Source organism: Chanodichthys erythropterus, chromosome 11 (assembly GCF_024489055.1).
Source record: "Chanodichthys erythropterus isolate Z2021 chromosome 11, ASM2448905v1, whole genome shotgun sequence".
Taxonomy (NCBI): domain Eukaryota; kingdom Metazoa; phylum Chordata; class Actinopteri; order Cypriniformes; family Xenocyprididae; genus Chanodichthys; species Chanodichthys erythropterus.
In genome coordinates this window covers 43,985,429-44,057,517 of record NC_090231.1, presented here as the reverse complement: position 1 = coordinate 44,057,517, position 72,089 = coordinate 43,985,429, and positions in this window count along the sequence as shown.

Below are 72,089 nucleotides of genomic sequence, written 5' to 3'. Positions count from 1 at the left end.
TGGGTGCCCAGATAAGAACTCAATGGCAGGCCACCTTTCCTTGACGTTCAAACACTCTTCTGCGGTGTCCGTGGCCACCTGTCCCCTTTGTACCACGGTGCAACCTCTCAAACAGGGAACACCAGCACAATTGCGCACTTTGGCAAGGTATTTGCGCCAACGGCCCGAGTGACCGGTCAAAATTGAGTTTTCCCTAAACTCAGAGTCTGTCCCCTTTACGGGCAGTTACTCCAAACGGGCGGTTCTGTCGTGCAGAAGCCTGAGCAGGGAAATTAAACAAAATTGCCGTTTGTTGTCAATCTGGCTCGTTGCCTCCCTGTACCTGATACACAACTCGCTGATGTCCTTGCGTGTTGCCCGTGATACGAGGTCAGAGTGTCTCCGATTCGCACACAGTCAGTGAAAGAACCGCCAGGCCAGGTAGCTCCACTCACTGGAACTCACTGGAGCAACCGTCAGCTCACCCCAGGGCGCTAAAGGGCCTTATCTGCAAGTGCACAGTCAGGTAAACACGACTTAATTGTAAATTTAAAACTCAATTTAAATCTTGTTTAAATAGAATTTAAATAATTAAGTGTGTAGGATAAAAGAGTAGGGGTCTAAAATGAACTAGCTGGAAGCAGAACAACAGTGAAAATAAAATAAAACAAAAACAAATCAGATGCACTTGATTCAAATTTGAATTAAACTCTGTTCAATTAAATTTAAATGAGTGCATAGAATAACAGGATGGGAAAAAGCGACAAGAGGATAATTCAGAGGCACTTGATTCAAATTTGAATTAAACTTGTTCAATTAAATTTAAATGAGTATATAGAATAACAGAATGGGAGAAAGAAAAGAGAAAGCCTTCCCTATTTGCAGATTTTTCCTAAAGAGAATTGCTTGTTGATAGCAAAATGCCAACTGATTGACACTACTTAATTTTAAAATTGAATTAAATGTTATTTAATTAAATTCAAAATAAGTGTATGAAATAAGGGAGGCTTGGGTGTGCGTGAATATTATTGCCAGCCAATAACATCAGGACCCATAACTAAGAGTGAATAAAATAAAACATTAAGTAATAAAAGGGAATGAATTTCCAAAGTAAAACTAAAGAAATAACCCGAGAGAAAGAAAGAGAAAAGACAAAAAGGGAATGGATGAAATAACACAAAGTAGACTAAAAATAAAATAAATAAACTGAAATAAAATAGAGTAGATCTGTGAATACAGGAAAAAGAATACAAGGGAAAAAGAATTGACTTATCTGGTAGTGTCCACCAGGGGGCGCACTCTCAGAAAGTGAATTCCCTTGTTGGAAGGGAAACAATTTAAATTAAAAATTTAAACGTGTTTAAATTAAATTTAAATCAGTAAACCACATTCCAACAATGATTAGAAAGCATAACCACCAAAAGCAAATTACTTTTACAACTCCCCGCAGTATAGAGAAGCAAAAGATAATTTTGGGATAATTTCAGTTCAAAGTATGGAACGGCTTTAACTCAGAACGTCCACGCGGTGGCGTCACTGAGTCCACACAACCAATAAGTAGGGAGGGGTGGCACACCTGAGCAGACTGCCCTCTGGCGTCTGGTCAGAGTTACTGCATCCCCTTTCTTTAATTCGTGATATAAAAACGAGCGCTTTGTGGGGTTCTGACCCTTACGCTGTTTTAACTGCACGGTCACGATTACAACTATAGAACCTCAGCGGATTCTTTCATAAATATATGTGTACCGTTTTACTCACGGGTACACAACTCTGGGAATCAGTCCCTTTGGTGCAAACTTTACAGTTTTTTCCAATTGCTAACACACTAAAATGACATGCACAGCACAATTATTTAAACTGACACACAGAGAGCAAAACTTCTTCTCAAGTCTCCAAAAGTCTAAACACCTTTTTCTGTTTTACACACATTTTGCATTTCAAAATAGCACTTTTTAAATTCACTAAATACAGTTCTCTGCATAAGACACAACAATCTGACATAAAGTCACATGTTTGCCATTTCAAAACACTGCCATTCAAAATGACACTACATGAGCTAATTGGCCAATTACATGTGCCACCTGGCCAAACACCTCAGTGGTTAATTGTTAACACTTCAATCAGGATGTAAGCACTATGAAAAGACCACAGGTGAGAACCTTTTTTTTTTACAACAACAATGGAAGACATTGCAGAGAGAGGAAGAGGAAGAGGAAGAGGGAGGTTGAGAATAAGAGGGGGAGGAAGAGTGAGAGGTAGGGGTAGAGCAGGTAGAGGAGTTCATGGCCAAAGAAGACAAACACTTTCAAATGAAATCACAGCAACCTTAGTAGATCATGTCATCAACCATAGGTTGACAATGCGTGAGGCTGGACAGAGAGTGCAGCCAAACTTGAGCCGTTTTACTGTCGCCTCTGTCATCCGGACCTTTAGACTGGAGAACAGGTATGTAACCAAAATTTCATGTAGTACACATGTAGTATACCCCATGTCATAGTGTATCAGTTGGGTGACACCTGTTTACTTAGTGTATGACATCAGCCATTCATGAACTGTACAAGTTTCCTGTACAATGTACTCTACTGTGGGGGAAAATATTTAGGCTGCATTGTCCAAGCCCTATATATATTTTTATTTTATTTTTTCTAAAGGACTGAGAGACGACACCATGGTGGAGGAAGGGGCCAAATGTTCACCGGGGTACAGGAGGCTGCCATTGTAAACTTGGTTTTGGAAAATAATGAAATCAGATTACGAGAAATTCAAAGCCACATCATCCAAGACAGCACCTTATTCAACAACATTCAACGAGTTAGTCTGTCCACATTGGCTCGCATTCTCAAGCGAAACCAAATCAGAATGAAACAACTTTATAAGGTGCCGTTTGAGAGAAACTCTCAAAGAAACAAAGCGTTCAGACGAGCATATGTGGATGTAAGTACTATATTGACTGCAGTACACTACACACAACATTGTTTCCCAGTGTACTGGATAACACCATATTGACTGATTTTTGTTCTTTGTTTTCAGGGAGTACTGGAAATGGATGCTCATGCAATCCCACATGAGTTCATCTTTATAGATGAGGCTGGGTTCAACCTAGCAAAGACCAGAAGAAGAGGGAGAAACCTCATTGGCCACAGAGCCATTATAGATGTTCCTGGCCAACGTGGTGGGAACATCACAATGTGCGCTGCCATCTCCAATATGCATGGTGTCCTCCACCGTCATGCCAAACTTGGACCATACAACACAGCCCATATTCTCACATTTCTGGACAGACTTCACAACATTCTCATACCACCAGAGCGTATGAATGATGCAGACCATCAAAGAAACCGGTACGTTGTAGTATGGGACAACGTGAGCTTTCATCGTGCAGCCCCAGTCCAAAACTGGTTTGCTGACCACCCAACATTTCTCGTGCAATACCTCCCACCATACTCACCATTTCTGAACCCCATAGAAGAATTCTTTTCGGCATGGCGGTGGAAGGTATACGACCGGCAGCCCTTTGTGCGCATGCCTCTTGTGCAGGCCATGGAAGAGGCATGTGATGAGATTGATGTGGGTGCAATTCAGGGATGGATAAGGCACTCAAGGCGCTTCTTCCCTCGATGTCTGGCAAGGGAAGATATTGCCTGTGATGTTGACGAGGCGTTGTGGCCAGACCCGGCTGTGCGGCAAGATGCTGCCTAATTATTTTTCTTGCCTTTTTTTTTTTTTTTTTTTTTTTTTACTGTAATATATTTATTTTCAGAAATTTTCTTTTTCAGTTTACTTTTTTTGTAAGAATATTGTTCAGTCCCATGTAAATATATCTGCTGTGCTTATGTTGTACTGACTTGTTTACTGTAGTGAAGGAAAAAAAATAAAAATGTTGCAACAGCATGTGTGTGTATCTGCAAATATTTCTGTGCATGTGAACAATCTGATACATATTTTAGTATTATGGCGAAGCATACTAAAGATGGGGGTGCTTTTCATTATGCCCAACAGTGTGTAGGTGGTTAGGCAAAAATCTGGTAATATGAATGAAGTGTGTGCCATTTCATGCAAAAGTTTGATTTTGATAATGCTCTGTGTAGTTTCGGTTGCAGTGCTTCATTTTGCAGGATATATGAGGTATTTTGCAGTTTGGGTGTGTGGTTTTGTGAATTGTGTTAAGTGTTTTGATAAAACCAGACTAGTTTGAAAAATTGTGTGTTAGCAATTGGAAAACTGTAATAAACGCGAATATGTAACGCTTGCGGGATTCCTTCGCCGTGGGTTACAAATCAACATTGGATCAGAATGTTGATATAGCTCCAAATTTTACACATCAATCGATAAACCAGGTGAACTCCTCTCCGATTAGATTTGTAAGTGGGATCACGTGTTTGGGTAGCTAGGCCAAACGGCGTAACCCAGGAGCGCCAGCTATATTATGAATTTTTGGACGACACAAATAATTCAGATAAATAGTGGCAAATATAATAAGGCCTTAAAAGAGATTTAGTGGGAATATTCGCCACTATACTAGTTTCAAAACGCGTTGAATACGATTCAATTCGTTAATTCAAGCAGAAATTAATATTCAAAACTGTAACTTACTGCAAAGATTGTCGTCCTTCACAGATACGAGCTTGAAATATCAATAGACTGCAGTGTATTTCACGGTCAACCAAGGCTAGGCCTGCAGTGTTTTTAGACACAAACAGCAGCTTGTTAACGGTGCGTAGAGAGGACTCGTGCGTCTTCTCACTGAATAAAGCGCGCATGTACATTAAGTCATACACAAATTATTCTACATTGCTCTTTTACCAAAAACCAAGTTTAAAACGTGCCTTTAAATTCTCCACCAAATAAATGTAACGAAATGTAGCGGTTATTAATCAATTTATGGATGAAATATGAATATAATAATTCATAAGGTTATGAATAAATTATGATTCATATATCGACCCAACGGGGAATTAAACTTATATTGTGAATCAATTACAACGAATTGTAATCAATTACATATAGTTCTGGTTTAATAATTATTTAGAGAAACTGTTCGTTTGTCCAGCAAACTAAGTCCCTCACAGAATATTATAAACAGAGTTATTCTCTGGCCGTGAAAATAACTTTATAGTTTTATAACATAAAGCGATCGAAAAGCGTTAAAGTGACTTGGTTTTCAGCTGAAAGAACAAACAGAACAATCGAGCATGAATAACGTTTTAATATATGCAAACTACGAATACAGAGGTTATACATCTAAATATATATACAAGAAAATACACACCTATGTACAAGAATAGAAGTAGAGAAGGAAAGAGAGAAGGCAAGTAGCAAACTCACAACCAGTCCTAAGCCAGCACGGAAATCAGTTTCATCATCTAAGATTGAGAAACGGCAGTATACTTGCATCGGTTGCGTGTGTCGAATTTCAGGTTAGCGCTGGTGCAGTTCGTTGGCTTCCTCCGTTCAGCGGGAAGGTTTGAACTGAGGACGAGAGTGAGTTTCGCTGGAAGATGGCGATCCCGAAGCTGAGCGCGATGGCAGCGCGTGGTCACCGGAGAGGTCCGGGAAAAACGTGCACGAGATGCTCGTGAGACAATCGGGATAGAACGCCCAAGAAATTGTGCGTCTTTGCTTTTATGACAGATAAGCCGACACACCTCCTTGAGGTGGGATAGCCAATAACATGGGTGCAAAGTTGGCGGGAAAGCTTTCCCATTGTTTGGCCTCACGACTTAATCCAATGATTTATGACTACCAGATCAGATCTCCAAAAGGAGTGTGTTCTTCACAGTATCATTAAACACATAGAAAAATGCATTTGTCCGTTTGGTGACATGTCTCAATGAATAGCTCGAGTCCGGAGCTTTGAAACGAGATCAAACTCAATAGGTCAGAAAGGCATAGGAGAGAAGTTATGGTTTACAGACAAAATTATATCATTAAAATGCACACTAGCACAAATACACTCATTTAAACACTAGGAAACATGCATAGGCCCTAAAATATATGAAATATATATTTCAGCATCGGGGTGGTATATATATATATATATATATATATATATATATATATATATATATATATATATATATATATATATGCAGTTAAAAGTGTATGTTTGTGTGTTTCTGTATGTGTGTCTGTGTGTGTGTGTTTTTGTGTGTGCCAGTGTGTGTGGGTGCTGGAATGTGGATCTGGCCCGTAGTCCACATGAGAGGCCCCTTTGATGTCCTAAGAGCAAGGAAATTGGGCCTGCTGTGTTACCTCGGAGGGCCACAAAGGTGTCAAGTGGGCTCATCTTTAGTAGACAGTTCGGAGTCGATTTAGTGATTAAGAAACAAAGTTCATCAGGTTAAAAGCGTTCTGAAAACTCCAAAGTTTATTGATTATCCTGATACATGTGCATACGCTACACCACAGAGGCCCTTACAGAGCGTCCGTGTCTGCCTGCTAAAGCCACAGAGACCGTTCCAGGGATATTATCCAGTCAAGTCATGCCCACAGAAACCGATCCTGTTACTAGTCATGTTACTTCCCAAGAAGCTGCTCTGGACCAGGTCACAGAGGCCATTTCAGGGTGTCTTGATCTGCCTGCTATGGCCATGGAGGCCACCTCTGGCAGGAATTCTCTCATTGGGCAAGTCATGGCTGGTGAGAAGCTCAATCACGTCATGCCCTTTGATGTTGTTCCTGCTGGTCATGTTATACCCACGGAGGCCATTCCAGAACAGCCCACTCTCATCAGTTTGGCCACAGAGGCCATTTCAGAGGCTCTCATTCAGCCTGTCATGGCCATGGAGGCCATCCCTGAGCAGCCAGTCCTCACTGCTTCAGCTTTAGAGGAGGCTGTCCCAGAGCCTGCTTCAGAGGAGTCAGTCCCTGAGCACACCAGTGCAGCCCAGGAGGGTGCTCCCGAGTGAGTGCCAAAGCACGCCAGTGCAGCCCAGGAGGGTGCTCCCAAGTCTAGTCCGATGTGTGTCCCTGAGGCCCTGGAGGGCATTTCAGCAGCCCCCAAGGGCACCCCAGATTCAAGTCCAGTGTTAGTCCCTGAAGTCTTGGAGGATGTTTTTAAGTCCGTATCTGAGACTTTTCCTCAAAGATTCATGGAGAAGTTTTGACATGCCCTGACATTTCTGCTTTTTTCAGTTGTTCATAAACATATTAATGGAAAAAAGTGTCATTACACTGTATTCAGCACAAACTAGGCTACAATAATATGTGAGGAACATGTATGTACATGTTTGTATTTTTGTAGGACTAACGTTTATGCGTGGTTATTGAAAAAACAAAAAACTTAAGTCACTGAAATAAAGCCAAAAAATATATATTATATCTGTGTTCACAAGACTTCTGGGTATTGGAGGTTGTAGACTAGAGTTTTTGCTTAAAAAATAATGTAAAAATTATCATTCCTACTCCTTCATATAAAACAAAAGAGAGATTTAAATTTTCTAAAACATCTTTGGTCAAGAAACACAGCATGCATGGAAGCGTGAATAATCATGAATAATGGGTGATTTTCACCTGAGAAGACAAAAGAATCACATAAAAGAGCTCTAATGAGCTGCATAAATAATGAGGCCTTTCAGTCAGATAGGCTGTGAAAAAACCCTATGTTGATCATGTCTCAAGTTCATCATAATGTAAATCAAACATACAGAATAAAACAGCAATACTGTGAAATATTATTACAATTTAAAATAATGGTATTCTATTATTAAAATATAATGCATTTCTATGATACAAAGTGTCTGAACAGTTATGTTAACTCTATGGCATTTCATATAGGCTTTTAGCTTAAAAGCATGCACATTTGGAGAAATATTGATGGATTCTCAAGTTTATGTCAATTTTCTATACAGAGGAGTATTTATTCATTATTTATTTGGGTCACTGGATACTGTGTTTACAATTCATACGTGCAGTCGGAGGGCGCTCTGTGCACTTTTAGTCCACAAATGCCAATGCTAAAGAAGAATAGGTAATCCAGGAAATAACTGAACTAACAGAGGCCAGAGATCGCTAACTATGGCTATTCAAAACACTTTTCAAGACAATAAATACACAATTGAGACGATGAATGCATGTATTGACTGAATTTGCCTCTGAATAACGCTAACTCCGTGGGCGTGGCCGCATTAGCGGATAATGAGCTGAATCACTGATTTCTGACATGGCTCTTTTTTCATACAGATTACATAAACACAGAAGGTTTGTTTTCGATTTGACTTACACGATTTAAAACCTGACATTTCAACGTTTCTTTAGACACAAGTCTAATTTTTTTGTGATTAGTATTCACTAAGTTACAGTTCATTTTCTGAGAACTATCAGATTGGACTTCGTTCAGAGGGAGACGAGAGATCACGCATCATGTTAGTTTTCTTTATTTTACAAAAAGCACAACATTTTGTTTTTACTCTGAGTGTACACAAATAAAAGAAGATATTCCACAGATTAAAATGGTGTATAGCTCTTAATTGTATGTGCAACATTGACAGAGTATTTTGAGTCTCTTTCACACTGGGCAGAAAAAAACCGCGGTGATCACACCGGTGTGACCGCTGACCCGAGGGAGTTAATACCAACATATGAAATTAAATTAAGGACATGCATCAGAAATATTGGGAAAGTTGGACAATTAACATATGAATTGCTTGATTTTGCAGTGTTGTCTAATGTCCGTTAAAGCAAAAGTGTCCGAAAGTGGGAATTATTGTCAGGATTCTGCCCTGGCAGCCTTGTCTGTGTTGTCTTTGTTCCATGTCTCTATGTTTGTGTTGTGTGTCAGCACATGGCTCTGTCTTTGTTTGTGTTTGCCATGTTCTCATCTTGTCCTGCCTCCTTGTTTGGTGTCTCCATGCCCCCTTGTCTAGTCCTCATTTCACTAATTGTGCTCACCTGTTCCTCATGTGCTCTGGTCCTATTTATATTGTGCTTCCTTCCCTCATGTCTCTGCTGGATTGTTGTTTTTTTGTGTGTATTGTGCTCTTAGATCTGGTCAGTCAGTGATAGATTTAGTTTCCTTGTCTGATTATTTTCCGTCTTGATAAATTCTAGTTTTTCTTGAGTTTTGTCTAGTTCCCATTCAGTCGGTCACGTTCGACGTACGTCGGACAGACCGACGAATAGGAATCTCGCTAGAGAGGCCAATCTACTTCGAGTGTAACTAAACGAGCCAATGCACATTGGCATGCAATCATATGCATCAGCTGCTTGCCTCGCAGCGCGGGTATATAATGAACAGCAGGTGCGTTGCATCTTCAGCTTTTCGCTTCGGAGCCAAACCTTCTCAACACTGAAGAAGATAGCTACTGAAACCACGAGTGTGAACGAGTCTGCTCTTCGAGACGTCTCTTGGTTGCGGTGCAGGCGGACAGCGCAGCAGCGGGGCCGATTTCTCCTTTGTTTTTCTTTGCCTTTTTTATTTGAGCAAAAGCTGTAATCAGCGTGAAGGCCGTTCTCACGGCTGGTGAAACGGTGCGCCTAGAGCGCTAAAAAGCTGTTATTACAGCTGGTAAGAGAGCGCCTTCAAGGAGAGTGCACACGACAGGCTGCACATTTCCCTGTCTGTGCTGCAGCGGCTTTTCCCCTGCGTGCTTCAGCACCTAAAAGAGTCAGTCCTTGAAAGAGCTTACACGAGTAGTTCGCGTCTTTTTAAAGATGTCGTTCTACTTGTGTGTTTCTGGATGCGGTCGTTACCTGGCGCCTCGGGATGGTCACCAGCGCTGTATCGCGTGCTTGGGCTTAAGGCACGCTGAGGCGGCGTTTGTGGACGAGTCATGTACCCATTGTGGGAAGATGACCGTCGCGGAGCTGCGGTCGAGACTCCACTTTCTGCAAAGGGGTGGAGTCCCGGTCCCGACGCCTCGTTCCAATCCTCCTCAGAGGGTTGCTTCGGGCGGCGGGGCTGGTGACTTGAGGATCACGGTGAGCGCGTTTCCTTCGGGGAACCAACCCCTTAGGAACCCTCACCCCTCTTGCGCTCCGCAGCCAGTAGAGCTGCCGGGGGAACGCGGTGGACCACCCCAGAGGTGTGTACCATCCGTATCCTTCGGAGCTCCCCAAGACGACCGGATGTCGATCGCTGCATCGGAGGGTGAGCCTGACGCTTCTGGGGATGACGATTCGGCGCAGCTGCCTCCCTCGGGAGTGACGACTGTGCCCGATTCAGACCCGGAAATGATGGCTATGCTTTCCCGGGCCGCCAACAGGGTCGGGCTCGTGTGGAACCCTCCACCGTGTCCCGAGCCCTCGAGGTTGGATGATTGGTATCTCGGGGTGGCAAGGGCTGGTTCTCAGCCCCCCACCCCAGTGCCTTTCTTCCCGGAGGTGCATGAAGAGCTCACTGGCACGTGGACGGCACCTTTTACTGCCCGAAGCCGTGTCGGTGGGTCCTCCTCCCTCACCACCCTTGATGGTGGAGCGGCTAAGGGTTATACGCGCATACCCCCTGTGGAACGGGCCGTTGCTATGCAACTGTGCCCTAACTCCACCTGGCGGGGGAGCCGTCTCTCCCTTCCCGGGCCTGTAAGTACTCGTCGGATCTTACCGGCAAGGCTTATCAGGCCTGTGGGGAAGCCGCTTCCGCCTTACACGCTATGGCGTTGTTGCAGGTCCATCAGGCCAAGGCACTGAAGGACCTGCACGAGGGTGGTCACGATCCGCAAGTTCTACAAGAACTTCGTGCCGCGACGGACCTCGCGCTCCGAGCGACGAAGGTTGCGGCGCGGTCAGTGGGTCGTGCGATGTCCACCATGGTGGTCCAGGAACGCCATCTCTGGCTGTGTCTTGCGGACATGAGGGATACCGACAAAGTCAGGTTTCTTAATTCCCCCGTGTCCCAGACCGGCCTCTTCGGCGACGCGGTCGAGAACTTTGCCCAACAGTTCTCGGCTGTACAAAAGCAGTCAGAGGCGATCAGTCACATCCTGCCGAGGCGGTCAGCTGCTGCACCTCCACCGCCGGCGGCACCTCAGACTGCCCGTCGCCGAGGGCGCCCCCCTGCAGCCGCCCCCGCTCCGACGCCCCAGCAGCAGCAGCCTCCATCCAAGCGGCGTCGTGGAGCCGGTCGCGGGTGGGGTGCCCAGCCCGTCCAGCCACCCCCTAAGAAGAAGGGTGGCAAGGCCAAGTCCAAGCGGCCCTAGGACGGGCGACCCGGAGATGGACGGGACTGCTCTTCAGGAGGTGGTGACCGCACCGCTCCTTCCCCCGGAGGAGGGCCGGGTGGAGAATCTTTTGTTTCCCCTTTTTGTTCCGCCGCTGGCTCAACGGCCAGCGGTACCCAAATTTTCAATAAAAGAGCAGTTTCCTCTATCTCCGGGTCCGAAGAGGGCTCGGAGAGCAGTGGGAGGGCTAGAACCTCACCACTCTCATCCACCTCTTCTGTCGCCAGCGGACAGCAGCGAGCAGCAGGTAGGCAAAACCTCGACTGCTCCCTCTGTCCACCCGTGGAAGCAGGTAAGTGTTGCACAGCACACTGTGACCCCGCTTCGGGCCGCCTCACACAGAGAGCCTCCCGGGCCGCGTCCCTGCGTTCCACCTCGCTGCCCCGCGGCGGGTACGCCGGTGGTCCCCTTGGTGCCGCTTGCGCGGTCTCTGGGAGCCTGGCTAGCGCTCCCCAGTCCGTCTCGCTGGCTCCTTTGGACCATCAGGCTCGGCTATGCGATTCAGTTCGCCCGGCGCCCCCCCAAGTTCAGGGGCATCCTCTTCACTACAGTGAAAGATGCCGATGCCCCTGTTCTGCGTGCGGAGATCGCAGTCCTACTGGCGAAGGACGCGATAGAGCCGGTCCCTCCAGCCGATTTGAGGTCGGGGTTCTACAGCCCCTACTTCATTGTACCCAAGAAAAGCGGCGGGTTACGACCGATCTTGGACCTGCGAGTTTTGAATCAGAGCCTTCACAAGCTACCGTTCAAAATGCTCACGCAGAAACGCATTTTCGAGTGCATCCGTCCCCGAGATTGGTTTGCAGCGATCGACCTGAAGGACGCGTACTTCCATGTTTCGATTCTTCCGCGACACAGGCCATTCCTGAGATTCGCGTTCGAAGGTCGAGCATATCAGTACAGAGTCCTACCCTTCGGGCTGGCCCTGTCTCCCCGCGTCTTCACGAAAGTCGTGGAGGGAGCCCTTGTTCCCATGAGAGAACAGGGTGTTCGCATTCTCAACTATCTAGACGACTGGCTTATCCTAGCACAGTCTCGGGATCAGTTGTGCGAACACAGGGATTTGGTGCTCAGTCACCTCAGCCAGTTGGGGCTTCGGGTCAACTGGGAAAAGAGCAAACTCGCCCCAGTGCAGAGGATCTCTTTTCTCGGTATGGAGTTGGATTCGGTCGAACAGATAGCACGCCTCACAGAGGAACGTGCTCGGTCGGTGTTGAACTGCCTGAATACGTTCAATGGCAGGACAGCGGTCCCACTGAAGTTCTTTCAGAGGCTCCTGGGGCATATGGCGGCTGCAGCGGCTGTAACACCGCTCGGTCTGCTTCATATGAGACCGCTTCAGCACTGGCTTCACGGCCGAGTCCCGAGATGGGCGTGGCTACGCGGCACGTTCCGGGTGCCAATCACTCAGGAGTGCCGCCGAACCTTCAGTCCGTGGTCGGACCCTTTGTTTCTTCGGGCAGGAGTGCCCATAGAACAAGTGTCCCGGCATGCTGTGGTTTTCACAGATGCTTCTGCCACCGGCTGGGGTGCCACGTACAACGGGCATGCAGTCTCAGGGGTTTGGACGGGACCCCATCTGCATTGGCACATCAATTGCCTCGAGTTGCTGGCAGTACGCCTTGCTCTGAGCCGCCTCAAAGGCCTGCTTCAGGGCAAGCATGTACTGGTCCGTACGGACAACACTGCGACCGTTGCGTACATCAACCGTCAAGGTGGTCTACGCTCCCGTCGCATGTCGCAACTCGCCCGCCATCTCCTCCTGTGGAGTCGGAAGCATCTGAGGTCGCTTCGCGCCATTCATGTCCCCGGTGTGCTCAACCGTGTGGCCGACGAGCTATCACGAGCTGCGCTGCCCGGAGAGTGGCGACTCCACCCCCAGGTGGTTCAGCTGATCTGGAGAGAGTTCGGAGAGGCTCAGGTAGACCTGTTTGCCTCACCAGAAACCTCCCACTGCCAGTTGTTTTACTCTCTGACCGAGGGAACACTCGGGACAGATGCACTGGCTCACAGCTGGCCCCGGGGCCTGCGCAAATATGCGTTTCCCCCAGTGAGCCTACTTGCACAGACCCTGTGCAAAGTCAGGGAGGACGAGGAGCAGGTCTTGTTAGTTGCGCCTTACTGGCCCAACCGGACCTGGTTCCCAGAACTCTCACTCCTCGCGACAGCCCCTCCCTGGCCCATCCCTCTGAGGAAGGACCTCCTCTCTCAGAGACGGGGCACTCTTTGGCACCCGCGTCCAGACCTCTGGAAACTCCATGTCTGGTCCCTGGACGGGACGCGGAGGTTCTAGGTGACTTACCCCCTGAGGTACTTAACACCATCACTTCGGCACGTGCACTGTCTACGAGACGTGCTTACGCCTCGAAGTGGAACCTGTTCGTCGAGTGGTGTTCTTCTCGTCGAGAAGACCCCCGAAGATGCTCGATCGGAGTCGTGCTTTCCTTCTTGCAGCAAGGGTTGGAGCGTAGGCTGTCCCCCTCCACCCTCAAAGTCCATACTGCTGCCATATCCGCTTACCACGACCACATAGATGGCAAATCTGTTGGTCAGCACGACCTGGTCATCAGGTTCCTTAGGGGGCGAGACGGTTAAATCCTCCTCGTCCCCCCTCCATACCCTCTTGGGACCTTACTCTGGTGCTCAGAGCACTCCAGATTGCTCCCTTTGAGCCTTTGCTGTCAGCAGACTTAAAGATTCTCTCTATGAAGACTTTGCTGCTGGTGGCATTGGCCTCCATCAAGAGGGTAGGGGACCTGCAGTCATTTTCGGTCGACGAATCGTGCCTAGAGTTCGGGCCGGGTGACAGCCACGTGGTACTGAGACCCCGGCCTGGCTACGTGCCCAAGGTTCCTACCACTCCCTTCAGGGACCAGGTAGTGAGCCTGCAAGCGCTGCCCTCGGAGGAGGCAGACCCAGCCCTGGCTTTGCTCTGTCCAGTTCGCGCCTTGCGACTGTACTTAGACAGAACTCGAAGCTTCAGGACCTCAGACCAGCTCTTTGTCTGTTACGGAGGCCAGCAGAAGGGAAAGGCTGTCTCCAAGCAGAGGATGGCCCACTGGATAGTGGATGCCATCGCCCTGGCTTACCAAGCTCAGGGCGTGCCCTGCCCGCTCAGGTTGCATGCCCACTCCACGAGAGGTGTGGCATCCTCCTGGGCGCTGGCTCGTGGCGCCTCGCTAACAGACATTTGTAGAGCTGCGGGCTGGGCGACACCTAACACGTTCGCTAGATACTATAGCCTTCGTGTCGAGCCGGTCTCCTCCCGTGTTCTCGCCTCAGGTCAGAGGCACGGAGAGGCCCCGGCTTAGTGTCGGCTTGCTGCGCTACAGGCGCATTCTATTCTCCAGAGAGTCCCTACGGGCAGACCCTGTTGAGTCCTCCGGTTACCCTTCGGCAGCCGACGTGGCGGAGCGTCTGGCGCCAGGCCTATACTCCGTTGTATCCTTGAGAACCGGATTTAGGCTGGGTTCCATATGTGTGACCCTACGGGGATCCCATATGGCTTTTTCCACGGCCGCTCCTAAACGAAGCCCGTGTCTTTCCCTCTGGGAGAACCCATCTCTCATCGAGTGGAGTCACCCCAGTTCTTCCATATGTTGTACAACCTACAAGGTTAGTCCATATGTACTTATCCATATAACTCCTTCGGGGAAGGATATGGCTTCCGCAGCGTTCCTTATCGCATGTAAGGCTACGCTTTCCCAGCGTTATCCAATTGTCGCACTGAGTGGGTTTTGGGAACAACAGTGATCGACCCTCTCTGCGTGAGCCTGGTCCCACCGTCCTTAGGCAAGGGGGTTCAGGTGGCTCACGTCAGAGCGCTGGAAGAGGGCAGCTCCTGTGGCGCTTTGGTAGGGATTCCTATTCGTCGGTCTGTCCGACGTACGTCGAACGTGACCGACTGAATGGGAACGTCTCGGTTACATAGGTAACCCTCGTTCCCTGAAGGAGGGAACGGAGACGTACGTCCCGTCGCCACAGGCGTTGTCCTGCTGATGCTGCCGCCTGCTCGGTTCGGCTCCTCAGCGAAAACCTGAAGATGCAACGCACCTGCTGCTCATTATATACCCGCGCTGCGAGGCAAGCAGCTGATGCATATGATTGCATGCCAATGTGCATTGGCTCGTTTAGTTACACTCGAAGTAGATTGGCCTCTCTAGCGAGATTCCTATTCGTCGGTCTGTCCGACGTACGTCTCCGTTCCCTCCTTCAGGGAACGAGGGTTACCTATGTAACCGAGACGTTCTTCTCTTTATTTTGCTCTAGTTCTCCAAAGCTTAGTTTTTTCATTTCTTTTGTTTTGGATTTGAACTAATCCTTTATTTATTTTAGTTTCCTACAAGAGTGTTCTCTTGCTTTATTTTGTGTTTGCTAGTTTGTCATTTACTTTTTTTTTTTCAACTCAATTTTTATTTTCCATTTTTTTTTATTTTTAAGAACAAACTTACATACATCCCATGTGTAACATACATCATACATGTCTGTTTTTACATTTTTTGCAGGTCCACCTAATCACCAACCATAAACAAAAAACATATTTAACAAACATTATACAACAAAAATCTTCACAGGAAGTACATAATTTTTTTAAACAACAACAACAACAACAACAACAATAAAACACCAAAATAGGAAACCATTAACAAAACTATATAACTAAATTAATACTTGAATCCAACCAAGGAGGGTGGGACTTTTTATTTATTCATTTTAATTCATTATAGGTATATTGCTGGGTATATATTACTAGATTTGCCATGCCTGGAAAGCCATCAGTCCCAGTCCAAAGCCATTCCTTCTAACCAGGCTGCCCATCTTTTTTTAAATGATGTATGTTCCAATCTAAGAGTATATGTTATTTTTTCCATAACATATATTTCTTTAATTAAAGATAACCATTTATTACAGGTTGGAGGCTCCCTCTGGAGCCAATTTTTGGTGATAGCTTTTTTTGCAGCTACAAAGAGTATTTGGAGTAAATATTTTCCTTCTTTAGATTTCACCTCTTTCATATTGGCCCCAAGAATAGCCATCATGGGGTCTCTATTTAATTTTATAACTAATGTTTTCTCTGCAATATCAAATACTTCTTTCCAAAAACCTGTTAATTTAGGACAAGTCCAAAATATATGTGTGTGATTGGCCAGAGCCTCCCCACAGTCTCTCCAGCAATAAGCCGTTTGGTTAAGATTGATCTTGGATACCACTACTGGTGATCTGAAAAATCGGATTGAGCATTTCCAGCTGAATTCTTTCCAATTAACCAATTTCGTTACTTTATGCAAGTCAATAAAAATATTTCTCCAGGCCTCTTCATTTATTTCCTTGTTAAACTCATTTTCCCATTTGTGCCTGATATGTTCAATATTATCTTTTTTCATATCAGTAGAGTATCATATACACTGTGTCAGAATGATGATTTATGGCCCTAATTTATGACCCAAATTTCTGTGTGTTGTCAGTCAAGCTGACTGGACAGTGGGTGTCAAATATGTTTTATGAGGGCTGTGAGCCTTGATTGGCAGGTCAGTGGTTGTCAATGGTTGTTTTTTATGGCTGAATTTATGGCTGTTGTCCCCTGATTGGCAGGTCAAGAGTGTCAATGAGATATAGGGTGAGTTTGATTTATAGTTAGATATATTGGTAAATTTATGGTGGTTGTATCTCAGCCCCAGATTTGGCATTTTTATGACACTTTGGTGAATCCTGGGTATCTGGCTCCTTTCAGTCTGTTGGGAACTGATGGTTGCCATGTTTTTCCTTTGATTGTGGCGTGGAAGTCACCCTAGCAAATTTCACACCTCAGTGTTAAAATCAGTGCTGTTTGGGGTCAATGGGGTATATGTTAATTGAGTCAGAATATCTGAGTCAAGACATTAAGGATGTATTACCCCTACACCACACTGGCTATATTTATTTAAAATTACATGTCTGGGCATGTTCTTTTTTAGAACAACTGTGTGTGTGTGTGTGTGTGTGTGTGTGTGTGTGTGTGTGTGTGTGTGTGTGTGTGTGTGTGTGTGTGTGTGTGTGTGTGTGTGTGTGTGTGTGTGTGTGTGCGTGTTGGCACCATAGGATGATCAGTAATACCAAAACTATAGATTAATGTTAGTTCCTAAGACAAAGATTTAGAAATATTCATAAGCCAAAGAGCCCTCATTACCCACACACCCCAGAATAGGTGTTGTTTGGGAAGTGTTCTTTCTGGAGCATCTGTATCTGTGTTTCCAAACTCACCGATATGATCTATGTTAAAAATACAAAAGAATGAAAAACATTTATTTAACTCACAGTGAAGGTGATTCTGAGTCAACCCGGTGGGGGGATCCTCTGTGTTTGTGTTAATGGTTTTACGACATTGCTTAGATGTCTTCATCAAAACCTTTCTGGTGATTCACTGGGCTCTCACACAAAAATATCTTATGCTGATTTAGTCTACATAACATTATTCAATTCAATTCACATTTATTTGTATAGTGCTTTTCACAATGTGCATTGTTTCAAAGCAGCTTTACAGGGAGTGCATGTCAACGTTTCAATAATCTGGTATCAGAGTATGCAAGTTGTGCAATTTCAGAAATGTATATACAAGTCACCCAGTTAGCTAACAATTTATTAATTTAAACAATGTATTAAATTATGGCAGAAACAATGTGCTCACTGAAGTTATGAGAATATGTTAACAAATAATTCGGATATATAGAAAAATTTTGCATGTTGATCCAGAGTTTGGGGTCCTTGCAGGGGGTTGGGGTCATATCTCCACAGGGGTTGAGGCATCTGAAGTCTTCTTCAGATCTGTATGTGTCTTTACTTTTGATACATTTGAAATGTTTTAGTTTTAATGGTTAGTGTATGTGTGTTGCAAAAGAACAAATACATACAAATACAGTAAAATAAGACACACAATTTTAAACGTTTAAATATTTATACATTTGTTTGCCACAAAAGCAAGACATGTTGTCTATTTTCTTTAAACTTTTTACTTTTATTTTATTCTTTAATTTATTTTAAAACAGTCTGGTGACCAGCATTTTTATAACTAATGTAGCTGAGTGGTTTCCTCACACGAGCAAAAACTAATCTAGGTGTTATCTTTGTGAGGGCAGAACACAAAAGTTTGTGTTGAGTGATCAAGATTCATTAAAAGAAAACTGTGAGTATGCTTAAACATGTAATTATACAATATTCTCAATTATACAACATTTTCAATAGGAATATTATGTTTTCATGTTGTCAAGTTTAGTTTGTTTGTTTTTTACTATCACTTTTTTAACTTCAACATCCAGCACAAAATAAAGAAAGTAGCTTAGTATGTTTCAGCTATTTCCATTTTCTATGACCCTCAAATAAACAGGTAATGGAATGTTTAATGAAAGTGACAATATACAGTTAGATATTTTTCTGTGTGTGTAAATAGTTGTGCTAAAATCTATGTGTGTATTTTTACACATGGACATATTTTATTAGGGCTATGTCACACCGCTGTGATGCAAAGTTCCACACTTTTGCAAAAGCTATAGATAATTTTCAAACATAATCTTTATATAAAATTATGTGTATCCAAAACACCAAAAAAGAGGAAATCAGTTGTGAAAATTTGTAAATGTAGTTTTGCAAATTTTTATTACTCTCCTAGTTTTAGTCATCTTGTTCAGATAGCAGATGTCACTGTTCACATTACGTTTGTTAGACTGTGTTTTGTTTTTTGCTGTCAACATTCAGAATAGGAATAAAAATGAAGAATTTAAGTGATAATCTTTCTGCTTGAGAGTGTTTGATTAAATTGATGTTTCTTTTAGTGCAACTTTCCAGCTATCTATGATATGGGATCACATGAAGCATCAACACGAAAAGTAAGTCTTGCTGTTTCACACTTAAGTACACTAACACTTACACTAAGCAACGCCCTGAAAGCTGCACATTCATTAAAGGTTGAGGTTGTTCAACAGCTTTTCACACTCTGGTAAAACTCAAAGATAAAATTAAAAACATATATGCACAAATCACCATGTAAATTCAAGTGTCAAATCACTAAGAAAAGGGTACAACATACAAGAGAAGCACCATTTATAATAAATACAGAAAACACAAAAAGCCATTCGTGAGCAATTTCTAAGGTTGTTACAAGTTTGTAAATCTGGTTTTGTAAATGACGTTTTTATTATTCCACTAAATTTAGTCATCTTGTTCAGATAGCAGATGACACTATTCGCATTGTATTGGTTGGGATGTGTTTTTGTTTTAGGTGAAGACAAACCAGTGTAAGTGCTTTTCCTCACATGGGAAAGCATGTGTGATGAAACTTTTTAAATATATGACTGAACTTTCTTATTTGACAAACCAGCATTTCAAATTATTTTCCTAAGTTGTTTAATGTCTGCAGAATAATTTCTTTCAACATCCCGCTTGAGGTGAAAGATTATAGTATGTTTTCAACTATTATCACCATCTTCTCTGGCTCAAATAAAGCTACTGTATGCGCTAAAAATCTTTGTACATGTTTGCTCTTCTGTCAGGTTTGTTAGAGGGACTATGCTGCAAACACATTAAGAACCATAAAGTTACATGTCCTTGTAAAGGCTATATATAAAATCAAACAATCTTTATACAGGTATTATATTTGCATAAAAGTACATTCAAGAGACTAATTTACTATGAACTTGTGTAAGGCATATAGGAAAAAAACAATTAGCTATAAAGAATACAGAAATCCTCTCTCCTGGTCTATTGTGAAAGTTTATGTTGTTTTGTAAATTACATTTTTCCACTAGTCGATGATGTTGTTTACATTTTGTTTCTTTGTTTTTGTATGTTTGTACAGTTTGTAAAGACTACTCTCAGAATGTGGTCAAACATGTTCACAGGAGTTAATGAAAACATTATCAAATACATCATAAAGAGAATTAAATGGCTTCTTCTAGTTCTTCGACATGACACTGCTTAAGACTAAACCAATGATATTTCTTTTAGGTCATCTTTCTGGTCTGTCTACGATGTGGGATCAGAAGACACAACGCCCCAACATGAAAAGTGAGTCTTGCTGTTTTTCTCTTATACAGCTATTACACTTCAAACTTTTCTAACTATTACACTTAAAGCTGTCAGTTTCATGGCACAGTCATAGATACACAGTTCTTTTGTGTTTGTCTTTAAGTAAATTAATTACACTTGATAAGTAGTAGTTTTAAGTGAAGGGTGGGATAATTCAAGCCCCTTTTTATTCTGTCAACACCAATAATTTGACACCAGTGTTTTTTGGTGTCTGTCCTTTAGATCTGATCCAGAAAACAGAAATTGTGTTTTTTGTCTATACCATTTTGTTATTCTTTTTATGAAAACGTGATAAGCAGTTTTTGTCCTCAGCACCAAAATACTAAAATGTTCTAACATATCGTAAATGTTAATAGTTATGACTAGTGAAAATGCAAGTGAACTGTTTTTACTGAGATAATTTACAGTTTATATGTGAAACAAACTCAGTCTCAGTCAGTTGGATTCTTCTTTCTATTGAACATTGTTATTGTACCGCATGTTTAACAATGCTGGTGTTCTCGGCCTCATCCAACTTCACACAAGTCGCAAGGTTTTTCCCAGCAGTCAACTGACTCTGAAACCAGCTCAAATATTAGGAAGTAACAGTTTGGAGACATTTGTGTTTATTATGCTTCTTCGATTTGTTTGCACTTTTCCTGAAACACACAGCTTTCGAAATTGTTTACCAATTTTTAATATCAACATTTTCAGCATATTGCTGTGTGCTTGTATTGTTTGTGTGTGTGTGTGTGTGTGTGTGTGTGTGTGTGTTTGTGTGTGTGTCTGCTTTCCTTACACATGGCAAAACAACTTTGAAAAACAATTTTTTTCCTTGAATCTGGTGTAATGTTAGTGAACTCTAGGTGTTCTTGGCTTGTTTGTCCATGTACGTTCCCCATGAATTTGCATGACTTAATAAAATAATGGTTTAAATCTTCGTCTTCTTCATCCGAGTTTTTAAATAGCGCTGAAATAGATTTTTTGGGGCGGTTTGTGGATACTGAATATAGCACAAGGAACTCCGAAATATGTTATCTTGTAAAACACCGAAGTATTGGATGTTTCACACCTACAGGCCCTATCTCCTGAATTTGCCATTTAAATAAGGTTTAAGATTAAGTAACTAAAACACAGAGACATTCTACAGCTCTAGCATTACAACGGCTACTCCAAAAACTCTTGAAACATCTGTGATGTCTGTAACACCGACAAGAAGTTCTGTTAAAACGGATCAGTTTCATATAGATGTCCCAATCTCTGTGTTCATTGCTATATGTTTGTTTTTGTTTAATAAAACTGTGATCGGATCTAATGTCCCTGACTTCTAAGAATCTCTATGTTAAAGAAATAATAATGGTTTATTCAGATTGCAGAATACTGTTTAAAAGTGTTTGTATATTTTGAAAAACACTAAAATTACCAATATGTAGTGTTATATTCAATATGTACGGTGCATTTTAATTTTTCTCAAAACAATTTAATATGACAATGTTACTAAAAGTCTTAAACTGAACATCTTACCATTATCTTCAGTATAGATGTTAACTTAAAGTTGCCATAGAATGAAATTCCATCATATCTACATGTTATGGATCTTATTGTGAACAATTTTGTTTGTTTTGTTTTGATCATTTTATTTTGTTTTTTAATCAAAATATCATAAGTAGATTGAATGAGTGAGTAAACTTCTCTCTGGTGATGTATGCAGGACTTTTACATTTTGCTATTTCTGTACCCAGAATATCAAAATCAACTGAAGGCGGCAGATCATTTTCCTATTTAGCACCTAAACTCTGGAACAATCTTCCTAGCATTGTTCGGGAAGCAGACACACTCTGTCAGTTTAAATCTAGACTAAAAACACATCTCTTTGCTCTTGCATACACATAACACATTATCAATACATTAACATTTTTCAAATCCGTTAAAGGATTGTTACGCTGCAATAATTAGGTCGGCCGGAACCGAGAACATTTCCTATAACACTAGATATACCTGTACATCAGAACAAGAATGGCATCTACGCTAATATCTGTCTCTCTGCTTATCCTGAGGTTTGCCGGGTGCTGGATCCAGGCCGTATCCAGGTCAGATGGAGAACCTGCGTCTGGACCTGACTACAACGTAGCCCAGGATCCCCGTATCCGCTTACATATATTTATATATAATCGATTTTTAATCTCTATAATAAAAATGTACAATTCAGATTTTGATCTCCATATACATTTACATATATATATCTTCCAAGGGGTTTTTTCCCTCCTAGGACTTTTTTCCCAGTGCTAGCACGCTGGGTTTTTCTCCTAGGGGGTTTTTTCCACCCCTGGAAGTCAGCCGACATTGGCTTAATGTAGCACCATCTTGTATATGTTACATATTACCACGCTTGTTTGTACAGTTTTAACCACTTCCCTTTTTTTTTTCTGTGCTTCTAATATGTAAAGCTGCTTTGAAACGATTACCAATTGTAAAAGCGCTATATAAATAAATTTGACTTGACTTGACTTGCACATTGTGTCGTAAATTTTATATCATTATTTATGACTTCCTGATGACAAACCCCCATACACCCTGCACAACAGGGGGCAAGGGCGGTCCCCAATCGGCTGTCCTGATAAGTTCTACAGAGAGCTCAGTTATCCCAAGAAATCTGGGTTTCCTAACCGATCTGTGTGAGGGAGCTGGTGCTGGAACCTATAGACAACTGTACCAACGTGGACTGCTGTGCTACTGCAAACATCTCTTTGAGCAACATTTGAGGGAACATTGTCTGATTGTCACATGGACCGCCAAAATCAATTTCAACATTCCTGTCTGTCTGAGCCTGACGCTTCTTCAAAGAATTTGTTGAAACACTGGTCAATTACACCCTAGACCGAAACATGATAGCCTGCCGAGATTTTCTTTTATGGTTAGACCACTTGTAATTTCATGATTACTGTTTTACTTGTGTATGTAATGTCATTCTTCAAACTTCAATGTATATTCAACATTGTTGAAATAAAAGTTTGAATCACTTGTTGTTATTTACGACCATGTCTGAGTTCATTAAAAACAGTATGACAAAACTTGCAATCCTGGTTCTATATGAGGCAAAAAACGAAATAAAATGATCAAAACAAAACAAGCGCTTATGAATTGTTCACAATAAGATCCATAACATGTAGATAGGATGGAATTTCATTCTATGGCAACTTTAAGTTAACATCTATACTGAAGATAATGGTAAGATGTTCTGTTTAAGACTTTTAGTAACATTGTCATATTAAATTGTTTTGAGAAAAATTAAAATGCACCGTACATATTGAATATAACACTACATATTGGTAATTTTAGTGTTTTTCAAAATATACAAACACTTTTAAACAGTATTCTGCAATCTGAATAAACCATTATTATTTCTTTAACATAGAGATTCTTAGAAGTCAGGGACATTAGATCCGATCACAGTTTTATTAAACAAAAACAAACATATAGCAATGAACACAGAGATTGGGACATCTATATGAAACTGATCCGTTTCAACAGAACTTCTTGTCGGTGTTACAGACATCACAGATGTTTCAAGAGTTTTTGGAGTAGCCGTTGTAATGCTAGAGCTGTAGAATGTCTCTGTGTTTTAGTTACTTTATCTTAAACCTTATTTAAATGGCAAATTCAGGAGATAGGGCCTGTAGGTGTGAAACATCCAATACTTAGGTGTTTTACAAGATAACATATTTCGGAGTTCCTTGTGCTATATTCAGTATCCACAAACCGCCCCAAAAAATCTATTTCAGCGCTATTTAAAAACTCGGATGACGAAGACGAAGATTTAAACCATTATTTTATTAAGTCATGCAAATTCATGGGGAACGTACACCAGATTCAAGGAAAAAAATTGTTTTTCAAAGTTGTTTTGCCATGTGTAAGGAAAGCAGACACACACACAAACACACACACACACACACACACACACACACACACACACACACACACACACACACACACACACACACACACACAAACAATACAAGCACACAGCAATATGCTGAAAATGTTGATATTAAAAATTGGTAAACAATTTCGAAAGCTGTGTGTTTCAGGAAAAGTGCAAACAAATCGAAGAAGCATAATAAACACAAATGTCTCCAAACTGTTACTTCCTAATATTTGAGCTGGTTTCAGAGTCAGTTGACTGCTGGGAAAAACCTTGCGACTTGTGTGAAGTTGGATGAGGCCGAGAACACCAGCATTGTTAAACATGCGGTACAATAACAATGTTCAATAGAAAGAAGAATCCAACTGACTGAGACTGAGTTTGTTTCACATATAAACTGTAAATTATCTCAGTAAAAACAGTTCACTTGCATTTTCACTAGTCATAACTATTAACATTTACGATATGTTAGAACATTTTAGTATTTTGGTGCTGAGGACAAAAACTGCTTATCACGTTTTCATAAAAAGAATAACAAAATGGTATAGACAAAAAACACAATTTCTGTTTTCTGGATCAGATCTAAAGGACAGACACCAAAAAACACTGGTGTCAAATTATTGGTGTTGACAGAATAAAAAGGGGCTTGAATTATCCCACCCTTCACTTAAAACTACTACTTATCAAGTGTAATTAATTTACTTAAAGACAAACACAAAAGAACTGTGTATCTATGACTGTGCCATGAAACTGACAGCTTTAAGTGTAATAGTTAGAAAAGTTTGAAGTGTAATAGCTGTATAAGAGAAAAACAGCAAGACTCACTTTTCATGTTGGGGCGTTGTGTCTTCTGATCCCACATCGTAGACAGACCAGAAAGATGACCTAAAAGAAATATCATTGGTTTAGTCTTAAGCAGTGTCATGTCGAAGAACTAGAAGAAGCCGTTTAATTCTCTTTATGATGTATTTGATAATGTTTTCATTAACTCCTGTGAACATGTTTGACCACATTCTGAGAGTAGTCTTTACAAACTGTACAAACATACAAAAACAAAGAAACAAAATGTAAACAACATCATCGACTAGTGGAAAAATGTAATTTACAAAACAACATAAACTTTCACAATAGACCAGGAGAGAGGATTTCTGTATTCTTTATAGCTAATTGTTTTTTTCCTATATGCCTTACACAAGTTCATAGTAAATTAGTCTCTTGAATGTACTTTTCTGCAAATATAATACCTGTATAAAGATTGTTTGATTTTATATATAGCCTTTACAAGGACATGTAACTTTATGGTTCTTAATGTGTTTGCAGCATAGTCCCTCTAACAAACCTGACAGAAGAGCAAACATGTACAAAGATTTTTAGCGCATACAGTAGCTTTATTTGAGCCAGAGAAGATGGTGATAATAGTTGAAAACATACTATAATCTTTCACCTCAAGCGGGATGTTGAAAGAAATTATTCTGCAGACATTAAACAACTTAGGAAAATAATTTGAAATGCTGGTTTGTCAAATAAGAAAGTTCAGTCATATATTTAAAAAGTTTCATCACACATGCTTTCCCATGTGAGGAAAAGCACTTACACTGGTTTGTCTTCACCTAAAACAAAAACACATCCCAACCAATACAATGCGAATAGTGTCATCTGCTATCTGAACAAGATGACTAAATTTAGTGGAATAATAAAAACGTCATTTACAAAACCAGATTTACAAACTTGTAACAACCTTAGAAATTGCTCACGAATGGCTTTTTGTGTTTTCTGTATTTATTATAAATGGTGCTTCTCTTGTATGTTGTACCCTTTTCTTAGTGATTTGACACTTGAATTTACATGGTGATTTGTGCATATATGTTTTTAATTTTATCTTTGAGTTTTACCAGAGTGTGAAAAGCTGTTGAACAACCTCAACCTTTAATGAATGTGCAGCTTTCAGGGCGTTGCTTAGTGTAAGTGTTAGTGTACTTAAGTGTGAAACAGCAAGACTTACTTTTCGTGTTGATGCTTCATGTGATCCCATATCATAGATAGCTGGAAAGTTGCACTAAAAGAAACATCAATTTAATCAAACACTCTCAAGCAGAAAGATTATCACTTAAATTCTTCATTTTTATTCCTATTCTGAATGTTGACAGCAAAAAACAAAACACAGTCTAACAAACGTAATGTGAACAGTGTCATCTGCTATCTGAACAAGATGACTAAAACTAGGAGAGTAATAAAAATTTGCAAAACTACATTTACAAATTTTCACAACTGATTTCCTCTTTTTTGGTGTTTTGGATACACATAATTTTATATAAAGATTATGTTTGAAAATTATCTATAGCTTTTGCAAAAGTGTGGAACTTTGCATCACAGCGGTGTGACATAGCCCTAATAAAATATGTCCATGTGTAAAAATACACACATAGATTTTAGCACAACTATTTACACACACAGAAAAATATCTAACTGTATATTGTCACTTTCATTAAACATTCCATTACCTGTTTATTTGAGGGTCATAGAAAATGGAAATAGCTGAAACATACTAAGCTACTTTCTTTATTTTGTGCTGGATGTTGAAGTTAAAAAAGTGATAGTAAAAAACAAACAAACTAAACTTGACAACATGAAAACATAATATTCCTATTGAAAATGTTGTATAATTGAGAATATTGTATAATTACATGTTTAAGCATACTCACAGTTTTCTTTTAATGAATCTTGATCACTCAACACAAACTTTTGTGTTCTGCCCTCACAAAGATAACACCTAGATTAGTTTTTGCTCGTGTGAGGAAACCACTCAGCTACATTAGTTATAAAAATGCTGGTCACCAGACTGTTTTAAAATAAATTAAAGAATAAAATAAAAGTAAAAAGTTTAAAGAAAATAGACAACATGTCTTGCTTTTGTGGCAAACAAATGTATAAATATTTAAACGTTTAAAATTGTGTGTCTTATTTTACTGTATTTGTATGTATTTGTTCTTTTGCAACACACATACACTAACCATTAAAACTAAAACATTTCAAATGTATCAAAAGTAAAGACTTCAGATGCCTCAACCCCTGTGGAGATATGTCCCCAACCCCCTGCAAGGACCCCAAACTCTGGATCAACATGCAAAATTTTTCTATATATCCGAATTATTTGTTAACATATTCTCATAACTTCAGTGAGCACATTGTTTCTGCCATAATTTAATACATTGTTTAAATTAATAAATTGTTAGCTAACTGGGTGATTTGTATATACATTTCTGAAATTGCACAACTTGCATACTCTGATACCAGATTATTGAAACGTTGACATGCACTCCCTGTAAAGCTGCTTTGAAACAATGCACATTGTGAAAAGCACTATACAAATAAATGTGAATTGAATTGAATAATGTTATGTAGACTAAATCAGCATAAGATATTTTTGTGTGAGAGCCCAGTGAATCACCAGAAAGGTTTTGATGAAGACATCTAAGCAATGTCGTAAAACCATTAACACAAACACAGAGGATCCCCCCACCGGGTTGACTCAGAATCACCTTCACTGTGAGTTAAATAAATGTTTTTCATTCTTTTGTCTTTTTAACATAGATCATATCGGTGAGTTTGGAAACACAGATACAGATGCTCCAGAAAGAACACTTCCCAAACAACACCTATTCTGGGGTGTGTGGGTAATGAGGGCTCTTTGGCTTATGAATATTTCTAAATCTTTGTCTTAGGAACTAACATTAATCTATAGTTTTGGTATTACTGAACATCCTATGGTGCCAACACGCGCACACACACACACACACACACACACACACACACACACACACACACACACACACACACACACACACACACACACACACACACACACACACACACACACACACACGCACACACACGCACACACAGTTGTTCTAAAAAAGAACATGCCCAGACATGTAATTTTAAATAAATATAGCCAGTGTGGTGTAGGGGTAATACATCCTTAATGTCTTGACTCAGATATTCTGACTCAATTAACATATACCCCATTGACCCCAAACAGCACTGATTTTAACCACCATAAATTTACCAATATATCTAACTATAAATCAAACTCACCCTATATCTCATTGACACTCTTTACCTGCCAATCAGGGGACAACAGCCATAAATTCAGCCATAAAAAACAACCATTGACAACCACTGACCTGCCAATCAAGGCTCACAGCCCTCATAAAACATATTTGACATCCACTGTCCAGTCAGCTTGACTGACAACACACAGAAATTTGGGTCATAAATTAGGGCCATAAATCATCATTCTGACACAGTATATATGATACTCTACTCATATCAGATAGGGCCCGATATAAAGTAGATACCGGTTTACTTACCTTCTCATTAAGCTGAATTCTGAATTCTTATTTGAAGATATAGGAAAAAATCAGCTCTTGGTAAACCAAACTCTAATTACAGCTGTTCAAAGGTTTTCAATGTAGTACCAACTAGCAATTGATGAATAAAACGTAAATTGTAGAGTCTCCACCTCTGAAAGCCTGAATCTAGCTGTAGGGGCATACATTTCTTTAAACATGAGATGTCTGACAGGGCAGAGTCCCCAGTTAAAAGACCAAAACTCATGAGCAATTTGTCTTCTCTATTTCAAGCCATCCTGTATCAGAGCTATCTGATATCCACACTGTCATGGCTCTTAATTGACATGCTAACCAATAGTATCTGAAATTTGGTAGAGCCCAGCCTCCTTGAGATTTTTGTAACTGTAGAACCTTGTATCTAACTCTAGGGTGTCTTCCCTGCCAGAGAAATCTGGAAGTTAATCTATCCAACAGTGTAAACATGGACCTTGGAGGTGTGAGGGGTAGTACCTGGAATAAAAACATCAATCTGGGCAGGATATTCATTCTAATTGACTCGATTCTTCCGGCCATAGAGAGGGGCAACATTGACCACCTGTCAAGATCACTTGTAATTTTTTTAATGAGCTTAATATAGTTGACCTCAAATAATTTATCTGAATTTGGGGGGATTTTTGCTCCCAAATACGTTACGCCTTCTCTTGGCCATCTAAAATAAAAGGAAGCTTTTATGTGGGGGGAATTGTGTATATTTAAAGCTAGGGCTTCAGTTTTATTAACATTAATTTTATATCCTGATAAATTTCCATATTGTTTAATTTCCTCCATTAATATTGGAACTGAACTTAGAGGATCTGAAACATATACAAGGACATCATCTGCATAGAGGGACAACTTGTGTGCATAATTATCTATATCAATTCCTTTCATTTGTAAGTTATCTCTAATAGCCTGAGCCAGAGGCTCTATACTCACTGCTAACAATAGTGGGGATAGAGGGCATCCCTGCCTTGTCCCCCTACTTAATTGAAATGGCTGTGACAGACAGCCATTTACTCTGACGATGCTCTGTGGGCCTGAGTACAACAATTGGATCCACTTAACGAATTTAGGGCCAAGTCCAAATTTCTTTAACACCTTAAACAAAAAAGGCCAAGATACGCAATCAAACGTTTTCTCTGTGTATAACGCTAGTGCCATGCAAGGAAGTTGTTGAGAGGAGCTATATGTCATGATATTGAGTAGTCTTCGAATATTATCTTGCAAATGCCGCCGATCACAAATCCAGTCTGATCTGGATTTATCAGATGCACAACAATTCTCTCTATACGCCTAGTCAGTAAAGATGTTAACAATTTGCAATCTGTGTTAAGGAGGGCAACTGGCCTGTATGAGGCACAATCCGTAGGGTCCTTCCCCTCTTTACGAATGACTGAAATTATTGCCTCCTTCCATGAATATGGCATTTTACCAGTTTCCATAATATGGGCATATGTTCTTTCTAATAAAGGACTTATAATGTCACTAAATGCTTTATAAAACTCATTTGTATACCTATCTGTCCCCGGCTTTATTCTTTAATTTTTTAATGGCTTCCATTATTTCTTCCTTTGTTATGGAGTTATCAATCATGTTTGAAGTTAAAATGTCCATCTTGGGGAGGTTAATTTTATCTAAATATGATTTAATTTGTTCTGGCTCTGAGCATATGTCTGTATCTGAGTAAAGGTTTTTATAAAAAGCAGCAAAGGTCTCTGAAATTTCAGCAGGTTTATACAAAAAAGGTTTATCAGCAGAGTTGTTCTTCATTTTTTTTACTATGTTTAAACCATTTTTTTTCCGCAAATGAGAGGCTAACAAACGGTTAGCTCTGCTCCCATGCTCATAAAATCTTTGCTTCAAAAATCTTAGGTTCCTCTCTACTTTCTCTGTGAGTAAATCATCTAGTTCCCTTCTCACCTCCTTGAGCTGTTTTAGATTCTCTGTTGTTGGGTTTTGCTTATGCTGTATTTCTAGAATTTTTATTTTTTGTTCGAGTTTGTTTTGCTTTTCTATCCTTCTTTTTTTTTAATGTGGAAGAATGAAATAATTTTCCCTCTTAACACAGCTTTAGCCACCTCCCATAATGTTTTGGGTGATGTATCTGGTTTATCATTAATTTCTAGGTACTGTTCAAATTCATGTCTTATATATGTTTTAATCTCTGGCCTTCCTAATAGTGATGTATTCAACCTCCATCTACTACACTACCAAGGTCTTTGGCCATGAATTTCACACTCTCTTGCTCTATAGACTTATAAATATAACATTCTTAAAGGATTAGTTCACTTTTAAATAAACTTTTGCTGATAAATTACTCACCCCCATGTCATCCAAGATGTCCATGTCTTTCTTTCTTCAGTCGAAAAGAAATTAAGGTTTTTGAGGAAAACATTCCAGGATTATTCTCCTTACAGTGGACTTGAATGGGAACCAAACGGTTGAAGGTCAATTGACAGTTTATTTCATTATAAGCACAAATGCTGGCCTTGCTCTGTTCAGTGATGCGCGCTCGTGACGTCACGCAATACGCAATGTAAGAACTGTGGACGAACCAGACAAATGAATCATTTAGATGATTCTTTCAAAACATAATTCTAATTCAGAATTGAGGTTCCGGCTCCGGACCGTCTGCAGATAAAGCCAGGCTGATTACTTTTACGACACATGCTTCCTGATAGCAGAAGCGACATACCAAAGGGTCACCCAAGAAGACAGAGAGACAATCCAGACCCTTTTGTTTCCTTACTTCACAGGAGAGCCAAAGAGACTGTTGAACAAATAAATCTGCTTCAAAATTGTTCCAACAATTTTAACGGACTTATCAAACATCTTTTAACTACATACATTTTGCATTATGTGTCCACAAGTACTACCTGTAAACAGTTAGGCTTTAGAACACTCATAATTCGTGTAAATGCATTAACTCTTGACTGAATGACTGGAAGTATGCCTTATTTGGACTTAATTTGATTCTTTCTCCCTTTCCTATATTCTGACTGGAATGAAATCTGTTTAAAATGTATTGTATTCCATTTAATAGCAATTATGTTAAAATGGCACTCTGCTTAAGCAGAGACAGACCGGGATGTGACACTTATGTTTTATTGGGGGCAGAGGAAGGCCCTCTTGAAACAGGACAATGTCTGATTGGCCAAGACTCCTCAGAGGTGTGACAAACAACTAAGTTTAAATGATCATATTGCAAGATAGTGAATGGAGAGAAGTTGGTTAGTAAACGAACTGGAGTTGGTTAGTTCTGGTAAGAGAAACCATGACCAGAGTACCAAGAACAATGGAGTAACAAGAAAAACAGACCAGCCGCCCATTCAAGCCATCCAACCTTCACTCACTTTTCCTTTACCGCTGAAAGTCTCGTGTCCTACGTTTCGCCGCAAAGTTCAACCAACGACTTTTGCCGCTTCAACTCCAGCGACAAAGAGACTTCCTTCATTGTTCCACACGGACCTGATCTGGACCAATCATCGACTTGGGAAACCCCTCTCTGCACGACGAGGGAAATTCACCTTTAAGTCAACGCAAGCAAGTACCTCCAGACCAAAACTGAACTGGTGCATAAATGAATGATTCATGGTTCGTTCTGGTCCTTGAAATGCATTGATAAGAATTCGGTTAATCAGATCTCTCTCTCTCCCTCTCTCTCTCTCTCTCTTTCAAAACTCTTTCTCTCTCATTTCCTTCTTACTGCAACGCGTATGAATGTGTGTGTGTGTATGTGCGTGCCTTTGTGTTAGATTAGTTTGTGTTAGAATAAATAAAATCTCTTGTAAATTTTAAAAGGAAAGTGTCTTGTATTATGTGCTTTATGATTTAATGTCTTAAACTGTGATCAAGTTACCGTGCTCTAATCAGTGTTTTCACGATTGTTTGATATTTATATCCGTTACAAGAGCTTATTACGGCTCGAGCAAATGAACGCTGGACGAATCAGTTGCTCGGTCGTAATCTAAACAACTCTTTATAATTCCCTAAATATTTCATTTGAGCTAATTTTACTTCCTAGGGTGTTTTCCCTACAGTAATGGTGGAGAATAATTCGGGCAGTTTAATCTAAATTTGGAGCACATATCAAGTAATTTTTCTTTTTATAAACGCAAATTATTAAACCCCTCAGTGTTTGTGTGACGTATGCAGCGCGCACGGCGCGGTCCGTTTGAACGAGTGCTTGAATGAGTGAGAGCTGTAACCCCAGTCTGCTGTCTTGTCTCTAAACTCCAGTCTGCAGTAAATTTCAGATCTGTATCACACATACTATAAGGTAAGAATTAAGCGTGTTCCTTAAATTCTAGAATGCCTTGTTTATAGCTATCCTGATGTCTGCGTGTTCCAGCGTCATTCAAATAGCTATAATAACGTTATTGTGTATCAGAGAGCTGAATTGAAACTAAACTGCATTTAGTTAAAATAGTCTGTGCAGGACGAATACTCTCCTCACAGAACGGCAAGATCGAGCGTGTTCCTCGATCTGTTTCTAAAACCATATATTTATAGCTAAAGTGTCAGTGCGTGTTCCACTGTACTAAATCTGCTATATTCTCCCTTTGTAAAACAGTAACGCTATACGCTTGCTTGTTTTATATTTATAGCTAAACTGGTTATAGTGCGTGTTCCACTGTACTCAATCTGCTATTTTCCCCTTTGTAAAACAGTAACGCTATACGCTTGCTTGTTTTATATTTATAGCTAAACTGGTTATAGTGCGTGTTCCACTGTACTCAATCTGCTATATTCTCCCTTTTGCTAAACGCTACATGCTTGCTTGTTTGAGCTCCCGAGCGCAATTTAAGTGATTTGAAACTGATCAAGTGAAGCTTTTGAACCTGTTATATTTTGCACGCAAAGAGACCCGCCGAGGTCGCGATTTTTCCATCTATTACAGCAGAAAGCTATCACTTAAAGTTTAAGCCCCACGTCGTAAAACAGCTACGAGTGGTGTCTCTTATTTATAGAGTTGAAATGCGCCGACATTTCACGTAACGCTTGATTGTACGTGCATGTGTCTTTCATTTGTACAGTTACATGTATTTGATGTAATTCACATGTTCGCCACTATCATTTTGTTTGGTCGCCATAGTTACAGTCGTGGCACGGAAGTCTTAACCAACGCTTCCGGAAGAACGTCATTGTAAACAAACCGCACGGTGTTGCTAAAGCTAACCTCTGCAGTTGTTTACATTGAAGTTCATATGCTAAAGCCTTTAGCCTCGAAGCTAAGCTAGTTAACATCATTGTGTGAACGCAGTGTCTGTTTTAGCAACTAAGTGATTTAACCATTTAAAACACTTCAATTTTATGTACACTTGTTGGTCTGTCCTTCTTATTTTCCCCTTGACTTTCTCACTGATTACCTATATTTTACTTTAAATAGAAAAATATTGGTTTACAATTATTAATCGTTTTACCTGCATTTGACTTGAAAAATAAATACTGGCTTACAATTTTTAATTGTCAAATTTGAATTTAATAAAACTAATTAAATTTAAATTGAAATCCTACGTTTTCCTAGAAAGTAATTTTAAATGATTTCTACATTTCCAAATTTCCATTATTTCTAATTTCATAATTTTCATAACTAAAATTATATTTTAGATCTAATTACGTCAGGTATGAATAAGCCTTGAACTTTAAAAGTTTAAGCAAACTTATTCCACCAAAGTTTTTCCTAATTTTGACTCACATTTGTTCATTATTTTATTGCGTTACATCTTTATTTTCCTTTTCTTGGTTATACACTTAGCCACTCTATTTTATTTATTCATTTACCTCTTTGTTTAATTCCCTTTTTCTTATCTCATCCCATTATTTTCATTTTTTTCCTTTCTTACCTTTTTCCTTTCCTCTTTGTATTCTAGCTTAGGAACGACACACCTGAGCCTTTTTAGGAGACACTGATAACTTATTACGAGTTTCAAACCAATCAGAGACAACCCTCTCTTACTAACATTTTTATTCTCATGGGTTAGTTGTCCATCAACTACCAATTATATCCTCGTAATTAGACAAAGGCTTCAGAGCCATTTGTGGATCTGGTCTCCTTTCTTCTCCTTTCCTTTTCCTCACGTCTTTCCTGTTCTATCCTCCTTTCTTCCATCTTATTCTTCAGATTTGTAGGGATCATGCTTGGACGAACCATCAATCAATTCTAAAGAAAGAAAAACACAATCTTCCCAAAGAAACAATTCATTAGGTATTTGATTTTAATCAAACCCTTTTGGGTTCTCCATACTCACTGCATTTGTAAACGCAATTTAAATTTTGACATTTCCTCCAAGAACATTTAACAGAGACAAGTGTTGAGCAACCGTTGCCTTCACAGCATCCCTGGTAAGCAGTTCAACTGAAGGTGTGTGGGGTCAATCCTGTCAAACTAAGAAAAGAGGTATCAGCATTATTATTGTCTTATTGTCCTTGCGAACATAAACAATAATATATATATTTTCTTTTCTTTTAGTTTTAGAAACAGTTGTTCATTAATAGAAAATATTTATTTGAAATAAATATTTCTCTAAATTAAAAAAAAAAAACTTACAATTTGTTTTAACATTTTCTCTATTTTCCCTTTCTCAGTTGAGTGACAAAGTCCTCACATCACGAGTTGAAAACAGTTTTTCATTAATAGAAAATATTTATAGAAAATATTTCATCTATTGAAATTTGTTTTAACTTTTTCTCTCTCTTACTCAGTTGAGTGACAAAGCCTTCTCATCACTAGCCTACCTGTCTACACTCTGAGACCAACACGTAGCCATCACACTTCACGATTGGTGTACATTCACTGAACGACACTTAGCTGTTCCACCACATATAGGCTTGCACCCCACACAGATCTGTGTCAGTCTCTTCTCCCCAGCGTGCCAACATGTCGCAGACGGAAAACCCCACTGCCCAAGATGTGGACGCCTGGCTCAGCGGCATTACAAACTGCCTCATGCCAAAGACAATTGAAATGTTATTATTTTTAATAATAATCATAATTCTGAGAAGATTCCCGACGCATGATTCAAGCCAGAACCAAGACCACACTGAACTAGGCAAGATAACCAATTCTCTAAGCATTGCCTTCACAGCCCAGCTGAAACTAAGCGACAAGCACATCACCCACCTACAGGAGGAGCTGACACGTGCCCAGAGCCGCATAGACAAGCTGGAAGTGAAAGTCCAAGACGACTTCAAACGTCAGACCACTGAGTTCCTGAGAGAGCTGATGCACATCCAGCGCTGCGCAGACCAGCACAAGGTGAAAGCTCAAGACAAACTTGTGGAGCAAGAAACAAAGGAACAAGTTGACAAGCTCCAAGAAGCCCTTGCAGTTGCGGAACGTGACAAGCAAGAATTAAAGACTGTCCAATGTCACCTGGTAAACCAACTAGAAAATGCCAATTCTGACATTAAAGATAAGAACTTTAAAATCAATGCTCTGGAAGACCATTTGAAATGGTACAGCACTGAAATGGACCATCTAAACCAACAATTAGACGATGCCAACGGCAAGCTCTACATGGTTAGAAATGAACTTAAACATGTTCACACCCAGAAACCAGAGTTAAGAAGGGAGGGGCCTCCCTCAGCATCACCACAGCTGAGCACAACAGAGTCCCCCATCCAAGAACTGCCATGCAACGGAAGAAGTGAGTGGCCACCACCCACAACATCACCGGCCTTCACTACAGAATTCTTCTCTGTCAACCAAAGAGAGCTCATCCATGCAGACCCCAAAGTTGCACACGAGATGACCCTTAAAGACCTTAACAAGCTGGCTAAGAACATCACACAGTTCAACCCGAACTCCATGGAGAACCACAACATCCAGACTTACCTCCGAGATATTGACTTCTACCTAGAGGTGAGACCCAATGTGACTGACAGAGACAGGTTGTATCTCCTCAGGTCCACATCCAGCCCAGAGGTACGAAGCTTCTTAGATCGACAACCTGTTCACGTTAAGCACAACTACCAGCTATTACGTGAGTCACTGATCAAAGAATTTACAGGCCCAGAGTCTGAACATGGACTATTAGTCGCCTTGGAAACCAAACAAGGTCGACAAGAGACTCCCCAAGCTTACTACAACCGTTTCCGACAAGCCTACTTAGGTGCACATCACGAACCTGAACTTGAAGAGGATGTGAACTTCAAAACCCTCTTCCTGAGAAACCTGCACCCTGGACTAAGTCACCATCTTGGCGTTATGGCCTGCCCAAGCACAATGTCAATCCAACAGCTACGTGACTTGACACACAAGGCCTACATCAAACAGAAGATGAACTCAAAGAAAGGTTTGAAAACAGCCACAATTTCAAACTCCGGCAGCCAAGACTCAAGCCGTGCACTGCAAGACAGCCAGTGGCATGACAATGCCACAGCCTGTCATAAAGGACACGGAGAACGTGAACCCCATGCCACTGACAGGTTCCACACCGACAGCTGGAAAATGCCATGGGACCAGCCACACTTCTCAAGAAACCCACCAGAAAGAAACATCTGGGATCCAAACTGGACAGCCAAAGTCCACCAACCAACACATTCAAATGCATCCACTGTGGGTAAGCGACGGCGGAACCCACCTCTGCATCACTCAGTTAAACACAGCACTGAGAACAAGAACGCCCAGGAACAAGACAGTTCCACCTCAGAAGACATGGAACAACTGATGAGGCAAATTACAGCGTTCTTTGCAAACAACATAAACAGCGACGATCACAAGGATCAGTCACCCTCGTTATGACTAGAGACGGAACGGAAGGTCAGTGATCACCTGATCCACCTTCCAAATGGATATGACTGCCACCTGTTCTACAACAGCACAGAACGAAGCGGCCTCTGGCAGCCAAACACCGCTGGAAACTCAATAGTACCAGAGAACACAGTTCTGGTTACTCATCACCCACCAATAAACCCAACGAGTTCCCATCTCAAGAACCATGCTTGTGCAACAGTAACAACAGTAAGCACAGAAGGTCAGACAGTCTGTCACAACCAGAAGGCATTACAAAAGGAATGCGACGTAGGAGACAAAGTTTTGCACCACAGCTCAACAGCCATGTCAAACTTCCTCCTACCTTCTGCCAAAGAATTTCCTGCCTCACTGGACTGACTCCCATCAAATTAGGGATGATCTCTCATCCCAAGTCCAAGATGCAAAGAGCCAATCTTCATCTAAGCCCTTCAAGAAAAGGGGGGAGCAAGACAGACTGAACCAGATCTGACCATACCTACACTGCACTACATTACATTTTACACTACACTACATTAACATACTCACCAACATGGTCTTCCTACAGACAGATATTAGTTTCAGAACCTAGCTCAACATCGACTTAGCTACATTCACCATAAGAAACATGCAACCATCTGCCCAACAAGTAGAACACCTTTCATTAAGCTGGTACATGACATCTTAGATGCACGCAGTAGTGTGAGCCATACCAGGAAACACTTAAGTGTTTTATTTTGTTTTGTTTTCCTCCTCCTCTCTTTCCCTTCTTCTTTATAAGGTAAAATACCTGTCTGCCCCATAAGGGTCAAGGTCATGACATTAGGATTGACGCACCACGCCTAAGGTCTGAAAGCCATTTGAAAATTCGAATGTGAGCCCGAGAGAGCTCCATGATGGGTCACATCATTTTTACCACAAATGATGTCACCAGACAACCTAGAACAAGTTAGAAGAGATGGAAACTAACAATTTAATCACACAATGTAGAATAACACTCCCAAAATTGAACTTAATCCATCAGTACTCAGATAATCTAATGCCCTGCACCAGTATAGTGGTCAATCATGGAGGTGTTGTTTTGTTGTTGCTTTGTGTGTGTCTGCTTCGTGTCCATTTTTCTACAGTGTCCGCCGATGTCTTCATCTCAACACATCGCCGAACCAAGGGGGGATATGTAAGAACTGTGGACGAACCAGACAAATGAATCATTTAGATGATTCTTTCAAAACATAATTCTTATTCAGAATTGAGGTTCCGGCTCCGGACCGTCTGCAGATAAAGCCAGGCTGATTACTTTTACGACACATGCTTCCTGATAGCAGAAGCGACATACCAAAGGGTCACCCAAGAAGACAGAGAGACAATCCAGACCCTTTTGTTTCCTTACTTCACAGGAGAGCCAAAGAGACTGTTGAACAAATAAATCTGCTTCAAAATTGTTCCAACAATTTTAACGGACTTATCAAACATCTTTTAACTACATACATTTTGCATTATGTGTCCACAAGTACTACCTGTAAACAGTTAGGCTTTAGAACACTCATAATTCGTGTAAATGCATTAACTCTTGACTGAATGACTGGAAGTATGCCTTATTTGGACTTAATTTGATTCTTTCTCCCTTTCCTATATTCTGACTGGAATGAAATCTGTTTAAAATGTATTGTATTCCATTTAATAGCAATTATGTTAAAATGGCACTCTGCTTAAGCAGAGACAGACCGGGATGTGACACTTATGTTTTATTGGGGGCAGAGGAAGGCCCTCTTGAAACAGGACAATGTCTGATTGGCCAAGACTCCTCAGAGGTGTGACAAACAACTAAGTTTAAATGATCATATTGCAAGATAGTGAATGGAGAGAAGTTGGTTAGTAAACGAACTGGAGTTGGTTAGTTCTGGTAAGAGAAACCATGACCAGAGTACCAAGAACAATGGAGTAACAAGAAGAACAGACCAGCCGCCCATTCAAGCCATCCAACCTTCACTCACTTTTCTTTTCTTTACTTAATTTTCCTTTACCGCTGAAAGTCTCGTGTCCTACGTTTCGCCGCAAAGTTCAACCAACGACTTTTGCCGCTTCAACTCCAGCGACAAAGAGACTTCCTTCATTGTTCCACACGGACCTGATCTGGACCAATCATCGACTTGGGAAACCCCTCTCTGCACGACGAGGGAAATTCACCTTTAAGTCAACGCAAGCAAGTACCTCCAGACCAAAACTGAACTGGTGCATAAATGAATGATTCATGGTTCGTTCTGGTCCTTGAAATGCATTGATAAGAATTCGGTTAATCAGATCTCTCTCTCTCTCTCTCTCTCTCTCTCTCTCTCTCTTTCAAAACTCTTTCTCTCTCATTTCCTTCTTACTGCAACGCGTATGAATGTGTGTGTGTGTATGTGCGTGCCTTTGTGTTAGATTAGTTTGTGTTAGAATAAATAAAATCTCTTGTAGATTTTAAAAGGAAAGTGTCTTGTATTATGTGCTTTATGATTTAATGTCTTAAACTGTGATCAAGTTACCGTGCTGTAATCAGTGTTTTCACGATTGTTTGATATTTATATCCGTTACAAGAGCTTATTACGGCTCGAGCAAATGAACGCTGGACGAATCAGTTGCTCGGTCGTAATCTAAACAACTCTTTATAATTCCCTAAATATTTCATTTGAGCTAATTTTACTTCCTAGGGTGTTTTCCCTACAGCAATTACGTTGAAAAGGTCACGCTTCGCGTAAGCGGAAGTACCGAATCAGTGTTTACAAATCGAACGTGCAAATACTAAGTCAAACGCCGTTTACAAAAAAAGGTAAAACAATAATGTCGGACGATTTTGAACTTCGAGGAGAAGATAAGACGGAGTTTTTCGCATTGCCCTACCTTTTTGAACCGGAATATACAGATGAAGAAATTAGACAGATGGAAGAGACTGCTGCGATGACACACACCTCTCAAGCATCGGGCAGACGAAGATCTAATGAGACGTGGTGGTGCACATGTGGCAAATGCCAACCATTGCCAACAGATGAAAAATCTCAATGCAGCCATGACTGGACCATTTCAATCCCGCCGTTAGAATCAGTCAGTGAGTCAACTGGTGAGACTCTGTTTCCATCTCGCTGCATTACCGAACAAAATGGATTTCCACCGTTACTGAGCAACAGCGTTTTAGAGGTGTTTTTTAGTTTGCCCAAAATTAACTGGAGACGCCGTCCGAGGCCCCAAGGACCTGGTGGCACCCTAACAGTAGAGTAAGTATCTCGTGTATTATGAATACATATACATATTTTATATAAAGTTATATATTTATTTAGTGATTGTGTGATTGACTGCACACATTTCTTTTATTTTACAGTCAATACAGGCTGTTGGCATACAGGATAGTTCTGGAATGGATGCTGAAAGGGGAGAGGTTGGGAAGACGCAACAGGAGGGTTCTTCCATCCTGTGTTGTCAGTGCCATCAGACTGTCATACCCTTCTCCATCAGGACAGTATGTAGGCTTCAGAGAAGCAGAAGAGGCTTTTGGTCTTTTGTAGGAATAATAATTTGAATTTGTTACTTACTGTAGTTTTGTTATTGTTATAGTCAATGTTATTTGTTGTTGTATATACATCAACACTACATACTTTTTTATTATTTTTTATGTTATTTTGGAAGAATAAAACAAATTTCAGAACTACAGTCATTGATGTTTAATTACAACTAATTACAAATGGGTACCATCAGTAAGGACCATATATTCACACCAACACAAGTTTTTTTTTCTTTTCACCAATAGTGTATTCTGTTTTCAACTCAATAAGAAAAACCTAAAAACTATAAAACAACTTGAGTAATAATAATAATTGTACATTAGACTGTAACAATTTTAAAGTACATTAGTGTCCAAATCGTGATAATTGCTTTGCAATTACTACTTCCTTGTCAGGCCGTGGTGTAATGGCTATGTTCTGCGGCAATGGGCGATGAGTCAAATGAGAAGAACTGTCCTTGTAAACAATGTTGGTGTCCAGCCGCCACTGTACAACTTTCTCAACCAGAGTCTCTCTGAATTTTTGAGTTGTTTGTTCAAAAATAGCTTTGGCTACCCACTCTTTGGTATGTTTGGGGAAAACCACATTGTACCGAGGTAAACCTATGATAAAAGAAAAAAAAAGAAAACATAATAAATTACACTATTTGTAGTGATTACATTACTATAATTGAATATTCTCAACTTGATGAAGAATCTATTGTCATCACCCTACATATTGAAAATTTTTTAGTAGTTAGGCACAATATGTTGTTTTCCACTTACCAGTAGTGGTTGTTGCTTGCTGACGACCTACATTTTCATTATGGTCAAGGATAGCTAGTTGTGTTCTTGCAACCATGGACGCATAGTGAAAATGCAGGTTCTTTAAGCAGTATTTCGGCAGGACAGAATGAAACACCTCCAGTTGTCCTAAAGATAAAGGAAAAATTTGTATCCGGTGTACCTACATGAATGTGTATGTACATTACTGTGTATATAACTAACTTACCAGTGTGTTTGAAAAGAGCCATTTGCCTCAAATCCTTTTGAAGTCCTTTGTCCAGAACAAGACTCTGCAGTGTGTGGAAGGCACGCAAGTCTTTTCCAAGCCATTTTTTTCTGTGTTGCTGTTCCGGACTAAGATCATGGTGTCCACATTTTATCGGCTTTCCTTCTTCAAACCAGCTGTGCACACCTGTAATGTGATGAAGTATGGACTTCCAATTCTCGATCAGTTCCTGTATAAATACATAAATACGCAAAAAAGTCATTATTATACAAATGTATAAATTATAAACATAGAAAAATAGATGTTTATGGTCCAGCAAACACAATATTAAAATCTTATAAGAACACAGTTTAGCTTCCTCTAAAGAACAAAGTCAATTTTGAACAAATAGTACTTATTTTTTTAAAGAAAACAAATGCAGAGTGTGTCTTGTTGTGGTTCAGGGACTCATATATAACATCAGTACAGTATAAAGGCTAAGTCTATGTAACGCCCCCCAAAAAGATAACACAAGTGTGTGTGTGTGCATAAAGAAATTAAACTTAATATTAAAACATTAAAGAACTTACGTCAGGGTCACCGCCACAAGTTGCAGAGCAATACCATAAATGGTTGCAAATACTTCGTGTCCATAGTTGCAGCTCTTGATTGTCCTTGTATCTTGACATGGAGCACAATTTTTTGGAAAGTCCTGAAAAACAATTATTTTAATTATAAAATAATTAAAAAGGATTGACAATACAGTGAATACCAAGGTTAATGTCTTACTTGATGGTTTATTGTAGCAATCTTTGGATACATGCAGACAACACATTGTATATTACTACATAAGAATAAATAAGCTTTGGACTGTGCTGCTTTTTGGATAATTCATAATTAATATCTCTCTCTCAGTCTCTTGTGAGACAGTTACCTTTGACTACATGCCAAATATCAAATTCGTGGTGAATGCTGGGATATTCTACACGCATAATCTATTTTGATTCCTTGTTCTTGTATTGTGTTCACAGCCCTCTTGAATCCTACTGGCTCCATGGCCACAGAGCTAGACGCTTCTGTAACCTGAAATGCAATACCATGCTAGATAAACAAGGTGTGTTTGTGTGTGTATTTTCATTGATGTTCAAAACAACCAAAATATTTTATTTTGTAATATTAAAACCATTTTATATTGATCATAACATAGCAAAAACTGCCAGTAATTTTACTGCACTTCACTTTAAAATACTGAACACCTACTAAGGTTAATTAAATTTAATAACATACGGGATGTAGAATTATGTCATGTAAACTGACCTGCACCAAAGTGAACAATCTTGTCTGTTGTGTCATCCATTAAACTGTATGTGTTGTATTTTGCCGAAAATCCAGGGCTAAAAGAAACACAAGTACAAAACATTTCAGTGTTGTTAAAATTTTCTAAAATTGTCCAAAAAAATAAAAATAAATAAATAATAATAATAATAATAATAATAACAACTACTACATTTACTTGCCTGTCTGACCTTCCATCTCCGGACAAATGAACTGGATTACAGAGTGCAGTTTGCAAATGTAAGTCATTAATTGCTGCTTTCTGTTGTTCTTGATATTCTTCATCAATGACTGGAATAAGGTAGGAAGACTGAATATCAAAGTAAGTGGTTTTATGGGGTATTTGAAGGTTGAGCAAAGTGGCCCAATCAGCAACGTCTGTATATGTTGCTCCAGTGAATAGTGTGCATGCAGAAACAAGAAGATTATTAGCTGGCATTCCCCTAACATCACTGCATGAACTCCACTTTCCCTTGTGGTTTTTTTCACATTCCCAGTGAACACGGAGACCACTTCCCACAGTTGCTTTTGTGGTCTTTGTTATTACTGATCCACATTCTTGACATCTTTTGAACAGCTCCATGACATTAGGCTCATTGACAATCCATTTTTTCTGTTTCCAATGAACTTCACATTCCTCCTCTTCTGTGCTTGGGGTAGACGTTGATGTTGAACTTAGTGGCTGAAAACTAACATCTTTCTTGTCCGATGGAGGATCTATGGAAAGCAGGCTGACATCAAGCTCCAAACTTTCTTCTAATTGCTCTTCCGTCTGTTCTGCTTGATTATACACAGGGGGCTGTGAAATTAGATAATTAAAGTTGGTTTTTAATATAACTGAATATAAATTAGTATAAATAGTAGATTTAATACATTTATTACAGTATATCTGTGTATTTTTAATGATGCAACATCACCAAATTATTAAATACTACATTTTTAGAAATTCATGTTTTCCCAATGTCTAACACAAAATCATAATTGACCATAATTTAACATTGTAAACTGGTCACAAACTATGGTACTTACAGACTGGTGAGAGTGAATTGCAGGGAGGGCAAAAAATATCCCAGATGATGAGGGTGTTTTCCTGTGTCCAACATTTTCAGGACTTGTGAGCACTAAACGAAGTTTAGACTGAGCATCTGAAAACTGCCTCGTGGTAGTTCCTGGATCAGAGTCCTGTTGCTTTACTGGTGTTGACTGTGGAACATTAGCTAAAAACACTTCTGCTTCCTGGACCTCCAGCTCCGCGCTATTGTCTTTTGCTAGGGACTCTATATTTCCACGAGACGGATACTTGGGAGTAAAAAAAAAAACATTTTAACACGTCTATAGGAATAGGAAGATATTAGTGATAAACATGCACACGTTATGAAACACATTGACGAAGGGAAAAAAAACGTCAATGCATCTAATATATAAAAAAAAACATACATACCTCCGTTTCCTGTAAAAACGTATTGGGCACAGCAGACGCTTTCAGAAAACTGCGATCTCCTTGCTGGCAGACATAGGCAGTATTTCAATTAAATGTATTTTAAATACGTATTTAATTACTTTAGTGTATTTTGTAATTTGTATTTTGCAGGTGTGGAAAAAATAAAATGTAGTTTGTAACAAAATATTTTGAGGGAGTGTATTTAGAGTATTTCAAATACTTAAATACTTAAGCAAAAATCACCATAGTAAATGATTTTGCCATATTTTCGGTCTGGCAATGGCAATGGCAATGGCCGGTCTGAAAACTGTAAAATGCTGCCTTCTGAGGACACATTTCAAGGTAGGAAGGTATCAAGGCATGTCCGAATCCAATGTTAGCCTCACTTCCTGTTTCCTGAGATACCTTCATCTGATCGATTTTTGAAGGAAGCATAGATGTGTCCTTCACTGCCTTTGATATCCCACAATCCTGTGCTTTCCATTCTGTGACAGTTGAGCTAGAAAAATAAAGATGGCATCCGAAAGTTGCGTTTGCTGCTCAGTTTGTGTATAAATGTATGATTTTGACCAACATATTTCAATTTTGATATCATTTCTATCGAGAAATTACTACTGTAGTGTGGCGAGGGGGGCGTGGTTTAGCGGGGTCTGCAACAGGAGGGAGTGTTTGGGGATGTGCGGTGATTGAACGGGTTGAATGTAAATCACGAACACCTGTTTCTCGTTCCAGTAATTGGCGTGGAGAGAGGATAAAACGCCAGGAGAAGCAGGAGCATGTGAGAGAGAGAGGGACTGCTGACAGACCGACTGAGTGAGCTGTGCTCGTTGTATGGAGTGAAGCCTGTCCTTGGATGTGGAATTATTGAGTGTGCGTTGCACCGTCTTTTTGTTTATGTGTTTGCTATTTTTCTCTGGTGAGAATAAAGTCTGTCAGCAGCCCAAAGCCGATCCCTGTCCTCTTCCTTCCCATTACACAAGAACCTCCGTTACATTGGTGCCGAAACCCGGGAAAGAAGACGGAAGCCGCCGCCATGCAGGCAACCTCCGCTGCCGGGACGCCGTTTGCGGACATCATCGCATCCCTCGCGGCCCTCCATCAAGAGCAACAACGGGCCCTGCTAGATCTCCGTAAGGATCAGCTGCCCATCCAGAACCTCCTGGTCTTCAACGACCTCAAGAGGGCCATCCTACAGCGGGTCGGCCGCTCCCCCGAGCAGCATCGTCAGCGTTTCCGGTCCTTGGAGTTGGGGGAGGCGGGCCGGCCCTTCGTGTTGGCCCAACAGCTCCGGGACTCGTGCCGCAAATGGCTGATGGCCGACGGAGGCGACGTGGAGCAGATGATCGATCGCGTGGCGCTGGAACAGTTCACCACTCGGCTCCTGAAGAAGACCGCCGAGTGGGTCCATTGCCACCGGCCCACGTCGCTGGATTCGGCCATCCAATTGGCGGAGGACCACTTGGTGGCGTGCCCAGGGGTCGGCGAACCCCTGCCATCTGTTTCTCTCTCTCCCTCTCTTCCTCCCCTCTCTCTCTCGAAACCTATCCCTCTACCTAGGTCCCGTCCGCCCGGCCCGCCTCATGTTCCGCCCCGGGGGCGGGGTGGAACGGATTCTCGGCAGTTTGTGACGCCCAGGGGGGCGGGACTGGCCACCGCCGGGCTGGTCCCCGCGCCTGCTTCTCCCCTCTCTCCACGCCAGTCATTCGGCCCGTTCTCCGCCACTGGAGCGGCGGGCAGGTCTGGGCCGGCCTGTTGGCGTTGCGGGGACCCGGATCACTTCATAGACCGGTATCCAGTGATGGAGGTGGAGACATTGATCCGGGTCCCGGACGACCTGCAGGTCGCCCCCGGTCAAGCTGGTCATTACCAGATACCAGTGAGTATCAAGGGGGGTACATATCAGGCTTTGGTGGACTCAGGTTGTAACCAAACCTCCGTGCATCAAAGCCTGATTTCATCCGGGGCATTGGATAAAGGCCGCGTGGTTAAGGTACGGTGTGTGCACGGGGATATCGTGAGTTATCCGTTGGTGTCAGTCGGGATTCTATTTAGGGGTCAAAAGCATAGTGTGGAGGTGGCAGTTAATCCGCACCTCCGGCACCCGATAATTTTGGGGACGAATTCGCCCGCATTTAATAAATTATTGGGACATTTATGCTCGGGTGCCTCTTGGAGTAAATGTGCACGGGGAAAGGAAGTGCGTGTGCAGGCGGGGGAGACTGACCGGGGACCAGTGGTGACTGCCTCAGGGGAACAGAGCGGGATCGGGAGACTGATTCTCTCGGACCGTGATGATTTCCCCCTGGAGCAGTCTCACGATGACACGCTGAAAAATGCGTTTGAGAGGGTCAGCATGATCGACGGTCAGCCTCTCCAGCCTGGACAACCACTGACTTATCCCTATTTTGCAATTATTAAAGATAGGTTGTATCGAGTGACCCAAGACACTCAGTCAAAAGAGGATACAACCCAGTTATTAGTACCAAAGAGCCGCAGGGAAACGCTTTTCCATGCGGCTCACTCTAACCCAATGGCTGGACACTTAGGACAAACAGCGACACTAAATCGCCTCATGGCCCGATTCTTTTGGCCGGGCATTCACGAGAACGTGCGCAGGTGGTGCGCGTCTTGTCGTGAATGTCAGCTGGTAAATCCCCCGGCCACTCCAAAAGCGCCTTTGCGCCCCCTTCCATTAATGCAGGTCCCCTTCGAAGGAATTGGCATGGACCTCATCGGGCCATTAGAGCGATCAGCGAGAGGGCATCGTTTTGCATTAGTCATTGTGGATTATGCAACACGATATCCAGAAGCAGTGGCTCTCCGCAACATTTCCGCTAAGAGTGTTGCGGACGCCCTCTTCAGTTTAATCTCCCAAGTGGGGATTCCGAAAGAAATCCTCACTGATCAAGGCACGGCGTTTATGTCACGTACGCTACGCGAACTGTACGAATTGTTGGGCATTAAATCGATTCGAACCAGCGTCTTTCACCCACAAACGGACGGGTTGGTCGAACGTTTTAATCGCACGCTTAAATCCATGATTCATAAGTTCGTTCAAGAAGACGCCAAAAATTGGGATAAATGGTTGTTGTTCGCTGTGCGAGAGGTCCCGCAAGCCTCCACGGGGTTTTCCCCCTTCGAGCTTCTCTTTGGGCGCCACCCCCGCGGGGTGTTGGATGTCCTAAGAGAGTCTTGGGAGGACGGACCATCTCAATCGAAAAATGAAATTCAGTATGTGCTGGACTTGAGAACAAAACTCCACACTTTGGGGCGGCTATCTATGGAGAATTTGTTACAAGCTCAGGACAGACAGTGTCGGTTGTATGACAGGGGAACTAATCTGCGTAAATTTCAACCGGGAGAGAAAGTACTCGTATTACTCCCCACGTCAAGCTCAAAATTACTGGCGAAGTGGCAAGGTCACACGGCGAGTTGGTGATCTCGATTATGAAGTAATACGGTCCGACAGGAGAGGGGCACGTCAAATTTATCACCTCAACCTCCTGAAAAAGTGGAGTGAGGCGGAGTCAGTGATGCTGGCGACGGTGATTAGCGGAGAGGATGATCTCGGGCCAAAAAAACAATCCCTCGCTCTGGCCCCGGGGGGAGATCACCTTTCGCCCTCACAGCTCACTGATGTTTCCAAATTACAGGCTGAGTTTGCCGACGTGTTCTCTCCCCTACCGGGCCGTACTGACCTCATTCAGCACCACATCGAGACAGAGCCGGGCGTGGTGATTCGCAGCCGGCCGTATAGGTTACCTGAACACAAAAAAAAAGTGGTTCAGGCAGAATTAGAGGCAATGCTTGAAATGGGGGTAATAGAGGAATCCAGCAGTAACTGGGCGAGCCCTATAGTTTTGGTTCCCAAAACGGACGGCTCAGTGCGGTTCTGTGTGGATTATCGCAAGGTGAATGCAGTGTCGAAATTCGACGCGTATCCAATGCCGCGTGTGGACGAATTGCTTGACCGGCTTGGTACAGCTCGCTTTTATTCGACACTGGACTTAACGAAAGGGTATTGGCAGATCCCCTTGTCTCCACTATCCAAAGAAAAGACCGCTTTCACGACGCCGTTTGGATTACACCAATTCGTGACCCTTCCGTTCAGGCTGTTCGGGGCACCGGCTACCTTTCAGCAACTCATGGACAAGATCTTACGGCCCCATGCTGCGTATGCGGCTGCCTATCTGGATGACATTATTATTTTTAGTAACGATTGGCAGCGGCATATGCAGCATTTGAGGGCTGTCCTGAGGTCGCTGAGAGGAGCTGGGCTCACGGCCAACCCGAAGAAGTGCGCAATTGGGCGCGTGGAAGTAAGGTATCTGGGCTTCCACTTGGGATATGGACAGGTGCGTCCCCAAATTGATAAGACAGCAGCGGTTGCAACCTATCCGCGTCTCAAGACCAAAAAGGAGGTCAGACAGTTCCTCGGGCTGGCGGGATATTACAGGAGGATTGTTCCTAATTATTCGGACCTCACCAGCCCGTTGACTGATCTGACTAAAAAGGAGGCTCCCCGGCCTGAGTCGGGCGGTGGGGGTATGTGGCGAGGGGGGCGTGGTTTAGCGGGGTCTGCTACAGGAGGGAGTGTTTGGGGATGTGCGGTGATTGAACGGGTTGAATGTAAATCACGAACACCTGTTTCTCGTTCCAGTAATTGGCGTGGAGAGAGGATAAAACGCCAGGAGAAGCAGGAGCGTGTGAGAGAGAGAGGGACTGCTGACAGACCGACTGAGTGAGCTGTGCTCGTTGTATGGAGTGAAGCCCGTCCTTGGATGTGGAATTATTGAGTGTGCGTTGCACCGTCTTTTTGTTTATGTTTGCGCTATTTTTCTCTGGTGAGAATAAAGTCTGTCAGCAGCCCAAAGCCGATCCCTGTCCTCTTCCTTCCCATTACACAAGAACCTCCGTTACATGTAGTAATTAAATATTTGTTTAGTTCTCACCACAGCTCACGCTATATTGCTGTAGATCATTAAACTGTTACGCTGCCTCAGAAGTCTGTCCGAAATCAATTTCATGAGGTACCTTCATGTACAAACGCTGCAGTACAAGTCATTCTCTAATAAGACAACGAGGCAGCAAGACAGCAACCTAGGTTTTCGGACGCAGCCTGCGTCTAGGTTAGATGCACGAAAATCACGTGACACCCTTAACAGCTCTGGACCGGGCTCCCTCCAAGAAGTGAATGAGTTTTGAACACAGGAGAAGAAGTGGCGCTGCCACGCTGTACAGCTGTACAGCTTACTTGCCTGAGTATATTATTCACTTTGAGAGCAATTCAATATCCCCAACCAGAGTTGTAGATAAATGTGTCTCTTTGCGTTTCCGCGGCAGCAAGCCCAGCTTGAACAAGTCTCTTTCTCACATCTCGGCCTCTGAAAGCTTCGCTCGGATCCCCAGATGTTGAAGACCTTCCACCGCCTCCCAGGCAGAGCTGTAACTCACTTCTCCATCTTTAAGCTGAACTTTCAGTATCGCTGGGTAAGGTGACTTGAACTTGATCTTGCTTTCTTTCAGCTGCTTTTTGATGTCTTTATTCTCTCTTCATTTGCGTTGTACTGCGTTGGAATAGTCATGATCCAGCGCGATACGACTCCCATTAAACTGCAAATCCTTAGTAGCCCAGGCTTTGTGCAAGATCCGTTGTTTCGTCTGAAAATGCAAAAACTTAACCACGACTGATCTCGGGGCCGCGTTTGGATTTGTCGGTTTCATCCCGAGCGATCTATGTGCACGCTCTATACCAGGGGTCCCCAAACTTGTTCCTGGAGGGCCGGTGTCCTGCAGAGTTTAGCTCCAACTTGCATCAGCACGCCTTCCTGGAAGTTTCTAGTACGCTTAGTAGGACCTTAATTAGCTGCTTCATGTGTGTATGATTAGGGTTGGAGCTAAACTCTGCAGAGACACCGGCCCTTCAGGAGCAGGAATGGTGACCCCTGCTCTATACCCAAGTCCTCATCCTCGGGCAGATCAAGTATCAGCTTCAATGTTGTCGACACGAATTCAATCATGTTTCTGTTTCCTTCTGCTCCTTCTTCCAGTCCATATATTCTCACATTTGAACGCCTTGATCAGTTTTCCAAGTCCTCTAACTTCTCCTCCATCTGAAGCTGTTTTTTCATCATATATGTCAACAGCCTGTCCGATCGCTCGAATTTTCGTACATTAACAACCCATATGTTATATTCTGAATCTATGTCTGGGGCAAGTTTTAACTTGTTAAGTGAGGAGCCCTGTTATTGTGCTGCCATCACAAGGCCAGACCCCTGAAAACTATCAGTCATTTACTTTATATATTTTATTTATTTTGTTTCTCTAGTCTTAGTTCTCTACTTCAGAAATTTGTTGCCACATGTTTTATCTTATTAACCCTCTCTTGTGCCTTGCCTGTTTGTCTTGTGTCTGTTCCTGCCCTCCTCTTCCCTGTGCCCTGAGTTTGCTTGGCCACTGTTGACTGCCTGGCAGCCAAGACTGGAACTACTTGAGAGATCCGCATCAAGCCTTGAGTTCCTTGTATTCGTGTCTGGTTCTTCCCTCCTTCATCCCACCTGGTGCTGCTGCCCAAGTTGTCCTCATGTCTGTTGTCACCTTAGACTGATTCCCAGTGGTCATCCTCCCTGCCTGTCATTGTCACCTGCCTATATTTGTCAATGTTAATAAAACAACAAAAGATGTTAAATAAATGTATACATGGTAAATAAACCTACTGTATCTGAAAAACAAGTGTATTTAATTTGTATATCTATAGTATTTGTTGTATTTTTTGTAATTTGTTCGTAAATTTATTTTTATATAACGACAATTGTATATTGGTAATTATGCACTTTGGAGGTTATTGGACACTGTGAAATTTTTGTTCTTTAAGTTTGTGACAAGAACATATAAAAAAAAAACTTTTTTCATTAGAGTAATAATAAAGAAGCTGTCCTATATTCATTAATTCACTCACTGTGTTGTGCTTGGAAAACTGCAACATCAAGAAAAAAAAAACAAAAAAAAAACAAAGAGAGAGAAATTATTAATTGTATAGGTATAGGTATCGGTATCGGCGAGTACTAGAAAAAAGTATCGGTACTCGTACTTTGTCCTTAAAAAATGGTATCGTGTATCCCTAGGGCCTATTGCACCTTTAAATGTGTCACCTCTTGTTCTGCCCAGTCTTGTTCTGCTCCATTCCTGCAAAGCATTCCAGTTAAGTCTCAATTGAGTTATTTGGGTGTGATCATTTGTAAAGATATCAATGTGAGAGTAAAGATCAATCCAGTAATCACTAAAGCTTAGAAAAAATTAAATTCCTGGCTTCAAAGACACTTGACTTTACAAGGAAGGGCTCTCCTCGCCAAAGCAGAGGGTGTTTCAAGATTAACCTACCCTGCTCTTTCCTTGTATGTGGATAAATCAAGTTGTGTAGAGGTTGATAGAATGCTTTTTGACTTTTTATGGAAAGTGAATTTTATGCTTCACTTTATAGAAATCAATGCATTAACCACCGCTGATGCCAGTCATTGGGGCGTACAGTACCCTTAAACAGGACGTTTCTGAACGGTTAGTTGATGAATTTATGTAGCTGATGTGGAGTTAACTATCTTAAAGTCATTGATTAGCCTATTCTGTCATGATAATGTATAAATCGCTTAGTGGGAACTATTGTAAGATGCCTACAGAGTCAGACAATAAATGCTGCATGAAGATGGAACAGGTATAGTTTAATTACGGTTATGTTGTCATCTTGTTTTATGACATGCTATTGCATTTGTGTTTTGTACTGTATTGCAATAACATGGGTGGCCTCACCCATTTGTTTTATGTTCTCGGGGGCAGGGTTTATGTAAATTTTAGGGTTATTGATGTCACCAACTCAGGAAGCATCTCACTGTAGTCCCTACCAGCCATTTGTTGAAGTCCTTAAAAAGCGATTTCCGTAAAAGATTTTTTTTTTCATCTCTTAGTTAGATTTGTCTGAAATTACTTCTGTTTAAGGATTAGTTCACTTCTGAATGTAAATTTCCTAATAATTTACTCACCCCCATGTCATCCAAGATGTTCATGTCTTTATTTCTTCAGTCAAAAATAAAAATGTATATATTTTATGCATGAATGGAGAATCGCTGGCAGACTTGAAGCAGATCAGACACAGAGTAACTCACAGGAGACGAGGAGAACACAAGGAGACGAGGGAACACACTGGAGACAGGTAAGTATCTTCGTTGGAGTCCTTAAAGTAAGCAGACAGGTAAGTGTATGCATTAACAAGACCGGAGTGTGAGCTTGTGTCTTTTATGGTGCTGCTGATGAGGGTGCTGATTGATGACAGGTGTGTGTGGTTAGTACTCTGGTGATGACGTGCGCTGTGTCTGTGTGGGGGTAGAGCCTGGCGTGTCTGTGACATTACCCCCCCGGGTTTCACCAGGCTCTGTGGAGAGAGTGACAGAAGGATGATGAGGCTTTAAATGTGATACGTGTAAATTGGGGTGAATTTTATACTCAGGCTGGAGCTGGAGCTGGTAAGTAACAGGGTTAATCTGCCGGACGATGGTGAAGGGGCCAATGAACCTGGGACTCAGATTCCTACAGGGCAGGCGCATCCTGATGTCTCTCGTAGACAGCCAGACATTCTGTCCTGGCTGGTAGTTGGGTGCGTCGGAGCGTCGAAGGTTGGCCGTCATCCTGCGCCTGCGTAGAGACACCCAAAAACCTGCATCTTTCCTGCATTTTCCACACAGAACACAGACGTTACTGCATTAATTTATAGACAGACTATTCTCTACATACATAGTCCCAGGAAATGGTATCCATTATTACTATTGTTGTATTGTACTCATTGTATTTACATGTTTTATGATTTTTAAATGTTATGACCTGCAAGGTAACTTCAATTATGCCATGTCTGGTGTCTATGCGTTCGTATCGAGCAAATTTAAATGCTTGTGTATGCGATATGTCCATACCTGCACAAGACATAAGTATTACAAGAAGCTTTAATAGTTGTTCTTCAAAGCTCAGCCAGTTTAATCTTACTTGGTCATAAAAGCCCTGACAAGGGGGTGTGTGTCACCTGGAAATACAAAGTCCATCTTCATTGGCCCCCATCATTCCTAAGAGGTTGGACTTTGACCAGAGGTTAAAAACCAGCAAACAGTGCCACTTGCTTCTGGACAACCGAACAGGTTTCCTTGAGGCCAGCCTCTCTAGGCCCAGCCCGCAAGGCTGGTAAGCCCCCGGCCTACAACACCCAGCCATGTGCTCATCACCCAACAGACTGGCAACAACTTTAGGCGATAACCTCAAGATTTATCCTCAATCTGCAGATCCGATGCTCCTCAGCCTAAGGGCACATTGCAAGTATTGTACATTTTAATGCTAAACAGCGATTTAGCATTGATTTGTAAAACTTACCTTTGCTATTGCTAAAAGAAACTGATGAGTCCTTTCCAGAGTGTGTTCGACTTTCCTATAGCTCTAGTAACAGTACCTCTTCCGGTTCAACTCTATCATTACTCATTCTGACCTACATATGTGTGTGACCCTTTGTTTATGTTATGTTATGTGTTTGTTAGTAAGTTAATAAAGATTGTGCACAATACATGTTTGGTTCTGACTCCATCTGCTAATGAATTGCCTCTTAAGTTATACAGACCCGAACCTATGCTCTAAGTAGCACGGTGCGATAAGAATGTTATTTTTCCATAACCTGGAAATGAACATTCCTTAGAATTATTAAACAATCAACACTAAGTGTTCCCTGGACAACAGGTTATTTGATGGCAATATTAAGATTAATGTAGCTTTATCCAGTAAATCTGATTAACCGATTTACATATTCATAATTACTCATAATTAATAAATCATATTGAGTTATGAATAATTATTAATATTTCCCCTTTGAGTTAATTCACTACACGCTGTAGCGCACTTGCTGTAGTGGTCTTTCAGTTACCAAGTGGATTTGATAAATCGATGGCGTGGCTGTAGTTTTAAGTTGGAGCTGGCGGCAGAGGGCTCCAGAGATTAAATTCCCAGCTGACCCAGAATCGAGGAGGGCATTGACTGGAAAACTTAAACCGGCAGCAGTAAGGTTTACAACAATGGTAAGTGGTTTCATCTTATTTAGCGAAGGAATGATAATACTCACCATGGGACGAGCTGGACAAGTGGGGCATTCAGAGATGTAATGCCCAGCTTGGCCACAATACAAACAGAAGTTCTGGGTCAGCCATCTCTGCCGCTCAGCTGGTGACAAACGGGATTGTTCCACTTGCATGGGCTCACTGGCTGGTTCTGGGGAGCTGACGGATTCTGGTCGGTGGAGGGGTGATGGGAAGAACGACTGGCCCTGATGCTCTTTGAGACACAACTGCATACGAGTGGTGAATCTGATGGAGAGTTGTATGAAGCGCTCGAGCCCGATGGAATCCTCGTATGCAGTGAGATGCAACCGCAAGCGTGGATCCAATCCTTGACAATATGTTGTGATGAGAGCTTGTTCGTTCCAACCGCTAGAGGCAGCCAGGGTTCTGAACTGGAGAGCATAGTCAGTAACAGACATGGAACCTTATTTTAGTTGATATAATCTCTCACCAATCGATGAATCCAAAACAGGTTTTCCAAAGACTTCCTTGAAGTGAGAGGTGAAACTGGAGAGAGATTGGGTGATCGGATTTTTCTGTGACCAGAGCGGTTCAGCCAAGCGAAGCGGCTTGCCATCGAGTTGAGAGATTATGAACGCTACTTTGGAATGATCATCGGGATATAAGTGCGGTTGCATCTCCAGGACCAACGAACACTGCAGGAGGAATCCGACGCAATCCTCCACCGAACCAGAGAAGGTTGCCGGTTTGGCCATGGGACTGGCGACCGCAGATGGTGAAGGAGAGGTGGCAGTGAATACAGAAGTGTGTGCTGGTGCAGATGCCGGGGAAGTGCTCATCCTGGTTGTTCAGCGATGTTGATCCAGTCTTCTGTTACAGTAAAGAAGGGGACTGAGACACAGATGGAATAGTTAATAGGTTTATTGAACATCCAGGAATGGCAAATATTCTCTGTTTATGTAATCTGTATGAAAAGAGACAAAAGTCAGAAGTGAGTTTCAGCTCATTATCCGCTAATGCGGCCACACCCACGGAACGAGCGCTATTCAGACGCACATTCTGAGGCAATACATGTATACATTGTCGCAATCGTGTATTTATTGTCTTCAAAAATGTTTCGCATAGCCACAGTTTACGATCTCTGGAAGCCTCTGTTAGTCCTGTTAGTTCCTGGATTGTCACATGGCCTACTCTTCTTTAGGAGGCATTTGTGGACTAAAGGTGCACAGAGCGCCCTCCGGCTGCAAGTATGAATTGAAAACACAGTATCCAGCGCTCACAGTGATGACAATGAATATTAAATAAATATTACTGTATAGAAAATTGACAAACATATGAGAATCCATCAGTATTTCTCCAAATGTGCATGATTTTAAGCTAAAAGCCTATATGAAATGCCATAGAGGTAACATAATTGTTCAGACACTTTGCATCACAGAAATACATTATATTTTAAAGTATATAATAGAAAACCATTATTTTAAATTGTAATAATATTTCACAGTATTGCTGTTTTTTCTGTATGTTTGATATATACCATGATGAGCTTGAGACATGATCACATAGAGATCCATATATCCATATAGAGTTATTCAAGTAAACTGGTGAATTTTTGTATATATATATATAGTTGCAGAAAAATATTCTAATTCAAAACTTTCTAATTTACTTATCAAAGATGCTGCAAAAAATCCCCCTTGAGAAGAGATGTTTAGAAATAAGGTCAATAGAGCAATTTCTGGAGCACTTCTAAAGGTGTCTTCTGTGTGAGGGTGACAGTGGGAAAGAGAGTTTTTGAGGGACATTCAAATGTCATGGGAATTAAAAATAGCACATCATTTGTAACCTTAAGGCCTACACTTTTAATTCCCATAGTGAAATATATTGTATTTTTTTCTGAATAACAAGAACCCTCCATCGCGGGCTTGGAGTTTACTTCATGCAGGATCTGTAGGTGTCTGCCTTTACAGATACTGCATGGCTTTTTAGGGTACACTTGGCCGCTTTGTGGGTGTGCCCACAGCACCAGCAGTGGTGATTTGTTTGCATAAAATCTATGATCTGCAGTTTCTTGAAGGACTTGAAGGTAGGGCATTGACTGAAATAATAATCGTATTTGTCACAATATGGACAGAAGGCTTTGGGCTGCGCCTTATGAATTTCGTGGGTAACTGAAGGTACTGAAGCAGGTCCAGTAGGTAGTTTGGTGGGGCCCTCTTCTGCACAGTGGAGCACAGTAGCTGAATGTCCTGTAGGATTCACTGGTCTTCCTCGCTCAGGCTTCTGCTCTACCCTTTGCTGATGGTCAGAAATTTGACTTTCACTGCTCTGGCACCATGCTTCATAACCATTTAGAGAAGTCCAGGAGGTTATACACTGAGCCTGGGTGATGAAACATGTGTCTCCTGAACTCTGACCTCATTTCAGGAGGTAATTTGCTTAGATGCTTTTCCACATGCCAGCCACATTTTAGTTCTGCCTGCCCTTCATGGCCCAAAGTCTCTAGCATACCAACAAGGGATCTAATCTGCAATGCAAACTTGTTGAAGGCTGCAGTGTCTCCTCATCGAATGTCAGGTGCATCCATCACTTTAGCTATCCTCCTGAGTGCTAGTTTATAAGGTTGGCCAAAACTCTCAGTCAGAGCAGACATAGTATCCATATAAGGGAAAGGTGAGTTAAGATAGGAGTTGGCTACCAGGCGGGCTTCATCTAACCTCAGGTGATCCATCAGTATTTGATAGTGGAAGAGCTCATAAGCATCAGGAAGTAAAGGTTCTCAAGAGCAATCTTCAGTCTGGTGAACTCACTAGGGTCACCTGTGACGAAGACTGGAATGGGCGGGGTAGGACCACGGTAGGTACTCTCTAGCTCATCTGGATGCGGGGTGGAAGCTCTGTGTGTAGGTGTCAAATACCAAGGTCTCTGTGGCTCATATCTATCATCTGGGTAAAAGGGGTGGACAGCCCTGCCTGGCCCAAGCCTATGCTCTGCATACCTGCGTGGATCATAGTCCTGGGTGTGCTATACTCAGGAAGTGGTGGAGTAACTTTGTGGGTAGTGGCAGAGATAGATTCATCTGGATAACCAGTAAACAGGAAGTCTCTTCTTGGGAGACCCGTAACATACAAACAACTGGTCGGTTTTACGCCACAGGGCAGCTCTGTGGATGTAGGTGTCTAAAGCCCTCACTGGGCACAGCAGATTAAGTTTCTCCTGATCCAAGTTTAAGAAAGGAGAAGGACAGAAAGCCTGTGGTACAATAGGCCCTGTGACGTTGGTGGGGAGCTTTGGCACGTAGCCAGGTCTAGTGTGAAGATCTTGAAGATCTCCTATTCTCTTGAGAGATGAGATAGCCAGTAGAAATACTGTTTTCAAAGTGAGGAACTTCTCAGAAACCTCTTCTAGTGGTTCAAAGGGAGCCTCAACTAACCCCTCTAGTACCACGGCCAAGTCCCAGGCTGGAGTTCTTGTACAAACAGCAGGCCCGACCTACCAAACAGTCCCCCAGAGGAGCATGATAGGCCGATATAGCCGCCACATAAACCTTCAAAGTCGAAGTGGATAAACCATCTGAGAACTTGTCTTGGAGAAATTGTAGCACTAAGCTAACAGAAGAATGGACAGGGTCCACTTGACATTGTCTACACCAGGTAGAGAACAGTTTCCATTTATAGGCATACAGCTTCCTCGTGGAGGGAGCTTTGGAGTTGAGTATGGTTTCCACAACCTCAGTTGGGAGACCAGAATCTATGAGCCTGGCCCCCTCAGAGGCCAGGCCCACAGTCTTCATAATTCTGGGCGAGGATGAAGTATCATACTGACCGCTTGAGACCGAAGGTCCTGCCTGAGAGGAATTTCCATCGGAGAGCCATCCAAGAGAGACACTAGGTCTGAAAACCAAATTGGGGTTGGGCAGAACGAGGCTACCAATATTAGACAGACCTCGTCCCGGCACACCCTATCCAGAACTCCCAGGAGCAAAGTGATTGGGGGAAATGCATACAGACACAGCCTCGGCCACGTCTGTACCATGGCATCCAGACCCAAGGGTGCTGCATGTGATAGAGAGAACCACAGTGAACACTGGGTCGTTTCTCCTGAAGAAAACAGGTCGACATCTGCTCGACCGAAGTTTTTCCAGATGAGTTCCACCACCTTGGGGTGGAGTCTCCATTCCCCGGGCCTCGGCCCCTGCCTCGACAGGACGTCTGCTCCCACATTTTGATGCCCTGGGATGTAGGCTGCTCTCAGTGAGAGGAGCTTCCCTCGGGCCCACAAGAGGATCCAACGGGCTAATTTGCACAACTGGCGAGACCTCAGACCCCCCTGATGGTTGATATAGGAGACCACAGATATGTTGTCCGTGCGGACCAACACGTGGTGGCCTCTCAGGTCTAGGAGAAAGTATTTGAGTGCTTTAAATACCGCCATCATTTCCAGCCGATTTATGTGCCAGGAAAGTAGATGGTCGTCCCAGAGACCCTGAGCTGAACGACCAGTCATGATCGCCCCCCCAACCCGTGAGAGAGGCATCCATTGTTAGCATTATGCGACAACAAGGAGCCCCCAATACAGGTCCTTGGGAAAGGAACCAAGGCTTTTTCCACATGACCAAAGCATGAAGGCATCGCCCATTGGACGCAGCTGCCATCAGACCCAACAGTCTCTGAAACTGTTTTACAGTGAGTGACTGGCCTAGCTTCCCCTTATTCACGGCATCGAGAATGGAACTCACACAAGCAGGAGACAGACGTGCCTGCATCATGGCGGAGTCCCAAACTACCCCTAAGTAGTTGGTAATCTGAGCTGGAACAAGCACACTTTTCTTGCCGTTGAGCCTCAGCCCTAGCCTCTTCATGTGAGACAGAACAACATCTCGATGTTGAACTGCTAGATGTTCAGTTTGAGCTATAATCAACCAGTCATCAATATAGTTAAGTACGCGGATGCCCTGGAGTCTCAGTGGAGCCAGAGCTGCATCCATGCACTTTGTAAATGTGCAGGGTGATAGTGCCAGGCCGAAGGGAAGAACCCTGTACTGGTAAGCTTCGTCCCCAAAAGCAAACCTGAGGAACTTCCTGTGTTAAGGATGAATGGATACATGAAAGTAAGTGTCTTTCAGGTCTATCACCACAAACCAGTCCTCGGACCTGATCTGTGGGATAATCTGTTTGAGTGTAAGCATCTTGAACTTGAGCTTTTGCACAGATCGATTTAATGCGTAAATCTATAATGGGACGCAACCCTCCATCCTTCTTTGGAACAATGAAGTATCGGCTGTAAAACCCTGCCAGCTTGCTGGGAGGAGAAACCCTTTCTATAGCTCTTTTTTACAAGAGCGTCAAAACCTCCTGTTCCATTACCAGAGACTGCTCGAGGGCCACCACTGTGGGAAGGACCCCGATGAACTGGGGCAGGCGAGACCTGAACTGAATTTTGTAACCCTTTTCTATAGTGAGCAGCACCCATTGCAAAATATTTGGGAGAAGTTTCCATTCTGCCAGAAAATTTACTAAGGGAACCAGTCTCTCGAGACTGGCCTCTGGTGTTTTTTGAGCACTTGACTCAGCGCCCTGAAGCAGCGAACTGGCAGGGAACAGCTGAATCAAGTGATGACCGGCCCTCCTTGGAGGGTCAGTGGAGACCGTTGCGCCCTGAAGCACACGAGGTGGCAGGGTTAGCAGAACGGCCCCCTGATGGCACCGAAGAGGGGCGGATACAGAGTATTTTGATACCCGACCCTCTCTGGAGGGGGCTGCCCTCGAGGGTCCTGGGCCATTGGTGTCAGGACCTCTTCGAAGCCTTCTTGGCGATAATGATGGTCCGCAGATCCATCTTACCCCTTGAAGGCTTCGGTTGTGTTGTCCACCCCGGTCCCCAAGCCCTCTGCGGGGGAGCACAGGTGGCAACACTTACTTTCTGCTATGCTCTATGCACTGAGGAGCTTGTTGACGACTGAGACGGCTCCCACTCAGCAGTCTTGGGGGACGAGAGCGGCGGGGAACGCAGCTGATTGCTTTCTTTTCTCCTGTAACCTCTCGATGACCGATGTAACTGAGTCACCGAAGAGGCCCACAGGAGACAGCGGCGCATCCATGAGGATGTTTTTATCTTTCTCCTTGATTTCGGAAAGGTTGAGGCCATAAGTGTCTCTCCGTGGCCACCAGGGCTTCCATAGAATGGCCTATTGACTTGGCCGTCTGGGCAAGAGTCAGGGATTTCAGGGACGATGCAGACTCAGGAGAGAGATAGCTCGACACCTCAGTGTGGAGGTCGGGAAAGAATGGCAGTCCCCGACGCTGAGGTACTAGTTTACTTTTCATTCTCACTTCGCTCCTCTCCACGGGCCATTCAATTCTTAATTTCTCCACAGCTCTGGTCACTACCTCTAAAGGCTCCTCATATGCTGGAGATGAGAATGGCGAGTCCTCTTCTCCAGCCTCGATGCTCACCACATCCACCTCCTCAGAGCTGGATAGATGAAGCGCTGATGCCTCTCTCTGGGAGGAAGAAACCGCAGTGTGTGCTTCCACCACCAGAGGAGAGACACTAGACTAGGACACTAGTTTCCCTTCTCTAACCCCTCTGTCAGATGCATTTGTGAACCCCATGAATGGAGCCACCGCTCTGCCTTGGCAGAAGCGGGACCCGATCCATGGGGAACACTAGCCACGGCACCCTCTATCTCTTTGTCAAAGAGTGCCTGGTGCGATCTCAGTGTCCTGAGAGTGAGCTTCTCACAGTGCACACAGACAGCCCCCTCGAGAGCTGCCTGGGCATCCTCAACTCCCGGACAAACAACACATAGCAATAAGAGGCCGGAAAAGTTAAATGTACATATAAGGAACAGCTGGAGGACCAATTTGCAACTTATTAGGGCAATTCGCAACATGATTGGGTATAAAAAGAGCCTCTCAGAGTGGCAGTGTCTCTCAGAAGTCAAGATGGGCAGAGGATCACCAATTCCCATAATGCTGCGGCGAAAAATATTGTAGCAATATCAGAAAGGAGTTTCTCAGAAAAAATTGCAAAGAGTTTGAAGAGTTTGCCGGTTAAAACTCTATAGGTCAAAAAAGAAGCCATATCTAAACATGATCCAGAAGCGCAGACATTTTCTCAGGGCCAATGCTCATTTAAAATGGACTGTGGCAAAGTGGAAAACTGTTATGTGGTCAGACGAATCAAAATTTTAAGTTATTTTTGGAAAACTGGGATGCCATGTCATCCGGACTAAAGAGTACAAGGACAACCCAAGTTGTTATCAGCGTTCAGTTCAAAAGCCTGTATCTCTGATGGTATGGGGTTGCATGAGTGCGTGTGGCATGGGCACCTTACACATCAATGCTGAAAGGCACCTGTGGCGAGGGGGGCGTGGTTCAGCGAAGTCGGCAATGTGTTGAAACTTGACGCGTATCCAATGCCATGGGTGGACGAACTGCTTGATCGGCTCGGTACGGCTCGCTTTTATTCGACACTGGACTTAACAAAGGGATATTGGCAGATCCCCTTGTCTCCATTATCTAAGGAAAAAACAGCTTTCACCACGCCGTTTGGATTACACCAATTTGTCACCCTTCCGTTCTCATGGATAGGATTTTACGGCCCCATGCTGCGTATGCTGCCGCCTATCTTGATGACATAATTATATTTAGTAATGACTGGCAGTGGCATATGCAGCATTTGAGGGCCGTCTTGAGATCGAGCTGGGCTCACGGCCAACCCGAAGAAGTGTGCAATTGGGCGGGTGGAAGTAAGATATCTGGGCTTCCACTTGGGACATGGGCAGGTGCGTCCCCAAATTGACAAGAAAGCAGCAGTTTGCGACCTGTCCGCGTACCAAGACCAAAAAGGAGGTGAGACAGTTCTTAGGGCTGGCGGGATATTATAGAAGGTTTGTACCTAATTATTCGGACCTCACCAGCCCTTTGACTGACCTCACTAAAAAGGAGGTGCCAGATACGGTCCAGTAGACGGAGCCGTGCCAACAGGCCTTTACCCAAGTGAAGGCTGCTTTATGTGGTGGGTCTTTGTTACACTCCCCTGATTTTCTCTCCCATTTTTGTTGCAGACAGATGTTATCTCCTGGGACGGGAATTCACCCTCTGTTCAGACCACGCGCCTGCAGTGGCTCCACCGCATGAAGGATACCAACCATCCGGCTGCAGGCCGGAGTCGGGCGGTGGGGGTATGTGGCGAGGGGGGCGTGGTTCAGCGAAGTCGGCAACGGGAGAGAGAGGCAGGAGACGAACGGTGAGTGAGTGGGTTAAATGCAAATGACGAACACCTGTCTCGATTTCAGTAATTGGCATGGAGAGAGTATATATCGCCAGGAGAAACAGGAGCGAACGAGAGAGAGAGAGAAGGACTGCTGACCGGTGGACCCTGACACACTCACGGACTGTTTCTTGGAGTGAAAATTTTTTGTGACACTGTTTATGTCGCCGTGCTGATGCACCAGCTTTTGTGTTTGAAACTGAATATTTAAATAAAAACCACCATCAGCAGTCAGCTAACCCTGTCCTCTTCCTTCCCTCATACGAACCTCATCACATCACCATCAATGCTGAAAGGTATATCCAAGTTCTAGATCAACATATATGCTCCCATCCAGACGTCATCTCTTTCAGGGTAGACCTTGCATTTTCCAATATGACAATGCCAGACCACATACTGCATCAATTACAACATCATGGCTGCGTAGAAGAAGGATCCGGGTACTGAAATGGCCAGCCTGCAGTCCAGATCTTTCACCCATAGAAAACACTTGGCGCATCATAAAGAGGAAGATGCGACAAAGAAGACCTAAGACCTAAGTTGAGTAACTACAAGCCTGTATTAGACAAGAATGGAACAACATTCCTATTCCTAAACTTGAGCAACTTGTCTCCTCAGTCCCCTGACGTTTGCAGACTGTTATAAAAAGAAGAGGGGATACCACACAGTGGTAAACATGGCCTTGTCCCAACTTTTTTGACATGTGTTTATGCCATGAAATTTAAAATCAACTTATTTTTCCCTTAAAATGATACATTTTCTCACTGTAAACATTGATCATGTCATCTATGTTGTATTCTGAATAAAATTTGAAACTTCATTGCATTCTGTATTTATTCACCATTTGTACAGTGTCCCAACTTTTTTGGAATCGGGTTTGTATATATCTGTAATGTGGTGTGAGATACTCTTGTCCTCAGATGAAGAGATTGTGACTTGTAAATGTATCAAGACAAACAACACCAAATAAGACACACAATAACACTGAACGCTTGCTGAAGACAGAGAAGCTAGTGTTCTTTGTTCTGGGTACGCTTTATAGTTTCCTGGTCCGTGACGTCACCTGCTTCTGACGTCTCGTCACGTTATTGATTAGATTTCACAAGTGCTTCATGACGCAATCACGCAGAGGCTTTCCCATTGCGTTCGACGCAATGTAAGGACTTTGCCTATTTATTAGCTCAATTAATTATAAAGAGGGGTAATTAAGTTACAGGGAATAAGAATCAAATCAACTGTAATTGATTCACTGTAAATGATTCAGAATTAATATTTAACACTTCCTCAATTATCCGTCCAGCAAAATTTGAGGTTAAAGTATTTTACAAATTCTGGATAAAATATTATTCTGTGGCCAACAGTAACAATATTTCATTATGATTATTATAAGCAAGAGGCAACTGATCTTTAAGTTTAAGATAGTAATTTGATACACAGCACAAGAAACTTGTATATGTGAAAATCAAAACAAGCTTTATTGACTACTTCTAATGATTACAAGCAACTAAGGCTAAACACACACACATGCATACATACGCACACACACACACACACACACACACACACACACACACACACACACACATATTCGCGGAGTTGATATGAGTTATGAAAAAAAGTCCCAAATACTAACTAAACATCGCAACCTGAGGAAAATCACAAAAGCAGAGCTTTGGCTTGATTCTTTAGGTTTAAAGGAGTTTCACCAGTTTCCAGTAAGAGAGAGAGAAGTTTGCCTGTACCTGCGTTTGCTCTGACAGCTGAGGTTATCGGGTTGTTCCGTGACTCATGTACAGCGGAATCGCAACTCGGATTGGCTGTGTTGCGGTGACGTCTTCTCAGGGAAGCCCTTCGTTGGTTAGTGCGGAAGCTTTGAAGGAAGTTGCCGGCTGGTGAAACGCACTTTTCTGAGTGTCTGGCTTTGATCGGCTCTCTTCTTGGGAGACTTTGGTCAGATAGTTCACGGAGTGTTTCATAGTTCTGGATTTTGATGGCTGTTGAATGGTCAGCTGCACGGCTCGTGGATGAAGTCGGCGACTGTTAGATGGAAAATCAGCCCCGGTAAAGGGTCAGTTCTCAACTACTTCTTTTCAGCATGACCCAAGCAACTTTTCAGCTATGGTCAAAGTAGCAGTGCTTCGGCTACTGGGCTTCAACGACTGTGCTTCAACTCCGACTCCGCCTTCGACTTCTAGCTTGTTCGGACAGCATAGTTTTAAAGGAGCAAGTTGGCTTCATCCTTCAGATGCTATATCCTCCAATGAGACGTTGCTACGGAGATTAGACACGCCTCGTCTATTGTCTATTAATTACACTGCGTCATATCCACGGCACATTCTCCTGTTTTATTAACAACTTTATAACGTTTCTTAATATCTTCCTGATACTGAATTTCAATGTTTCATTCACACAGTATTACAGAGAATTATAAATTCTGTATTTAGAACTCAAACATGACACACTTCTTACACACATATTACTAGACTGACCTAATTAAAACAATGATTACAAGAGAAAGAAAATGCATACGGGAATACAAACATATAATGCATTGACTCCAACATGTTAGTAATAGGGGTGTAACGGTACACGTATTTGTACCGAACCGTTTCGGTACAGGGCTTTCGGTACGGTGCACGTGTGTACCGAAGCATTACATTGCAACCAATATTCACCACCAATAACCGCAATAAGCTCTGCGTTTTGTTACTTTCGATAAGAAACAAAGTATCATCCTTCAAATTCTGTCTACGAAATCATGAAGTTTAAACAGAAAATGCCATTTTGACGTGCTTTGATGTGAGGTGACAGATCACTGTACAGGCGCCTCAGTTCAACCGGCAGCGCGAGCGCGGAGCGCAAGTGAATGTGTTCATCTCTTCCTCCTTAATACTAGTTACAGAATAAACATGAAAGAACATCTGAAGGTATGTTGCAAGATTCAGTACAACTTACTGAAACGGTCATATCTCATGTAATCGCTCATTCAGTGTTTCAACGGTGGAAAGACATCAATGAAAGCGTCCGTATTCAACAATATGTCATGATGCATTTACCTCAGAAAAGCCATTCAGTGTTCACAGCTTGTTAGTTCGCTATAGAGAACTGAACTCTTTCGCTTAATATATGCACTGTATTAGCCAATATATTCATTATTTTACTTAATCTTTTAGTGATATAGTGATTAGGCTATCTATTAGAAATTATTATATTTCAACAACGAATAAGAGTAAAAACATTTAGAAGTTAATGCAAAAACTGCCTTAGGTGCAGCTTACAGGTTTGCATACAATTTGTTATTTGAGTGTTGATTATTTTATCTAAAAATAAAAAGCAATTGAATTTAGGCTAATAGTTTGGGCTTCTTTCAAGTTAGGGCTCCCTACATAGTTTATAGCATTAGCAGAGATAATTTTTTTTATCCTTAAGAAACTTTTAGTTTTAATTTAATTTAATATATTTAAAGACAAAAACACAATTTGTTCAGTAAACCTCTGTTTAATAATAAAAAAAAGCAATTTTATGTTTAGTTTTCTCTCCACCTGCTGTACCGAAAACTGTACCGAACCGTGACTTCAAAACCGAGGTACGTACCGAACCGTGAGTTTTGTGTACCGTTACACCCCTAGTTAGTAATCACATCATAGCATGTGTTATTCTAGATATAGTTAATATTTTAAATGATCAACAATTGTCCTTTTGAGATTGAAGATTGAGTCTGTAAGCATAGAGTCATTGAACAGCGACCAGAGTCACAAGTGACCAGATCAAAACGGACTCCTAATCAGGAGGATGTCTGTGTGGATCCGTTGTTCTTTTCAGGTCCGTTTAATTAGTGTTTCCTGTTCTGTTTGTTTGATACAAAAGGGTTTTGTGAGCATCTATACATTTAATGTGATCAGGAAGGCCTCAGAACAGATATTCTCTGTTCTTAAGTCACGTTACCACTTCTCTTAATGCTGACTAGCTGGAATTAGGAGCTATCCAGTGCCCCTGGGGATTCTGGGGGTCAGCAAATGAATCCTTTGTCAAATGAAGCTTTGTTCGATCACGTTGTTCATTGATAAAGTCATTGGTAAGTTCTGTCGAGAACGTTCTGGTGAGGCCCTACAGCAACGTCGACAGTTCCCATGAAAGGGAACTCCATGATTTGGGTATGGGGTAAGCTTGTATGAAAATCAAAAGTTAAGCAGTTTAGAAACTTGTTAATTGACTGCATTTTGTGTGAAAATGACATGAATTGTGTTAATGTTATGGTCACAACAGACGGATGTTGTGCTAATTGTGTTTAGAGTTTTGGAAATGTGAATGCAGATTGGACCAAATTATGTTAACAAACACAAAGCTATGAAAGTGTTATTTCTAAATGTTTTTTAAACGCGACTCAAGGCAGAGGCTGAGCTAGAGCACTTGGACAGGAAGTGTCGCATGGCCTGGGATGACTTCTGTGCTGCAGTGAAGCGCTCAGTAAATCCTTCTATGGCTGGCCCAAAAAGAGCGGCTGCAGAGACTGGGGCGTTGAGAAAGGCCACTTTGACGATCTCCTTGATCTCCATTAAATTGAGCCAGAGGTGGCACTCTAACATGACCAGGTTGGCCATGGGTCGTCCAATGGCCTGGGCTGTGGCTTTCGTGGCATGCAGGGCCAAATCCGTGATGCTGCGGAGGTCATCAAAGGCAGGTGCGTCAATTCCAGACTCATCCAGGGAACGGAGGAGCTTTGCTTGGAACACTTGGAGAATGGCCATGGTGTGTAGCGCAGAGGCAGCTTGACCTGCAGACGAATAGGCTCTGCCAGCCAGGGTGGAGGTCATCCTGCAGGGCTTAGTAGGAAGGGCTCGTTTATTCTTCCACCCCTCAGCCGCGGAGGGGCAGAGCTGAGTGGCCACAGCCTCGTCCAGGGGCGGCATGTGCTCATAGCCCTTCTCCTGAGAGCCATCAACTGAAGTGAGAGCTGTGGAAGTGGTAGTGCGCAAGCGGGCCGAGTAGTGGTCAGCTCATTGTGTACTTCAGGGAAGAATGGTACAGAGCACTGGCGGGGGCCTGGCGACGTCCCGGCAGGAACCATTCGTCCAGTCTGCTGCGTGTTGGCTCTTCAGGTGGAGCCCACCGGGTTCCTCTGCGGTTTTAGAGAGAACGCGGAATAATTCGACATCCATTCCAGCTCTGGCATCGATGGGCACAAGTGACAGTAGGTGGCTGGGGTCTTCGGAATTGCCGGCCCATTCCTCGGTTTCAGAAGCTGCGATGACGAGTCATCAAGCGGCTCGTCCTCCAATCCACCGAAAGAGATGAGGTCACTCGCTTCAGCCGAGGGATGCTGCTCAGGGCGGGAGAACAAGACAGGAGAAGGCTCTCTCATGGGAGTGGATGAGGCATGTGGGGGCTGAGCTGGCGTGAGCTCACACAACTCCGGGCGCTGAGCCCCTCTGCCCCACTGTTAGTTCCTCGCAGGCTCATGGAAGGAAGAAGATGGGGGCATGAGGGGCGGGACCGCTTTCCTTCAAGAAAGCGATCCGGGAGCGCAGAGAGGCGAGACTCATGCTCTCGCAGTGAGAGCATAAAGTCACGGTGAGCGCCGCCTCTGCGTGGGACTTGCACAGGAAAAAGACGCACTCTCCGTGCCAGTCGGCGCCAGCGCTGCAGGCGTTCGCCGATCTCAGCTGGTCCGCTGCGGTGCCTCTTCTACGCTCGTTCCAGCAGGCGAAGGCGTTCAGCTCGAAGTTCCAGCGAAGAGAAGTGTCGTCGTCGATGAAGGAGAAAGATCTGAAATCCTATGGCGAAATGCTCGCTTATATAGCCAGTTGCCCCGCCCATTTTGGTGGGCTTTGGCGTGCTGCATCGCCATAGGCTTGCGCAGTTTGAACCAATGGCCGTGCAGTTACACTGCGTTATTGAAAAAGGCTTCAGCATAGAGGAAAAAAAAGGATTTTTTCCCCATACGCAGTACGAGTGTTTCAGGAATAATGTTTTCATAACTTAATGGGAATGTTAGCAAAACATTCTAAAAAAAAAATTTTAAGCTGAGATGAAGTGTATTATTCCTGCTTGCCTGTATATTTTATATACAACTTGTGTTCATTATTTGTTCCTTATGCATGTGTCTTGTGACTTAATCTTCTCTTCAGTTCTCTTTAATGATCAAATGTTAGATGAATTTCCAACTAAACCATTACAAAAATACATTTAGCAAATAGTAATAATGATAATAAGTAATGAGTAATAAAAGATGTTCAGAGAATGTTGTTTCCTCTCAATGTTATAAGAATGTTCAAAATTAACATTGTAAGGACATTCCATGAGTTCTCACAATGTTTCTCTCTACATTACGAGAACATTCAACATTCAGAAGAGAACGTTTTCTCTCAACATTATGAGAACATAAGTACAAATAACATCATAAAGATGTTCCAAGAATGTTGTTATAAGAATTTTTTCTCTCAACATTATGAGAACATCATTCACGTAAAAATAACTTCATAAAGATGTTCCAAGAACGTTGTTATAAGAACATTTTCGCTCAACGATATGAGAACATCAGTCAAGTAGAAATAATATTATAAGGATGTTCCAACAATGTTATTCTAAGATTGTTTCCTCTCAACGTTATGAGAATGTATTTTAAAAATGAAAACATTAAAAGACTGTTCCAGAAACATTATTTCAGGAACATGTTTTTTCTAACTTTTACACAACATTAGTGAAAGTTATGGGAATGTTCCCTGTTAGCTGGGTGCATTCAGCTGCTCTGCTTCGCAGCACGGGTATAAATGAGCAGCAGGTGCAAGCGCATATCAGCTTTTCGCCTCGGAGCCAAGCTGTTAATTTCTTTGAATGTTCTGCAATCTACAGAATTGTGTATTGTTCGAGACAGTTCTTCAGGAGGAAACCTCTTTCTGTCTGTTGGCGAGACATCACTTCAGCGGTGGCCATTCTCTGGCTGATTTAAAAAAAAAAAAACATCTGTTTTCACGGCTACAGAGAGTGAGCTCCTTCAATGAGCTGCTGAAAATTCAGCTGTGAGTGAGCACACTGGCTGCCCTTTTGTGGCATTGGCCGGTTTCCCTGTGTGCTTCAGCACTAAAAGAGAGCATTTTTCCCCAGAAGTGCTTGCATAGGTTGTTATTCTCTGGAAATGAGAATGATGCTGAGGTTCCCACTGTTTTGGTGTGGGCTTTTGCTGATTCAGATTCAATAGAATAATAATGCTGCCTTCATGTTCTATCTGAACTATCATGAATACAAAATATTGGACGTTAACACCTTCTCGAGTTATATTTACAAGCTACTGGAAAACTCAGAGGTAATTTTGATACCCGAGTTCCTGGGTTGGGAGGGCCATAAACTCTCCCATATGAAAAAAATCTGTATGTTTCATATACAGCAACCATATATCTTCCTTACTCAAATCAGCCAGAATTTCCTTATGTGTTTCATATAAGTCCAATACATGTCATATACAAAATCAGACAGATTATAGCCACTTTCATACTAAAAAGCACACATAAAACGTATATGGGATTTTTAGATCATATATGAATACTGCAAAATTCTTATACGAGTTTTACATGACAACAGTATGCAATAGTATTTGATTTTAGTAGAAAATGTGTATGAATGTCAGTAAATTTCCTATACAAATCATTTAAAATTCTTGATTGGATCATATGAGAGCCATATAGGATTTATTTAAATTTTGCATCATTTGCTCATATGAATTTTATACAGATTTTATGTGTTTCCACCTAATTCCTCATATCTCTACATATAATTATCTTACATGATTTCAGTAAATATTACAATATCTCTGCATCTACAAATCATATATGATTTCAGTCAATTCCTTGCACAGATTTACATTAGAAATACTTTTATTTCAACACAATCAACAAGACAATCAAATTATACTCCACAAGAGTAATTTAAAATTAAAACTTGATATCAAACTGAACTTTGTGAAGACAACACACACACACCGCAACAACAACAACAACAACAACAACAACAACAACAAAATACCTTGAACACACTGCCACGGCTATCAATCATCAAACACCATTAAGGTTTTCAGATGTTTTTGTGTTTTCTTCCCTCTAATTTCAGTAAGTTTGGCATTAATTGCTGTACCAATGCTGGCAGGCTCCACATGAGGACACTTTCTGCAACGTTGCTCCTGTGAGACAAACAAATAAAAGGCAAAACATTGCTGATGTTAGGAAGCAAAATGGCCCACAGTCCATGACTACATATCAAGTTAGACAAATCAACAGCAGCATGTTTGGGGATCTGGACTTCCCAATGGAACCAAAAAGTTGTGAGTTTGACAGGAATTGCCACTATTGTGGCACTGAGCAAGACACTTAAAAGATTATTTCACTTTGAAATGAAAATTAGCCCAAGCTTTACTCACCCTCAAGCCATCCTAGGTGTATATGACTTTCTTCTTTCTGATGAACCTAATCTGAGAAATATTAATAAATATCCTGATGCATCCAAGCTTTATAATGGCAGTAATAGTGATCAATGATTATAAGGCTGAAGAAATTGCTTCCATCCACATCCATCCATACTCCACAGGACTCCAGGGGGTTAATAAAGGCCTTCTGAATCGAAGCGATACGTTTGTGTAAGAAAATATCCATATTTAAACAAGTTATGAAGTAAAATATCTAGCTTCCGCCTTCCGTATTCAACATACAAAGAAAGTGTTAAACTCTTGCAGCTCACAAAGCTTACGCTACATCCTACACCTTCCTTATTAAACTTACGGAAAAAGTGTAACTGACATGATCACAATTTACACTTTCTTCGTAACTTGAATATGGATTGTGGTCTGGTGGAAGCTAAATATTTTACTTCATAAATTGTTAAATATATTTTTCTTACACAAATGCATCGCTTCGCTTCAGAAGGCCTTTATTAACCACCGGAGCCGTGTGGAGTATGTTTATGATGGATGGAGGCACTTTCTTCAGCCTTATACTCATTGATCCCATTCACTGCCATTATAAAGCTTCAATGCGTCAGGATTTGGTAGCTCTAGCAACAAAAATATAGCAAAATAAATGATAAAGCAATCTCTTAAACCTATTTATCAACTCAACTGCCTCCCATGTGTACATATGGTCACCTAAGCTGATGAATTTAATGTTCTGTCAGGACCACTATCGTCAAATATGATAGATAATGCATAGAGTTTGTATTGGCGGTATGGTT